The sequence below is a fragment of the Triticum aestivum genome, chromosome 3A (genome assembly GCF_018294505.1).
Source record: "Triticum aestivum cultivar Chinese Spring chromosome 3A, IWGSC CS RefSeq v2.1, whole genome shotgun sequence".
Lineage (NCBI taxonomy): Eukaryota > Viridiplantae > Streptophyta > Magnoliopsida > Poales > Poaceae > Triticum > Triticum aestivum.
This window is the reverse complement of record NC_057800.1, coordinates 187,552,024-187,624,112: the sequence shown is the minus strand read 5'-3', so window position 1 is coordinate 187,624,112 and position 72,089 is coordinate 187,552,024. Positions and strand designations below refer to the sequence as shown.

At 40.4% G+C, this 72,089-nt stretch overlaps 1 protein-coding gene, 1 long non-coding RNA gene and 1 pseudogene across 6 annotated transcripts; 2 read left to right on the top strand and 1 right to left on the bottom strand.

The window, feature by feature from the left end:
• The window catches only part of LOC123056869 (uncharacterized), a 182,835-nt pseudogene extending 160,870 nt beyond the window's left edge, over nucleotides 1-21,965 (top strand).
• A 17,164-nt stretch (nucleotides 21,966-39,129) lies between these two features.
• Nucleotides 39,130-57,113, top strand: LOC123060905 (uncharacterized). Of its 5 annotated transcripts, none has more exons than XM_044483775.1 (12): nucleotides 39,130-39,555; nucleotides 51,632-51,811; nucleotides 51,905-52,532; nucleotides 52,647-52,797; nucleotides 52,884-53,078; nucleotides 53,180-55,220; nucleotides 55,431-55,816; nucleotides 55,893-55,977; nucleotides 56,056-56,193; nucleotides 56,314-56,417; nucleotides 56,520-56,563; nucleotides 56,667-57,113. In XM_044483775.1, exons 5-7 carry the CDS (start codon nucleotides 52,902-52,904, stop codon nucleotides 55,703-55,705), a joined length of 2,493 nt encoding a protein of 830 aa, XP_044339710.1. In that variant the 5' UTR covers nucleotides 39,130-39,555; nucleotides 51,632-51,811; nucleotides 51,905-52,532; nucleotides 52,647-52,797; nucleotides 52,884-52,901; the 3' UTR covers nucleotides 55,706-55,816; nucleotides 55,893-55,977; nucleotides 56,056-56,193; nucleotides 56,314-56,417; nucleotides 56,520-56,563; nucleotides 56,667-57,113. The 5 variants fall into 5 exon arrangements, with proteins under 5 accessions (XP_044339710.1, XP_044339706.1, XP_044339708.1 ...); XM_044483771.1 differs by having other exon boundaries at nucleotides 39,132-39,555; nucleotides 55,326-55,816; XM_044483773.1 differs by having other exon boundaries at nucleotides 39,132-39,555; nucleotides 51,624-51,811; nucleotides 55,326-55,816.
• A 662-nt stretch (nucleotides 57,114-57,775) lies between these two features.
• Nucleotides 57,776-58,481, bottom strand: LOC123060904 (uncharacterized). Its single transcript, XR_006428253.1, has 2 exons — nucleotides 58,295-58,481; nucleotides 57,776-58,210 (listed from the first exon to the last, which is right to left on the bottom strand). It is a non-coding gene; the product is annotated as an uncharacterized lncRNA (long non-coding RNA).
• Nucleotides 58,482-72,089: the final 13,608 nt, after the last annotated feature.

Here is a 72,089-nt window from a genome sequence, read left to right as displayed (position 1 = left end):
TGAATGCAAAATCGCCGAGACCCATTTGACCCAATGGGTCATGGACTCCCCTTCCTCTTGGACACAAGCGGCCAGATCTACAATTGACATTGGTTGCTTACACGTATCCTTGAAGTTCTGGATAAACCGGTGCTTCAGTTCGGCCCATGATCCAATAGAGTTGGTCGGCAAGCTCTTCAACCAAGTGCGAGCTGTTCCTTCCAACATCATGGTGAAATATTTAGCACACACCGCCTCATCCACATCTAACATCTCCACTGCCATCTCATAGCTCTCCACCCACGCCTCTGGATGCAAATCGGCGGTGTAATTTGGTACCTTATGAGGTCCCTTGAAATCCTTGGGTAGTCGCACATTACGCAAAGCGGGAGTTAAACACGGTACCCCTAAGGAACTGAACATCGCCCCTAGCTCCACGGAGGTGGTGGGGTGAACCGGAGTATGCTGTCGTGCTTCGTGTCGAGCTGTCAACTCGGCCTCTCAACGTGCGCGGCCATGGTCCACAACATCTTGCGCATTAGCACCTCCCCCAGCCGGGTTGTTCCCTCGTGGCGAATTTCGGCGGCGTGCACTACTGGACACGGCCGGTTCGTCTTCCACGTGTCTGCTATAACTCCGGCTTGGACGGGGAGTGGAATGAATCCTCTCACGGCTTTGTGAATATGCTTGCTATTGATTTAGTGCTGTCTGAAGGAGATCCCTGGCCCGACGCGCTTCCAATGCAACTGGTGACTCGCCGTCGGTTAGGAGGGCCGCCAGGCGTGAAGCGGCGGCCACAATGTTGTCCAACGGGTTGGAATAATGCCCGGGCGGTGTTGATGGTACAACGTTGTTCTGGCAAGGTAGGTCCGTCGTGCGCGGCTGAACCAGCGCTCCTGCTCCCGGCGCCCCCGCCCGGTTTAGCGTGGGTTGGTTACCAGCTCCTGCACCTGACGTGTTGAAAAGATTTTGCGGCTCATAAACCGACGGGAGACGTGATCGGTACCTTCTTCTCATGACTTCCTCTGAATCATTCTGATCCAGCCTAATCCGGTAAACCTGTGCATCCAACTCGGCCCGCTCCGTAGCCATCCTGGCGTTCTCTGCTGCCAGGTCCGCTTTAGCCTGGTGTGACGCCCCGAGACCGATGTGCCAGGTGTCTTCCAGTTATTCGCCATCGTTGCCATGTATTTTGCTTGCGTGTTGCATCTTGCCATGTCATCATGTGCATTGCATCATCATGTTTTAAAAACCTTGCATCCGTCCCGGCCTCCTCGTTCTCTCCGTTGTCCGTTCTGAGCCCAGGTACACTTGCACGCGCCCGCGGCATGTCCGAAATATTATTTTATAAGTGGCCGGGAAATGTTCTCGGAATGGGATGAAAGTTGGTGTGCGGTGTTTTTATGTTGTAGCTAGGCCGCCTGTCAATTTTCGTCGCATTCGGAGTTCGTTTGACGCCCCAATGATTAACTATAGCGGCAGTATAGCCGGTCTAACGTCGGACGTTTTCGGTCTCCGGAAACAGTCGCCGGGCCTCCCTCTCTTCTCTCCTCTCAGCTCGAGACCGTCTACACAGCCCACGACCTACCGCCAGGTCCAACCTAACCTCTCTCGTCATAGTGCACCGACCCCTCGCGCGCGCGTCCGAAATCTGTCCCGGACCCGACCCGAGCAGTTGTGACCGATGGATCCGGATCATCCCCAAACATCCCCTATTTATCTTCGTTTTTCTTTTTGGACTCCCTACCTATTTTATTCTCGTCCGTCGGATTTTGATCCGATGAGCCAAATCCCTCTCCTTTAATCCACTGGCTATATATTCGGTATAACCCTAGTTTTTAGGCCCATGTCCCATCCATTCCCGCAGCCGCCGCCACTCTCTCGCTTCTCCTCGGGATCTCCTCCCAATCCAATCTCCCCGACCTCATTCCTTGTTTTCCGTCGACGCCCAATCCTCAGCCGCCACCTCTTCTGCTCCCAAGGCCCCGAGTTCCTCCTCTCGATCCAGAGCCCAAGCGCTCGACCCCCCCTCATCCACGAGCTCGATCAGGAGGGGAGCTCCCGATCTCCTCGCGCCCGAGGCCTCATCCCCGTCGACGACCACGATCAGGCCGTCACCCTCACCTGCGCCCCTTCCTCCTTCCCCGTGCTTTCCTCTCTCTCTCTCACATCGCTCCCTTTGCCTCTGTTCATCAACAGGAGACCCATGGACGCCCGAACCACTCGAAGCTCCCCTACTAGTGCATCCTTCCTCCATTCCGGCGCCAAAAATGGAACCCCCGCTCCCGGATCCATGCCGGCGCCCTCGGATCTGACGACCTCAACCCCGTCTTCTTCAGCCACCCGCGCCGCCCCGCCAAGCCCATGGAGTCCGCCATGGCGCGAGCACCGGAGCTCTGCACGCCGCGAGCCGCGACCTCCACGTCCATAACCGCTGCTGCTGCCTCGGTGCGGCTCCCACTGGACCTCCTCGTTGCCCGCACGACCGCCGGACCCTGCCTGCTCGGCATCCAGCCGGCGGCCTCAAGGAGATGCCCTGCTTCGACCGCCCTTGCCTCGCCTCTGCTCCGAGCACTCGCGACGCCCTGCTGCCAAGCGTCGCCGCCAGATCGGTCGAGTCCAGGCCCTCTTCACCGTTCTCGGTCCTCCCCGCCACCCAAGTCCCTCGCCGGAGACCACCTGTGTCGCCCGCTTCGCCCCTGCCTGAAACTGACGCTCTTTATCTCTGAGAACGAGATGGGCAGCGCTGGATCCCTGTCGTGCACTAGGCGGGCCACGCACAGGGCCAGTGCGCCTAAGCAGGCCTGCCTCCTCTTCTCCGAACGGGCCGAGGCCCATGGGTGAGCAGCCTTCCCCAGCGCCTGTTTCGGTTGGGCCAGCCAGATCCGGCCCGCTATGTTTTTTTTTCCTGTCCAGTGATTTTAGTAATTATCCAGAGTTTACGGTTTTACAGAAAAACCCCTAGTCTTCATGCATATAAAACTTATAAATAATGCATCATATGTAAAAACTCTATATATGAAACATTCTTAGAATTTTGTGTAGATTCATATTGTGCAACTTTCATCCATGTTTGAAATGTTTAAATGATGTTTGCATATATTTTCCCATATTGCCATGTAAAATGATTTAATTCATAACTAAATAACCGTAGCTCCAAATTTAATAAACTTTATATGTAAATGGGGTAGAAAAATGCCTAGTTTAACATGGTGCACCTATCTTGCATGTTTAACAACAATAAAATATGCTTTAGGACAGAACAGTACCAAATCTAAAATATGGACATGAGGAGTTTCCGGACTTGTTGTTTTGTTGTTCCGGCCTCATTTAAACTTTCCTAGATTAGATAGTTTCATCATGCTTCCCCTCTTGCCATGTTTAACAACATTTAATATTGTTGGGTACATAAACGAGATCAAACTAAATAACTTATCGTGGTGTTTCGTCAATATTCAACTTGTTGCATATTGTGCTCCACTTAATTTGTAGGATTGTTTGTGCACTTTGCCATGCCATGCTTCATTAAACCGGACATGCATCATACTTGGTTGTGCATCATGCCAAGTCTATGTGGCGGTTGTTTACTATGTTGTGTGCTTTTTTCGGTGTTGCTTCTTCGGGTTGGTTCCAATAACGTCGCGTTTGTGAGGACCCGTTCGACTACATATGTTTGTCTTCTTCATGGACTCGTTCTTCTCCCTTGCGGGATCTCAGGCAAGATGACCATACCCTCGAAATCACTTCTATCTTTGCTTGCTAGTTGCTCGCTCTTTTGCTATGCCTATTCTACGATGCCTACCACTCACTTATAATGCCTCCCATATTGTTGAACCAAGCCTCTAACCCACCTTGTCCTAGCAAACCGTTGTTTGGCTATGTTACCGCTTTGCTCAGCCCTTCTTATAGCGTTGTTAGTTGCAGGTGAAGATTGAAGTTTGTTCCTTGTTGGAACATGGAGATCGTTCCTTGTTGGAACATGTTTACTTGTTGGGATATCAAAATACCTCTTATTTAATTAATGCATCTATATACTTGGTAAAGGGTGGAAGGCTCAGCCTTATGCCTGGTGTTTTGTTCCACTCTTGCCGCCCTAGTTTCCGTCATATCGGTGTTATGTTCCCGGATTTTGCGTTCCTTACGCGGTTGGGTAATAATGGGAACCCCTTGACAGTTCGCCTTGAATAAAACTCCTCCAGCAATGCCCAACATTGGTTTTACCATTCGCCACCTAGCCTCTTTTCCCTTGGGTTTCGCGGACTCAAGGGTCATCTTTATTTTTAAACCCCCCCAGGCCAGTGCTCCTCTGAGTGTTGGTCCGAAATGGGCAGCCTGCGGGGCCACCTCAGGGCAACTCGAGGGTTGGTTTTACTCGTAGCTTGACCTATCCGGTGTGCCCTGAGAACGAGATATGTGCAGCTCCTATCGGGATTTGTCGGTGCATCGGGCGGCTTTGCTGGTCTTGTTTTACCTATCGAAATGTCTTGTAACCGGGATTCCGAGCCTGATCGGGTCTTCCCGCTAGAAGGAATATCCTTCGTTTACCGTGAGAGCTTGTGATGGGCTAAGTTGGGACACCCCTGCAGGGATTTGAACTTTCGAAAGCCGTGCCCGTGGTTATGGGCAGATGGGAATTTGTTAATTTCCGGTTGTAGAAAACCTGAAGTTGACCATAATTAAAATACATCAACCGCGTGTGTAATCGTGATGGTCTCTTTCCGGCGGAGTCCGGGAAGTGAACACAGTGTTGGAGTTATGCTTGACGTAGGTTGTTCTAGGATCACTTCTTGATCATACTTTTATCGATCGTGCTTTTGCCTCCTCTTCTCGCTCTCTCTTTTGCGTATGTTAGCCACCATATATGCTAGTCGCTTGCTGCAGCTCCACCTCATACCTTTACCTTACCCATAAGCTTAAATAGTCTTGATCGTGAGGGTGCGAGATTGCTGAGTCCCCGTGACTCACAGATACTTCCAAAACCAGCTTGTAGGTGCCGATGAGTCCATGCAGATGACGCAACCAAGCTCAAGGAGGAGCTCGATGAAGATCTTGTCCTTTGTGTTGTTTCGTTCTAGTTGATCAGTAGTGGAGCCCAGTTGGGGTCGATCGGGGACCTTGTCGCATTTGGGGTTCTTCTTTTATTTTGGTTCTGTAGTCGGACCTTGATTGTATTTGGATGTTGTAATGCTTTATTCATGTAATTGTGTGAAGTGGCGATTGTAAGCCAACTATGTATCTCTTTCCCTTATGTATTACATGGGTTGTTTGCGAAGATTACCTCACTTGCGACATTGCTTTCAATGCGGTTATGCCTCTAAGTCGTGCTTCGACACGTGGGAGATATAGCCGCATCGAGGGCATTACAAGTTGGTATCAGAGCCTTCCCCGACCTTAGGAGCCCCACTGCTTGATCGAATTAGTTGCCGCTGTTGAGTCTAGAAAAATGTTTTGAGTCATTTAGGAATTATATATCGGAGAGTTTAGGAATTCTTTTTACTCCCCAGTCTCCTCATCGCTCTGGTAAGGCATCCTGACGTAGAATTCTGACTCTTCTCTTCTCAAATTTCACTAAAAAAATTTAGGATCACGCGGGTATCTTAGAATTGTTCCGATCGATTTCTGATGAGAACATTGTTCTTGGTGCCTCCTGTCATTTAGGGGCTGTGGCAGTGTCCCGGGGAGTTGAGCTCCGAGGTGTTGTCGTCACAATTTTATCGTTGCAGTTCTGGAATACCTGAGTTTAATACGCCGACATCGAAAATCTCTTTTATGCAGTTGTTGGTGAGATAACCTCGACGCCACCAGTACTGGGGCGGGAGTTCGGGAGTATTGCCATAACTTGTATAACGGATGCTTTTCGAAGGTTGAGGTAGATGATTTCCGAAGGTTTCTTGGTTATGTGTTGAAGGATGGATACAGCTGGATGTAGGATTTGCTAGTTTTGGGTGAGATATTATGCTTCCCCTGTATCCCCAACACCTGATTGCATAACCGAAAAATTTCGGGAGTTTATAAGTGGGAATTCAAGTAGCTCTTAGGATATCCTTCCGACAGATGTGTGATATGAGATTGGGGTTCAACGTCTAGTGGTCCGCCTATCCACGGTCGGTTTTACAGTGGTCTCGTTGTGTCTTAAAGAGTCCTTGGCTATGCCGACTCGGGGACGCTTCGTATGTCATGTGCACTGCCTTGTACATGATGGTGCTGTACGATCGAGCCCGTGTAGGCCCCACCACGAAAACTTCGGACGAAATCTCTATCATATGTTTGTTCCGGCTTATTCTGCAAGCCAATCCTTTGTTTTGTTTTGAGTTGTGGTATTCGAGTTGCTTCGAAGTCAAATGTTGATTCCATACCTTTCCTAAGTGGTTTTCTCATACCCCTATGCGAATACTAATCCTCCTTGATAATCGAGATTGTTTTGCCAATCTTGTGCAACCGGTGTGCTTCTCTTCTAAGTGGATCCGATCATTTCAACATCCGCAAGATCAATTCTAAGTTTCTCAACGGTGTTCGTTTCATCCATTCCAAATTGTCTTTGTTTTTTCCCACCCTCCCTCCCTTTATTTTTCTTCGAGGATTCGAATTTCTTAATCAAGTATCCATTTATTGATGGAAGTCTCTCCATGCTTACCCGGTGGTTCTCAAGAATATGTTCTACTAGTTCATCATTCTCCATTCTTTCCATCTCCGGCGAATCCAATACAAGCTTTGTTGATCATATATTTTCCTCATTTCAATACCTTCTCATACCGGTGCACCTCTTAATCATCTACTCCTCGCTATTCATTTGTTTCGGAGTGCCGAAGATATCTCAGAAGATTCGTGTTTCCACTCTGCTTTCGTTCAAGATCTTTCGAGGATGTCACCTCATTCAAGCCATTTAATTCAACCGGTGCAACCTCTCTTTTAAATCATTTCAACGGTGTTTCTTTGAGTGGGCCCTAACCCACAGGTCTTTTCCCAGGATCTTACCTGACTCTTCTTATTTTTCTGGAGCTATCCTAAATTCTTTTCGAAGTTTGACGTAAGAATGAATTATCATCAGTCATATGTCTTTCTACAAGATCTTTCAAATTCTTTCATCATTGGTTCAACCTTTCTAATATTCATCCCGGAGTGCCTCAACAATTCTTGGTGGTGTTTCTCGTCGTAATTCTCAGATTTTGAAGACCGAAGAAGAATTTTCTCTCAATCTTTATCCATTCTCTTCAAGATTCGTGGTTCTAGTTCAAGGCCATCCTCTCATAATTGTTTTGATTGTGAGTATTTTTTTCACCCATCCGGAGCATTTCATGAGTTGTTTCCATTTCCTTACTCCGAAGGCCATCTTTTCAAATACTAGTCATTCCAGCTTCCAGCTATGTTTCTCCGGTGCTTCATTCAAATATCCTCTAATCAGCTCGCGATCTCTTCGTTCACTTGCATCTAAACTCTCCCATGTATCTTCATTCATTTGCTAATTCTTACCAGTGATTCACCCCTTTTACTTCGTTCGTTTTCAATTCTTACCGGTGGCTCGTTCAAGATTTCTCTTCCGTTGTTATTGTATCGATTCTTTTGTTATTTTTTATCCTATCGGTGGTTCGTTCAATATTTTCCCAAGTTGGCGCTATATCTATCTTAATGCTCTCTACGAGAATAAGTAGTATGTCAAATCCACTGCTTGTCATCAATTTAAATTGGTGAAGGATAAGCATAACATAATTCTTATTCTTGTTCATCCAAGTGATTAATTCCTTATTCCGGAGGTGCATCAACTTGTTGTTTCCATTTGTTCATCTTTCTTTTCCGGAGTTCCAAGTTTTCTCTTTATGTCGTCGCAAAGCTTCATCAAATCATTGCAAGGCTTCATCCTTACTCTTCTCATCTTTCTTTTCGTTTGATCATTCTTTTGTTTAGCGGAGTTCTTTATGAAGTTTCTGCATGATGGTCCATAAAGGACTTAATCCGTTATCAAAACGTTCATCAAGATTCTTTTCAGATGAGCTCAAGCATTCTTCATCTTGCAATCCGGAGTGCAATTCTTCCTTCCGTATCAATAGAGGTGGTATTATATCATTCTTGATAATTTGAGTTCATGTTTCATGATTCACATGTTGTCAAGAATGAGGTATTTAAACCAATCACTTCCGTCATTGGAATTATCTTGGGTTATATTTCAACCTAAAGCTTTCCTTTAAGGATTGTCGCTCTTATGGTGTTTATCAATGATCCAAGTTCTTTATTTATCCTCCCAGTGAGATAGCTTCTCGTCTCCTTGTTCTTATCAATCCAATTCTTTTCCCGTGAGTGGCAGGTTGTCACCTCATAATTTGAGATGTACTCCATAAGACCATATCAAGCTTATTATTTTCGTTGTTGGCTTTCTAATAACTCCGTTCGACCATTCTCCTAAGGATGCCTTTTCAAGCTCAATTGTGGCACAACTTGGCATTTTCTTCCCCATTCTTTTATTTCAATTATTTATCGTCTATTCTTTTGTTCCGGAGGCATGGTGATGTTGCTCTCTTCAATCCATCATCTGGTGTGTCAAGATCATGTTCTTTTCATGCCTATCCAGTTAACCGGAGTGTGGTGCCATTCTGCTCAATATCTTTTCGCCTTATCAAGCCTTGCATCTATTTTCAACCGGAGTGATGTCTGAGATTTTTTTCTTACTCCTTGTTCCATTCATTCAATAGTTCCGGAGGCAGTGGGTTGTGATTTCATCAAGCATCTTCTCATCTTACCAAGTTCTTATTCAATTCCTTTTCTTTTCAATGGAAGTGTTGCCCGAAGTTGTTCTTCCGTGTTCGTCTTTTCTAACGGAGTGTTCTCAACTTCGTTCATCTACATTACATTCTTCTTTCAATTTGTTCAACTTCTCAAGGCTCGTGGTTTCACTCGTTTGTCAAAGAAGCAACTTAGCTTTACCTCTTCTCTTTCTCTTCCGTTTGCCCTCTGGTGCATTCTAGATCTCGAGACGAGAGCCTCTCGTAGTGGTGGAGGGTTGTGACGCCCCGAGACCGATGTGCCAGGTGTCTTCCAGTTATTTCGCCGTTGTTGCCATGTCTTTTGCTTGCGTGTTGCATTCTTGCCATGTCATCATGTGCATTGCATCATCATGTTTTAAAAACCTTTGCATCCGTCCGGCCTCCTCGTTCTCTCCGTTGTCCGTTCTGAGCCCAGGTACACTTGCACGCGCCCGCGGCATGTCCGAAATATATTTTATAAGTGGCCGGGAAATGTTCTCAGAATGGGATGAAGTTGGCGTGCGGTGTTTTTATGTTGTAGGTAGGCCGCCTGTCAATTTTCGTCGCATTCGGAGTTCGTTTGACGTCCCAACGATTAACTATAGCGGCAGTATAGCCGGTCTAACGTCGGACGTTTTTCGGTCTCTGGAAACAGTCGCCAGGCCTCCCTTCTCTTCTCTCCTCTCAGCTCGAGACAGTACTACCCCAGGCCCGACGACCCTTCCAGCCTCGCCAGCCCCAGTCCCGTCCACCTACCCCGTCTTCCGTCGGAGTCACCAATGCGACATTCCAAACCCCTCTCGCAGCCGACCCCGCGTCGGCGAAAGTCTGTTCCCGACCCCGACCCGAGCAGTTGTGAGCCGATGGATCCGGATTCAATCCCCAAACATCCCCCTATTTATCTCCGTTTTTCCTTTTGGACGTCCCTACCATTATTTTATTCTCGTCCGTCCCGATTTCGATCCGTGAGCCAAATCCCCTCCTTTAATCCACTGGCTATATATTCGGTCTAACCCTGGTTTTTAGGCCCATGTCCCATCCATTCCCGCAGCAGCCGGCCACCTCTCGCTTCTCCCTCGGGATCTCCTCCCGATCCACTCTCCCCGACCTCATTCCTTGTTTTCCGTCGCACGCCCAATCCTCAGCCGCCACCCTCTTCTGCTCCAGGCCCCGAGCTCCTCCTCTCGATCCCAGAGCCGAGTGCTCGACCCCCCTCATCCACGAGCCTCGATCAGGGAGGGGGAGCTCCCGATCTCCTCGCGCCCGAGGCCTCATCCCCGTCGACGACCACGATCAGGCCGTCACCCTCACCTACGCCCCTTCCTCCTTCCCCGTGCTTTCCTCTCTCTCTCTCACATCGCTCCCTTTGCCTCTGTTCGTCAACAGGAGACCCATGGACGCCCAAACCACTCGAAGCTCCCCTGCCAGTGCATCCTGCCTCCATTCCGGCGCCAAAAATGGAACCCCCGCTCCCGGATCCATGCCGGCACCCCCGGATCTGACGACCTCAACCCCGCATTCTTCAGCCACCTGCGCCGCCCCACCAAGCCCATGGAGTCCGCCATGGCGCGAGCACCGGAGCTCTGCACGCCGCGAGCCGCGACCTTCCCGTCCATAACCGTTGCTGCTGCCTCGGCGCGGCTCCAGCTGGACCTCCTCGTCGCCCGCGCGACCGCCGGACCCTGCCTGCTCTGCATCCAGCCGGCGGCCTCAAGAAGATGCCCTGCTTCAACCGCCCTTGCCTTGCCTCTGCTCTGAGCACTCGCGTCGCCCTGCTGCCAAGCGTCGCCGCCAGATCGATCGAGTCCAGGCCCTCTTCGCCGTTCTCGGTCCTCCCCGCCACCCAAGTCCCTCGCCGGAGACCACCTGTGTCGCCCGCTTCGCCCCTTCCTGAAACTGACGCTCTCTATCTCTGAGAACGAGATGGGCAGCGATGGATCCCTGTCGTGCACTAGGCAGGCCACGCACAGGGCCAGTGCGCCTAAGCAGGCCTGCCTCCTCTTCTCTGAACGGGCCGAGGCCCATGGGTGAGCAGCCTTCCCCAACGCCTGTTTCGGTTGGGCCAGCCAGATCCGGCCCGCTATGTTTTTTTTCTATCCAGTGATTTTAGTAATTATCCAGAGTTTACAGTTTTACAGAAAAACCCCTAGTCTTCATGCATATAAAACTTATAAATAATGCATCATATGTAAAAACTCTATATATGAAACATGCTTAGAATTTTGTGTAGATTCATATTGTGCAACTTTCATCCATGTTTGAAATGTTTAAATGATGTTTGCATATATTTTCCCATATTTCCATGTAAAATGATTTAATTCATAACTAAATAACCGTAGCTCCAAATTTAATAAACTTTATATGTAAATGGGGTAGAAAAATGCCTAGTTTAACATGGTGCACCTATCTTGCATGTTTAACAACAATAGAATATCCTTTAGGACAGAACAGTACCAAATCTAAAATATGGACATGAGGAGTTTCCAGACCGTTGTTTGGCTATGTTACCGCTTTGCTCAGCCCTTCTTATAGCGTTGTTAGTTGCAGGTGAAGATTGAAGTTTGTTCCTTGTTGGAACATGGAGATCGTTCCTTGTTGGAACATGTTTACTTGTTGGGATATCACAATACCTCTTATTTAATTAATGCATCTATATACTTGGTAAGGGTGGAAGGCTCGACCTTATGCCTGGTGTTTTATTCCACTCTTGCCGCCCTAGTTTCCGTCATATCGGTGTTATGTTCCCGGATTTTGCGTTCCTTACGCGGTTGGGTAATAATGGGAACCCCTTGACAGTTCGCCTTGAATAAAACTCCTCCAGCAATGCCCAACATTGGTTTTACCATTCGCCACCTAGCCTCTTTTCCCTTGGGTTTCGCGGACTCAAGGGTCATCTTTATTTTTAAACCCCCCCGGGCCAGTGCTCCTCTGAGTGTTGGTCCGAAACGGGCAGCCTGCGGGCCCACCTCGGGGCAACTCGAGGGTTGGTTTTACTCGTAGCTTGACCTATCCGGTGTGCCCTGAGAACGAGATATGTGCAGCTCCTATCGGGATTTGTCGGCGCATCGGGCGGCTTTGCTGGTCTTGTTTTACCTGTCGAAATGTCTTGTAACCGGGATTCCGAGCCTGATCGGGTCTTCCCGCTAGAAGGAATATCCTTCGTTTACCGTGAGAGCTTGTGATGGGCTAAGTTGGGACACCCCTGCAGGGATTTGAAATTTCGAAAGCCGTGCCCGTGGTTATGGGCAGATGTGAATTTGTTAATGTCCGGTTGTAGATAACTTGAACCTTAACTTAATTAAAATGAATCAACCGCGTGTGTAACCGTGATGGTCTCTTCCGGCGGAGTCCGGGAAGTGAACACGGTGTTGGAGTAATGTTTGACGTAGGTTGTTCTAGGATACTTCTGATCATCTTTCGATCGTGCTTTGCCTCCTCTTCTCGCTCTCTTTTGCGAACTGGTTAGCCACCATATATGCTAGTCGCTTGCTGCAGCTCCACCTCATTACCTTTGCCTTACCTATAAGCTTAAATAGTCTTGATCGGCGAGGGTGCGAGATTGCTTGAGTCCCCTGTGACTCACAGATACTTCCAAAACCAGTTTGCAGGTGCCGATGTTACCGTGCAGGATGACGCAAACAAGCTCAAGGAGGAGCTCGATGAAGATCTTGTCCTTTGTGTTGTTTCGTTCTAGTTGATCAGTAGTGGAGCCCAGTTGGGTCGATCGGGGACCTTGTCGCATTTGGGGTTCTTCTTTTATTTTGGTTCCGTAGTCGGACCTTGATTGTATTTGGATGTTGTAATGCTTTATTCATGTAATTGTGTGAAGTGGCGATTGTAAGCCAACTATGTATCTCTTTCCCTTATGTATTACATGGGTTGTTTGCGAAGATTACCTCACTTGCGACATTGCTTTCAATGCGGTTATGCCTCTAAGTCGTGCTTCGACACGTGGGAGATATAGCCACATCGAGGGCGTTACACCTGGGCTATCTGATCTTTCACTTTTACAATCTCCGCATCATGCTGATCCCTGGCTGCTGCGTCTACCTCCATGGACATCAATGTTGCCAGAGCGTCGAACAAATCAGACAAGACTTGGGACGAAGGTGGCGCCGAGCTTCCTGCCCCTGCTGGTGTGGCCGTCGTTGAACCGGAGAGCATTGCTGCGGCGGTAGATGAATAAGGCGCCGATTGTGTGCCGGCCATGAAGATGGCGGCCCGGTTTGGCAGACCAGGGGAATCCGTAATACTGTTGCCCTCGGATCCTCCCTCAATTCAGTCGTCCTGCAACTAGTAAAGCGATTCGGTTTCTCCAGAAGACTCGTCATCAGAGAAGACTACGGTTTCTCCATCGGACACCGGTCCGTCCTCGTACCCCGATCCATGGATGACACCTACAAAAACATGCCTTGTCTTGGGCTGAACTGGCGAAGAACTTGCACGCCGAGCCGTTTCGATGATGTCGGTGCAGATGTCCGGCTCGGGGGCCGGCTCGCCGATCTTGCCGATGAAGACGTGAATCCCACCAAAGGGCACCCGGTACCCGTATTCGATTGAATCGACCTCGGGACCCCATCCTGCATTGTCGATGTAGAGCTTTCTGCGGCGACTCTTCGTCATCTGGCCCACAGCGTATCCCTTGAGTCCATCAAAGCTGCCCTTCAAGAACTCAAAACCATCGTGCGATAGCCCCACGATGGGCGCCAACTGTCGTGGGTTTTTCACGGCAGATGTCCTCGTGAAAGGACTTAGTCGTGGAGCCATCACAACGAGTTAGCTTAAAGAGGTTAAACCGGACAAGGGGACACGGGAGTTTATACTAGTTCGGCCCCTTCGATGAAGGTAAAAGCCTACGTCTAGTTGTGATTGGTATTGCTAGGGTTTCGAATGCCAGGGAACGGATCCGCTTTGTCTGGCTCTTGAGTTGTTGTTGTCTCTCCCTAAACCGTGGCCGGGTCGTCCCTTTATATACATAGGTTGACGCCCGCCGGGCTACAGAGTCCCGAAGCCGGTTTATAAACGTATCCGGTTCAGCCTCTCTCTTTCTATCTTACTATACAAGTTACATGACTAGGCCGGTTTACATTTACAGACTGTAACCCGCCTTTGGGCCCTCCGTAAAGCGCCATCATCTTTACATCTTCATAGGCTTCTAATCTTCAAAGAGTCAACCCGGCTACATAAGGCCGGTTTACCTCCAGTAGTAATATCCCCAACACCTGCTGCTGAGTCAAAGCCGTCTGAAGGAGCTCCCTAGCCCGTCGTGTCTCAACTGCTACTGGGGACTCGCCATCAATCGGGAGAGCTGCTAATTGTGAAGCGGCAGCAACGATGTTATCCAATGGGTTAGAGTAATGACCCGGAGGTGTTGAGACGTGTCATGATGGAATGTCGTTCTGACGAGGCGGAGGCGGCGGATCCGTCGCACGAGGCTGAACCGGTGCCCCGGTCCCAGGTGCCTCCACCCGGTTTACCACACGTTGGTTGCTGGTGCCTGCTCCTGGCGTGTTAAAGAGATTCCTTACCTCCAAGACCGACGGAAGGCGCGACCTGTATCTTCTCCTCATGACATCATCTGACGCACTCTGATCCAGCATAAGCCGGTACGCCTGAGCCTCCAATCTGGCCCGCTCTGTAGCCATCCTAGTGTTTTCTGCTGGCAGGTCCGCTTTAGCTTGAGTTATCTGATCCTTCACCTTTGCAATCTCTGCGTTGTGCTGATCCCGGTTTGCCGCATCCACCTCTGCTGCCAGCAACGTTGCTAAAGCGTCAAACAGATCAAACAAAACCTGAGCCGGAGGCGGCGCAGAGCCCACTGCTTCCGCTGGTGTTGCTATTGCTGAACCAGAGATCATTGCCGCGGCGGTAGAAGAGTGCTGCACTGGTTGTGTATCGGCCATGAATACCGCGACCTGGCTTGGCAGATCAAGGGGGTCTGGAATACTGTTTCCATCGGAACCTCCACTAATTCGGCCATCCTGCAGCTGGTACAGCGACTCGGTCTCTCCGGTTGAAGACTCGTCATCAGAGCAAACAACGATTTCGCCACCAGATGTCGATCTATCCTCATATTCCGCTCCATGGATGACACCTACGAAGACATGCTTTATGGGGGCTGAACTTGGGCGGAGCTTGTACGCTAAGCCGTCTCGATGATGTCGGTGCAGATGTCCGGCTCAGGGCCCGGTTCGCCGATCTTGCCGATGAAGACATGAATTCCACCAAAGGGGACCCGGTACCCGTACTCAATTGAACCGGCCTCGGGACTCCATCCTGCATCGTCGATGTAGAGCTTGCCGCGACGACTTTTAGTCATCCGGCCCACATCGTATCCCTTGAGTCCTTCGAAGCTGCCCTTCAAGAACTCGAAACCATCGTGCGATAGCCCCACGGTGGGCGCCAACTGTCGTGGTTTTGTCACGGCAGATGTCCTTGTGAAAGGACTTAGTCATGGAGCCATCTCTACGGGTTAGCTTAAAGGGGTTAAAGCGGACAAAGGACGCGAGAGTTTTATACTAGTTCGGCCCATTACGATGAAGGTAAAATCCTACTCCAGTTGTGATGGAATTGCTAGGGTTTCGATGACCAGGGAGCGAATCCGCTTTGCCTGGTTCTCGAGTTGTTGTGTGTTGTCCCTAAACCGCTGCCGAGTCACCCCTTTATATACATAGGTCGACGCCCGCCGGTTTACAGAGCCCGAGGCCGGATCATAAACGTGTCCGACTCGGTCTCTACTCCTATCTTATCATACAAGCATACATCAATGTCGGTTTACATCTATAGGCTTTAACCCGCCTTTGGGCCTTGGGCCTCCATGAAGCGCCATCCTTCATATCTTCACGGGCTTCAAGTAAGGTAATCATCATGAGGATAACCCAGCCTCTCCTGGTTGGTTTATGTCCAGTAGTAATATCCCAACAGGAAACAAGGAAGGTTTCTGATACAAGAATTACTAGCATAAATTTTTCCTGTTTTACGTTACTTTGCAATATTTGCTAGTAGATGCTTAATTGGTCGCGAAAACTGTGGCAACCTTAGTGCCCCTGATATTGTTATTTTGTGCCATGCCTTATTCTGTGATGACACATTTAGTATGGGCGCTATTGTTGCAAAGCGGTTAAATCTTAACCGTACTAAGGGCCCTATCTTGGGAGGTATCTTCGCCTCGCGCCTCGCTGCACATTTTAACATACCTATTAGACATTATGAGAAGGCAGAAAAGTTGTTGCCTCCTATTTTTCTAGACTATAAGAGTATGGTAGCACATGATTTTATCGTTAAGAATAAGGAAAAGATGCTTAAGTACAAGTTGATATTTGATAAAAATCACCCTGAGATTATTACTTTGCCTGCTCCTTCCTTGTTTGACTTATCTGCAGGCAAGTACCTTGTTCCGCTGGAGGCCATTCATGCCTACCAAAACCCCACACCAGCTATAGAGTCAGAGCCGGAACCACAATTTGATCCTCACCGGCAGTCTGTTTATCAGTGGAATCCGGAGGATATTGCCAACCAGTGGCACCAGGGGGGTCCTTCTTAGTACGACCCCAACTATTACTTTGGATAGCCGCCAGGCCAACCGTGGCCATAGACCAACTTAGGCCAAAAGCCTAAGCTTGAGGGAGTACGTATTTCTCACCGACATTACATTTATGTTCACACACTCATGCTAGTTGTCGGTGCTCATACTTTTTCATTGTATCATCCATGCTAGTTTATTTCCTTTTTTATGCTTTCTTCTTGTGTGTTTGATAAACCTTAAGAAAAACAAAAAAAATTAGTTGTAGCTTTTAGTTAGTTTACTTTCCATGCCTGCAGTAGTAGTGATTAAAAAGAAAACCCAAAAAATTTCTCGTTCTTCTTTTGCTTGTTGGGAGCTTTCCCGTGTAAATAATTTTATTTCTTTTCTTGTTCTTTGGGGGGCAAGAGGAGAAGACCATAATGAAAATGTTGAGTGGCTCTTATATGCATTATTGTTGATCTAACAAAGAGCCCATATTACCTCGTCTTCTCTCTTGAATTAAATGCTTGCATATTCCAACTTAGTCCAACGTACGTGCACTATTATTATTATCCACACTATTAGGTCATGCAAGTGAAAGGCAATAATGATGATTATATGATGAACTTATTGAGATGACAAAAGTTGGTATGAACTCGACCTCTCTTGTTTTTGTAAATATGATTAGTTCATCGTTCCTGATTCAGGCTATTATGAATAAACATGTTTGCAATGACAATTAGAGATTGTAGTTGCTTATGCCATACTTAATTAGCTAGGAGCTTATAATGGTTTACCTTGCGTGCCAACATGTTATTAAAATGGTTGTGATGTGGTATGATAGGGTGGTATCCTCTTTTGAACGATTCGAGTGGCTTGACTTGGCACATGTTCACGCGTGTAGTTGAAACAAAATCAACATAGCCTCTACGATATTATGCTCATGGTGCATTATATCCTACTTATGCTTGCATTTGATGTTGATTAATTTTAATGCATGTTCATGACTGTTGTTGCTCTCTAGACGGTCGCTTCCCAGTCTTTTTCTAGCCTTCACTTGTACTAAGCGGGAATATTGCTTGTGCATCCAATTCCATAAACCCCAAAGTTGTTCCATATGAGTCCACCATACCTACCTATATACGGTATCCACCTGCCATTCCAAGTAATTTGTATGTGCCAAACTCTAAACCTTCAAATAAACATTCTGTTTTGTATGCTCGAACAGCTCATGTATCAACTATGTCTGTCTGTATCTTCCATGCTAGGCGGGTTATTCTCAAGAGGAGTGGACTCTGCTCCTCACTCATGAGAAAATGGCTGGTCACTGGGATGCCTAGTCCCATGCTTTATGCAAATCAAATCAAAATAACTGCAAACAAAAATCCTCAGGGACTCTTGTTAGTTGGAGGTACTCGTTGTTTCAAGCAAGCCATGGATTGGTGCTTGTTGGTGGAGAGGGAGTATAAACTTTACCATTCTGTTTGGGAACCGCCTATAATGTGTGTAGCATGGAAGATATCGAGATCTCTCGGTTGTTATGTTGACAATGAAAGTATTCCTCTCAAAATATTATCCATATCTATTTCAAAACCGAGCTCTGGCACCTCTACAAATCCCTGCTTCCCTCTGCAAAGGGCCTATCTATTTACTTTTATGTTGAGTCATTATCCTCTTATTAAAAAGCACCAGTTGGAGAGCACCGCTGTCATTTGCATCCATTATTGTGAGTTTACATTGAGTATGACTTGACTGGATCTCTTCTACCATGAATTACAATGTCTAGTCAGTCCTTGATCTTTAAAGGTGCTCTACATTTATGTTTTGCAGTCTCAGAAAGGGCTAGCGAGATACCATCTTGTCATATCATATCATGATTATTTTGAGAAAGTGTTGTCATCCGAGATTTGTCATTATTGCTCGCTTGCTGTTTATGCTATTGATATGAGTAAACATGAGACTTAAATGTTATTGTGAATATGGTTAGTTCATAATCTTTGCTGAAAACTTGAATGTTGGCTTTACATATTTACAACAACAAGCAAATAGAGTTTGTAAAAGTTTTTCTTTATCAATTTCAGTTTATCAACTGAATTGCTTGAGGACAAGCAAAGGTTTAAGCTTGGGGGAGTTGATACGTCTCCGCCGTATCTACTTTTTCAAACACTTTTGCCCTTATTTTGGACTCTAACTTGCATGATTTGAATGGGACTAACTTGGACTGACGCTGTTTTCAGCAGAATTGCCATGGTGTTATTTTTGTGCAGAAATAAAAGTTCTCAGAATGACCTGAGAATCAACGGAGAATTATTTTGGAATATATAAAAAATACTGGAAGAAAGATCCACGTCAGGGTGCCCGCACCCTGTCCACGAGGGTGGGGGCATGCCCTACCCCCTGGGCGTGCCCCCTACCTTGTGGGCCCCCTGATACTCCATCGACCTCAACCTTCACTCCACATATTCACTTTTGGGGAGAAAAAAATCAGAGAGAAGGATTCGTCGCGTTTTACGATACAGAGCCACCGCCAAGCCCTAAACTCTCTTGGGAGGGCTGATCCGAAGTCCATTCGAGGCTCCGGAGAGGGGAATCCGTCGCCATCGTCATCATCAACCTTCCTCCATCACCAATTTCATGATGCTCACCGCCGTGCGTGAGTAATTCCATCATAGGATTGCTGGACGGTGATGGGTTGGATGAGATTTATCATGTAATTGAGTTAGTTTTGTTAGGGTTTGATCCCTAGTATCCACTATGTTCTGAGATTGATGTTGCTCTGACTTTGCTATGCTTAATGCTTGTCACTAGGGCCCGAGTGCCATGATTTCAGATCTGAACCTATTATGTTTTCATCAATATATGAGAGTTCTTGATCCTGTCTTGCAAGTCTATAGTCACCTATTATGTGTTATGATCCGTTAACTCCGAAATGACAATAATCGGGATACTTACCGGTGATGACCGTAGTTTGAGGAGTTCATGTATTCACTATGTGTTAATGCTTTGGTCCGATACTCTATTAAAAGGAGGCCTTAATATCCCTTAGTTTCCAATAGGACCCTGCTGCCATGGGAGGGTAGGACAAAAGATGTCATGCAAGTTCTTTTTCATAAGCACGTATGACTATATTCAGAATACATGCCTACATTACATTGATGAACTGGAGCTAGTTCTGTGTCACCCTAGGTTATGACTGTTACATGATCGATCGTATCCAGCATAATTCTCCATCACTGATCCAATGCCTACGAGCTTTTCATATATTGTTCTTCGCTTATTTACTTCTCCGTTGCTACTATTACAATCACTACAAAACCCAAAAATATTACTTTTTCTACCGTTACCTTTTGCCACCATTACCACTACTATAATATTACTTTGCTACTAAATACCTTGCGCAGATATTAAGTTTCCAGGTGTGATTGAATTGAAAACTCAGCTGCTAATACTTGAGAATATTCTTTGGGTCCCCTTGTGTCGAATCAATAGATTTGGGTTGAATACTCTACCCTCAAAAACTGTTGCGATCCTCTATAATTGTGGGTTATCATAAGCCACCATGTATCAGTTATGGAGTTATATTAATCCATCATTGCTCCTTTAGTTGTAAATTTACATGCCATGGGACCAACATTGATTTCCAATTCTTAGTTGAACATTCAATGTTTTGCAGCAGAAGGCTTTATGAGAGGAAGAGCATACAATATACGAATAGATGATCAAGTCTTGCTTCGTTTCTCACCAAAGAACTCTGACTCAACTTATTACTTTGGTGATATGGTATTCTAATTACCCTTATTGCGCTTGTTTACTGGCTTACTGCTTTGTTGTTGGTAGATTGATTATCTTAGTTTGCCGATTGCAGATTGGTGGAGCACTCACTTTTTTTCATGGAACTGGAACGCGGAGATGTCTAGAAGTAAAAGACCGAGTTTAATAAATTATTATGTATTGAATTGTGATTTAAACATATAACTAGTTAATGTGCTTCACATATATCTATAACCTTGGAAACATCAGAAACAATTAATCCTCGTGTAATACACCATTCACGAAGGGTCTCACCGACAATAACCAAGGTACTCCCTCCTTCCATCTATAGACTATTGACAAGATTAATAATACATGACATGCATAATGTGAAAATTATATCATTGAAAACTCCTTTCACATACGAATTTGACAATGTGCTTTGTGTAAGTTGCATGTCATATATTATTGCTCTAACATTTGGTCAAAGTTAGCCTTGAAAAACATATTAGGCCCTATATAGATGGAAGGAGGGAGTATCATTTTTGCAGCTTGTGTTGTGAAAAATTGTACTATGTGGAGTTAATGTTTACTTGTTTAGCATTAAAGTCTAATTCGACAGAACATTTTAAAAGTAATCCTTGTTGTACATGTTCCATTCTATGATTTACAGACTGAATTTTGCCTCTAGTTCAAATGATGAGTAAGTTAAGATATATATATATATATATATATATATATATATATATATCAAGTGTTAATGCCACATCGCCTATGCTTTGGTCTCAAGTCTTGACTAGTTCATGAAACTAGTACAAGGTTATCTTTGATGGTTTAGCTACAGGGGTATCTCCATGATTAGATGCTATTTGTGCATGTAGTTTGATTAGGACGTAAACTTGATTTTGTTTGTTGGGATTACTTTAGATGCATGCCATTCCAAAGTACCCAATCTTGATAAATGGTACAATGAAGTTCCACCTTCAATAAATGCCACTGCAAAATCACCGTATTCACAAACCTGCCAGTAGACTTTGTTTTCACATGTATTGAATGCAAATGTCCTCGCCTTCTACTCCCTCGCCTATTTGTATATCGACTTCTATTCTGTAAAACACTAAGGCATGTGTTATTTTGTGATCCAACGTTGACTCTCTGATCAGGTACACATCGAATATCATGAAGTTGTTGCAGATCTTCACCAGACAAGTTTTCTCTTTTCAATTCCTATTGATGGACCAATGTCATTTTCTACCTCCAAGGTTTCTATACAGTGGTCCCTTAGATTTGAGTTCTTCACAACTCCGGAAGGAATGGACTCATCGAGGTATGGGACGTGATGATCTTATGGAGTCGATTTTTGTTTACTATTACTCTTTCCATGTGCATGTGTTTATCGCAAGTTAGTCAAAAACTCAAAATGATATACCCCCCCTATATGGAATTATATAAGCTGCATTTGGCTATTCAGTCTTCAACGAGCGATTTTGACTGTAATTTTTTTACTTATAATAATGCCAAAATAGTAAAGAGATATATAGCATAAAGATTTTTGCTAGAAAAATACAATAATAGGATTCACGTATGATCAGTCCATGTACTTTTACACGTATTAGGGGCCAAAATTTTAAAACAGATTGCACGCAAATAATGCACCTAGTATTTCTGGACAAGAGGGAGTACCTCTGAACATTTCAATCCGATCACTATGGTAACCAGTTTCTTGAGTAAACATTGCTTTGCTTAAGTTTAGCAATTTTGGCAAAAGTATTGACTCATATTGGTGAAGTGTTACTATTTCTAGTTTGTTGATGCTAGCTTTGAGTGGTCAATTCTGGTCTCTCTTTGGCAGGTATGAGCACCCACTTCTTGTTGAGAAAAGAGAGAAAGGGGACTGGGTCCTCCCAATAACAGTTTATGCACCTCCAATGCGTAGACGAGCTACTCATAGAAGAAACGACAAATCTGCGTTAGTTGGAAATCTGTTCAACTCTTGAAGGTGTGTAGTCTTGCTATATCTATAATCAAATTCTTACCTGTTGTCTCACCTTTGCCAAAACTGTTGCTTCCTGAAGCTGCATTACCAGAGTATCTTTTTTGCTAATGCAACAATGTCAAGGTAGTTGTTCACTGCTAGGAATAGTTCTTAAGCGAGCAGTAACATTTTAATACCAACTGAAGTGTTCGTTCTTTTGGGTCGCAGTTTATCTTCTGGTTGGTGTATAGCTCTAGGTTACAACTTGTATTTTTCCTCCTAGTTCTAGCATTCGCATCTGATTTTATCTCTGGTCCGACTATGTTCAAACCACCTCTGTCTTAGTTTATCGCTGTTGTACGCAGATAATCTGAATATCCTACCGTCTTGTATCTTACCTCAGACGCACAAGTTGTTGCTGCTGTTATTTGAAAATCAGTACCTGCGGACCTTGGGTGAGTACTATCTGTAGTTTGGCATGCATAACTGGGCCCAGGTCATATGTGTATACAATACCTTGGTTTTGAAGAACAAAGGGAGTGAGAGGAAACTTGGGTTACACAAATAGTTTGCTTCTGTCTGATGCATAGGTCATCACCAGAGAACAGAACAGGAACTGTGGAACTTGATTTACCTAATGTGGACATCAGTAGTGCAAGATACCATACCATCCGTTGGCGCATCCAATGTATACCTTTTTACCGATGGACTAAATTTTTGGGGTGCTTGATTAAGCTATTGCACCCTTGCGGTGGTTACATATACTTGGGATATCTTGCGTGTAATTCCATTGTTTTGTGGAAACCGTATATGATTGTACGCTTACTGTCCGGGCTACACATTGTTTCCTCGAGGCTGCTCCGCAGAGCTGCAGTAATTTTGCACGGATGGCTTCCATTTACTTGTGGATAGATACTTGTTCAATTCAAAGTTGTATACTTGCTTGTTCAGTCGCAGAAACCTGAAAATCCAGGCTCCACTCGGTTGACGATTAGTCAGGCCTTTGTCCAGAAATGGCGCCGCTTGGGTCACAGATGTTTCTTTGGAGGTGTTTGGCTACAGAAATGGTAACGGTATTGTGAACGTAATCAGATCACAACGTTTAAGGTGTAGTGAGTTTTTTTGAGTTTGTTTGGTTCATGTCTGGTAGAGGAGTACCAGGACTCTTCGTTTATGGTCCTATCTACAACTTGTGGAGAATCGAGACCTGTTTATAGAGGTTTGTACACAATTGGAGGCTACGACAAGAGATACTTTTACCCAACATGGGTGGCAGCATGATCTTAGGATTGCCCCCTCCGCTTTAGGCATTATACGGATGCTGCATGTTTTCCTTGTATTTTGCCTTCTTATTATTTTTCATTTGAATGAGAGGATATTGTTTGGCTGTGTGCATCTTAGCTATGCAGAGGCCGGGTGTAATGCTTAAATCTTTTAAGTAATAAAGCGTCCATTTTTGAAAAAATGTTTGGTAAAGGAATTGATCATCGTCGCTGTAGGGATTCGAAGGGGATAGGGGAGGCACCGGCGCCGGACTTAAGAGGATCATGGAGGCGGCGGCGGAGAAGCAGGAAGGGTTCGTGCGGGGAGGAGGGGGTCATGGGCTCGGTATCGTAACTGTTACCGGTGGGTTGTGGGCTGTATCTATCAATAACTGGGTTGGACTCGTTTATGGCGGGGAGTTGAGTTTCCAAATTCAAGTAGCATTTTTTCATTATGGTGTAAACAGGTGCGGGGCAAAAATCTCTGAAACAAACACCTCCTTTGTGATCTTTTGGTGTCCGTTGGCATGCCATAAATAAGTGCTGCGATTTGACTCTTCTTTTTTCTTTTGAGGGAAATTTCATTCTTCTTCTTAATGTTGCCAGTGTCGTTGGTTCCTAGCAACGCAAGGTTTTCAGGCTTTGTTGCCGCTTCGGTCCGGAGCATGATCGCAGATCCGTAGTCACTTAGAGTGTGTTTGGTTGCCCGTATAAGGCCCAACCAGGCCCGCGCGGGAAGGAATCGAGCTGTTTGGTTGGCTTGTATACAATGTATGGCTTGCACGACATGAACTTTATAGCACTCCGAGCCAGGCCTGTGACCTACGCCCGGATCGACAGTTTCTCTAGAGCCAGGCTTGTGCGAGGCAATGGAGGGAACGCAGCGCTGAGCTCCTGTGACCAGGGAGATGGAACAAGGTCGCGTGCGTCTCCAAAAAATTGGCAGAAGGATTTTGGCTCACCTCCCGCTGATTCGGTTGCCCTATTTAGCCCCCATCGTCTCACCGCCCAAAGCCCTACCACCTTTCTCCCCCCTTTCAATCTTTCCCGCTGATGTGCATCAGCACCGATGACCAGGTAAGCAGAGCTCCTTCACCGGTCGGCGGTCCACGGTGGCAGCGACTCCGGTTGCAGCCATGGCCTCTGAGAGTTTAATGACCTCTTTCTATGTGTTCGTTCTAGCATGTGGTAGGGTTGATTCGTGCATTGATATGTGAGCAGATGCTAGATTTTGATGTAGTGGTAGCTATCTGTGTTGGATCTGTGTAGATTGAGTAGTGTGATAGAGATGAACACTATGGATGAACACTACAGATTCATAGCTAGTTGTGTAGGATTTGTAGCATGCTAGAGTAGCTATTTGTGATGGATCCATAGCTAGTTCTGATGTTGTGGTAGCTATTGGTGATGGATTCATATCTAGTTGGCATGTATGCTCCTACTTTCATAAATCGTCCAGTTGTTTATGTTGTGGTACTGTGTGTGGTATGCTTATTGTGTATGCATGATATTATTGTAGAACATGACCACGTAGAAACAAGATCTTAGTCATACCCTTGTCCTATCGGACAAGCAGTTTGCGGCCTCCTATGTCGAGGACTCATAGCCCCTCCTCGATCAGAACATGCTTGCTGATTCAGAGGTGTTTGAGGTATCACCTGATGCTTCTATCTGTGTGCCAATTGTGCTCGTTGAGCCAACTGCTACTTCCGCTGCCGCTGCACTGAAGGCCAAGAACGATGGTAGGGGAACAACAAGAACTGTCAGCCGTTCATGTCCACAATCGTCTTGAATAAGATGTGCGAGCTCATCTCTAGTGGGGTTAGGACTGACAAGGGCTTCAAGGAGGTGCACTTGAACACCGTTGCGAAGCAGGTGTTCGAGTTCTGTGGCCAGGAGGTGACCGCCACCCAGGTGTCCAAGCTTAGAGACCTTAGCGGCGCCTCCTGGGATCGGAGCACTTGCTCTATCGTTTTGGAGGTAGAGCACTACACCGACAATGTCGCGGTTAGCTCATTGTCCCCTTGTTTTGCACACTGTCAACCATTGCCTTCTTGCAACTAACAACACTTGTGCTTCTATCATAGGACCACCCCAAGGACGCTGAGTTCCTCAACACACCCATCCAGAACTATAACTAGATGCAACACATCTTCTCCTTCGCCCTGGCAACCGGCACGCATGCCATGGGCTCCGGTGAGGCTCTCGGTTCTCCTTCGGCCTAGAAACAGCCAACCATCCCAGGCACCCCGAACGTAGAGGCAGTCCTTGATGGCCTTGACAAGCCATTTGAGCATGTCCCTGTGGTCGATAGGAAGAGGAAGAGGGGCATCATGATGGAGGAGGAGATCAGTGTCTTCACCTACATGACTGAGGTCGTGAAGGAGGTGGCAACCGCCATTAGGGAGAGCAAGACCCTCGACGTCCACCCTAACCTGTACAACGCCTTCATGGAGCAAGGTAGCTTCATCGATGATGGTAGATCTGAGCCACCTGCTGGACAACAAGGCCCAGGGTGTTGGGTTTGTTGCCATGGAAGATGCCCACATGGTGCTCTAGCTCAGGAGCTGGTTGGGCAAACACTACTACTAGAGCTTGTTGGCTACCGCGTGCATGATCCTGGATGGCGATGGAGACGGCGACGGCGATGATGACATATATTTTGTGTAGCTAGGGATTGAAAATTGTTTGATGGTTTGTATATTTTGTTGAGGTGGTATATACTAACCCCTCATGATGACCGTGAACTTGCGGTGGTAGGATGACACCCTCTTTTCGATGTGGTGGTAGGATGACACCATAGCAGTGCTAGGTTAGAACTTGCTATGCGATATGATCATGCATGCGTTCTACTTATGCTCCATATATTGCTTGCTTCTTGATTGTTCTTTTGCTTGCTGCTTCAATTGCTGCTCTTGTGCACCGCTAGGGAAAATGGTATGCGGTGTTCATCGGGAGGGCACTAGGGGTTTACAGTTCATGGGAAGCTTGGAGTGAACAAGTTGCATCTTACAGCAACAACAACAACAACTATAGAGGGTTTAAGACTAGGCAGGCGACAGAAAAAGCTTACACCAACTGTGTGCTTTGCACATAGTTGGCGTGGTTGCAGTTGCCAATGCAGCGCCATGCCTTGTGGTGAAGAACCTCATCATCCTCATGCAGTTCGTCGCCATTGCAGTGCTATGGCGTTGGTGTGCTAGATGTGATCATGTGTAAGGTAACCTCATCACATAGGGTACAAGGTTAGCACACCTCGCATCGTGTGTGCAATCAAACAACGTGCTTATGTGTGAGTTCAGACAATGCGGGCAACCAAACACCATGCGCTAAGCTATCCCTAATACATGAGAACTAAATGCGGGCAACCAAACAGGTTGCAAATGTTGATTTAGAGGCTACATTTGCTTAACCAACCTCATGTGAGCCACGCTTGAGCTAGCTGGCCTGGCTGGTTGCCAAACACACCATTAATCTTGTGGCATGACACAACGATCGCATCCTGCTCGGCAGGAATGACGTGTGCACGAGGCGTCATTCACAGACATTTGATACGCCACCAACGTATCTATAATTTTTTATTGTTCCATGCTATTATATTATCTCTTTTGGATGTTTAATGGGCTTTAATATGCACTTTTATATTATTTTTGGGACTAACCTATTAACCGAAGGCCCAGTACAAATTGCTATTTTTTGCCTATTTCAGTGTTTCGTAGAAAAGGAATATCAAACGGAATCCAAACGGAATGAAACCTTCACGAGGATCTTTTTTGGAACAAACGCAATCCAGGAGACTTGGAGTGGAGGTCAAGGAAGCAACGAGGCGGCCACAAGGTAGGGTGGCGCGCCAGGGGGTAGGCACGCCCCCACCCTTGTGGGCCCCTTGTAGCTCCACCGACCTACTTCTTTCACCTATATATACTCTTATACCCTAAAAACATCCAGGGGAGCCACGAAACCACTTTTCCACCACCGCAACCTTCTGTACCTGTGAGACACCATCTGGGGACCTTTTCCAGCGATCTGCTGGAGGGGGATTCGATCACGGAGGGCTTCTACATCAACTCCACAGCCTCTCCGATGATGTGTGGGTAGTTTACCATAGACCTTCGGGTCCATATTTATTAGCTAGATGGCTTCTTCTCTCTATTTGGTTCTCAATACAAAGTTCTCCTAGATGTTCTTGGAGATCTATTCGATGTAATACTTTTTTGTGGTGTGTTTGCCAAGATCCGATGAATTGTGGGTTTATGATCAAGATTATCTATGAACAGTATTTGATTCTTATCTAAATTCTTATATGCATGATTTGATATCTTTGCAAGTCTCTTCGAATTATCAGTTTGGTTTGGCCTACTAGATTGATCTTTCTTGCAATGGGAGAAGTGCTTGGCTTTGGGTTCAATCTTGTGATGTCCTTTCCAAGTGACAGTAGGGGCAGCAAGGCACGTATTGTATTATTGCCATCGAGGATAAAAAGATGGGGTTTATATCATATTGCTTGAGTTTATCCCTCTACATCATGTCATCTTGCCTACTACGTTACTCTGTTCTTATGAACTTAATACTCTAGTTGCATGCTGGATAGCGGTCGATGTGTGGAGTAATAGTAGTAGATGCAGAATCGTTTCGGTCTACTTAATACGGACATGATGCCTATGTTTATGATCATTCCTAGATATTCTCATAACTATGTGCTTTTCTATCAATTGATCGACAGTAATTTGTTCACCCACCGTAATATTTGCTATCTCAAGAGAAGCCACTCGTGAAACCTATGGCCCCCGGGTCTACTTTACATCATATAAGTTTCTGATCTATAATTCCAGTTTACTATTTATTTTTCAATCTTTACTTTCCAATCTATACAAAAATACGAAAAATATTTATCTTATTATCTTTATCATATCTCACTTTTGCAAGTGGCCGTGAAGGGATTGGCAACCCCTTTATCGCGTTGGTTGAAAGGCTCTTATTTGTTTGTGCATGTACTAGGTGACTTGCGTGTAGTCTCATACTAGATTGATACATTGGTTCTCAAAAACTGAGGCAAATACTTATGCTACATTGTTGCATCACCCTTTCCTCTTCAAGGGAAAACCAACGCATGCTCAAGAGGTAGCAAGAAGGATTTCTGGCGCCGTTGCCTGGGAGATCTATGCTCAAGTCAAGACATACCAAGTACCCATCACAAACTCTTATTCCTTGCATTACATTATTTGCCATTTGCCTCTCGTTTTCCTCTCCCCCACTTCACCTTTGCCGTTTTCTTCGCCCCTCTTCCGTTCGTCCTTCCGTTTGCTCGTGTTACCATGTGCCTTCTATTTGCTTGCATCTTCGCTTGCTAAAAATCTATTGATATGGATCCTCATCCTCTTGCTAATCTTTTTAAAAGATCCAATTATGATGAACCAATTTCTAGTGAGTTGAGTGCACTAGATTATCTTTATGGGGTTTTGCTTGAAATTCATGAATCTGAAAAGTGTGATGAATTACTTTATGAAGCGATTCACAATAGATCTTTGAATAAAAAGCATGATTGCAATAATTTTATTATAAATTATATTGATGTAAATTGTGCTAATAATATGCAAAACCCTAAGCTTGGGGATGCTAGTTTTGCTATGCCATCTACTTGTTGCAACGATCATGATTGGGGTGATTCTTCTTATGATCTCGAAAATTTATTTAAGCCCCATGATGAATATGATGTTGATAATAATGTTTGCAATAATATTGAAAGTGGGTTTGGAAGAGTGTCAACTTTATATCCCACATATTTGGATAATGTTCAATCTTATGAAGTTTTGATAAAAGTGGGTTTGGAGAGGTCATGACTTTATTTAATGTTAATCCCACTATTTTGGAAGAGTGTCAACTTTGCATACATGTGGATCGTGTTAAGAATATGTTTTGTGATAGCTATATTGTTGAATTTGCTTATGATCCTACATGTAATTATTATGAGAGAGGAAAATATGGTTGTAGAAATTTTCATGCTACTAAATTACCTCTCGTTATGTTGAGATTGCTATTGTTTCTTTCCGCTTCCTTGCATATGCTAGTTTTTGCTTGCCTTGATAATTTGTGTGCCTATAAGAGGCCTATGCATAGGAAGTATGTTAGACTTAGATGTGTTTGTCATGTGTTTTATGATGCTCTCGTTGTGCTTCAATTCTTGTCTTTCATGTGAGCATCATTGAAATCTCTATGCCTAGCTAGGGGCGTTAAATGATAGCGCTTGTTGGGAGGCAACCCAATTTTATTTTTGTTCCTTGATTTTTATTCATGTTTAGTAATAAATAAATCATCCATCCTCTGTTATTATTGTGTTTTTATGTTTTAAATTAGTGTTTGCGCCAAGTAAAGCTTTTAGAATCTTCTTGGGTGATTGTTATTTGATCTTGCTGAAAAAAACAGAAAGTATGCGCTCACGAGAATAATTTTCATATTTTACCAGCGAGCGATAAAATACCACTTCCAACTGCAGTAGATCAACATACAAATTATTTAGGAATTCCTAATTTCTCAGGATTTTTGGAGTTACAGAAGTATTCGAAACCTACAGATTACTATAGACTGTTCTGTTTTTGACAGATTCTGTTTTTCGTTTGTTGTTTGCTTATTTTGATGAATCTATGGCTAGTATTGGGGGGTATGAACCATAGAGAAGTTGAAATACAGTAGGTTTAACACCAATATAAATAAATAATGAGTTCATTACAGTACCTTAACGTGGTGGTTTGCTTTCTTATACTAACGGAGCTCATGAGATTTTTTGTTGAGTTTTGTGTTATGAAGTTTTCAAGTTTTTGGGTAAAGATTTGATGGATTTTGGAACAAGGAGTGGCAAGAGCCTAAGCTTGGGGATGCCCAAGGCACCCCAAGGTAAAATTCAAGGACAACCAAAAGCCTAAGCTTGGGGATGCCCCGGAAGGTATCCCCTCTTTCGTCTTCGTCTATCCGTAACTTTACTTGAGACTATATTTTATTCACCACATGATATGTGTTTTGTTTGGAGCATCTTGTATGATTTAAGTCTTTGATTTTTATTTTAACACAATCATCCTTGCTGTACACACCTTTTTGAGAGACACACATGAATCATAATTTATTAGAATACTCTATGTGCTTCACTTATATCCTTTGAGCTAGATAATTTTGCTCTAGTGCTTCACTTATATCTTTTTAGAGCACGGTGGTGGTTTTATTTTATAGAAATTATTGATCTCTCATGCTTCATTTATATTATTTTTAGAGTCTTTTAGAACAGCATGGTAATTTGCTTTGGTTATAAATTAGTCTTAATATGATAGGCATCCAAGATGGTATAATAAAAACTTTCATATAAAGTGCATTGAATACTATGGGAAGTTTGATTCTTTATGATTGTTTTGAGATATGAAGATGGTGATATTAGAGTCATGCTAGTTGAGTAGTTGTGAATTTGAGAGATACTTGTAACTTGTGTTAAAGTTTGTGATTCCCGTAGCATGCACGTATGGTGAATCGTTATGTGATGAAGTCGGAGCATGATTTATTTTTTGATTGTCTTCCTTATGAGTGGCGGTCGGGGACGAGTGATGGTCTTTTCCTACCAATCTATCCCCCTAGGAGCATGCGCGTAATACTTTGTTTCGATAACTAATAGATTTTTGCAATAAGTATGTGAGTTCTTTATGACTAATGTTGAGTCCATGGATTATACGCACTCTCACCCTTCCACCATTGCTAGCCTCTCTAGTACCGCACAACTTTTGCCAGTACCATAAACCCACCATTTACCTTCCTCAAAACAGCCACCATACCTACCTATTATGCCATTTCCATAGCCATTCCGAGATATATTGCCATGCAACTTTCCACCATTTCGTTTATTATGACATGCTCCATCATTGTCATATTGCTTTGCATGATCATGTAGTTGACATCGTATTTATGGCAAAGCCACCGCTCATAATTTTTCATACATGTCACTCTTGATTCATTGCACAACCCGGTACACCACCGGAGGCATTCACATAGAGTCATATTTTGTTCTAAGTATCGAGTTGTAATTCTTGAGTTGTAAGTAAATAAAAGTGTGATGATCATCATTATTAGAGCATTGTCCCAGTGAGGAAAGGATGATGGAGACTATGATTCCCCCACAAGTCGGGATGAGACTCTGGACGAAAAAAAGAAAGAAAAAAAGAGAGAAAAGACCCACATAAAAATGAGAGAAAAAGAGAGAAGGGGCAATTCTACTATCCCTTTTCCACACTTGTGCTTCAAAGTAGCACCATGATCTTCATGATAGAGAGTCTCTTATGTTGTCACTTTCATATACTAGTGGGAATTTTTCATTATAGAACTTGGCTTATATATTCCAATGATGGCCTTCCTCAAAATGCCCTAGGTCTTCGTGAGCAAGCAAGTTGGATGCACACCCACTTAGTTTCTTTTGTTAAGCTTTCATACATTTATAGCTCTAGTGCATCCATTGCATGGCAATACCTACTCACTCACATTAATATCTATTGATGGGCATCTCCATAGCCCGTTGATACGCCTAGTTGATGTGAGACTATCTTCTCTATTTTGTCTTCTCCACAACCACCATTCTATTCCACCTATAGTGCTATATCCATGGCTCACGCTCATGTATTGCGTGAAGATTGAAAAAGTTGGAGAACATCAAAAGTATGAAATAATTGCTTGGCTTGTCATCGGGGTTGTGCATGATTTAAATATTTTGTGTGATGAATATAGAGCATAGCCAGACTATATGATTTTGTAGGGATAACTTTCTTTGGCCATGTTATTTTGAGAAGACATAATTGCTTGGTTAGTATGCTTGAAGTATTATTATTTTTATGTCAATATTAAACTTTTGTCTTGAATCTTTCGTATCTGAATATTCATGCCACAATAAAGAAAATTACATTGAAAATTATGTTAGGTAGAATTCCACATCAAAAATTCTGTTTTTACCATTTACCTACTCGAGGACGAGCAGGAATTAAGCTTGGGGATGCTTGATACGTCTCCAACGTATATATAATTTTTGATTGTTCCATGCTATTATATTATCTGTTTTGGATGTTTAATGGGCTTTAATATGCACTTTTATATTATTTTTGGGACTAACCTAGTAACCGAAGATGGGATCTCATGGATACAGAAAGTTACGGCGGTGGAATTAGGGTTTTGGCTCTGTATCTGGTAGTTTGGGGGTACGTAGGTATATATAGGAGGAAGGAGTATGTCGGTGGAGCAACATGGGCCCCACGAGGGTGGAGGGCGTGCCAGGGGGGTAGGCGCTCCCCCTACCTCGTGCCTTGATGGTCGATTGCTTGACGTAGGGTCCAAGTCCTCTGGATCATGTTCGTTCCGAAAATCACGTTCCCAAGTTTCATTCCGTTTGGACTCCGTTTGATATTCTTTTTCTGCGAAACCCTAAAATAGGCAAAAAAACAGCAATTCTGGGCTGAGCCTCCGGTTAATAGGTTAGTCCCAAAAGTAATATAAAAGTGTATAATAAAGCCCAATAATGTCCAAAACAGGATATAATATAGCATGGAACAATCAAAAATTATAGATACGTTGGAGACGTATCAAGCATCCCCAAGCTTAATTCCTGCTCGTCCTCGAGTAGGTAAATGATAAAAACAGAATTTTTGATGTGGAATTCTACCTAACATAATTTTCAATGTAATTTTCTTTATTGTGGCATGAATATTCAGATACGAAAGATTCAAGACAAAAGTTCAATATTGACATAAAAATAATAATACTTCAAGCATACTAACCAAGCAATTATGTCTTCTCAAAATAACATGGCCAAAGAAAGTTATCCCTACAAAATCATATACTATGGCTATGCTCCATCTTCACCACACAAAGTATTTAAATCATGCACAACCCCGATGACAAGCCAAGCAATTGTTTCATACTTTTGGTGTTCTCAAACTTTTTCAATCTTCACGCAATACATGAGCATGAGCCATGGACATAGCACTATATGTGGAATAGAATGGTGGTTGTGGAGAAGAAAAAAAGGGAGAAGATAGTCTCACATCAACTAGGCGTATCAACGGGCTATGGAGATGCCCATGAATAGATATCAATGTGAGTGAGTAGGGATTGCCATGCAACAGATGCACTAGAGCTATAAGTATATGAAAGCTCAACAAAAAGAACTAAGTGGGTGTGCATCCAACTTGCTTGCTCACGAAGACCTAGGGCATTTTGAGGAAGCCCATCGTTGGAATATACAAGCCAAGTTCTATAATGAAAAATTCCCACTAGTATATGAAAGTGATAGCATAGGAGACTCTCTATCATGAAGATCATGGTGCTACTTTGAAGCACAAGTGTGAAAAAAAAGGATAGTAGTATTGCCCCTTTTTATTTATTTATTTATTCTTTTTTTGGGCCTTCCTTTTTTATTGGGACAATACTCTATGAATGATGACCATCACATTGCTATTTATTTACAACTCGATACTAGAACAAAGTATGACTCTATATGAATGCCTCCGGCGGTATACCGGGATAGCAATGATGCATGAGTGACTTATATGAAAGAATTATGAACGGTGGCTTTGCCACAACTAAAATGTCAATTACATGATCATGCGAAGCAATATGACAATGATGGAGCGTGTCATAGTAAACGGAACGGTGGAAAGTTGTATGGCAATATATCTCGGAATGGCTATGAAAATGCCATGATAGGTAGGTATGGTGGCTGTTTTGAGGAAGCTATATGGTGGGTGTATGATACCGGCGAAAGGTGCGCGGTAATAGAGAGGCTAGCAATGGTGGAAGGGTGAGAGTGCGTATAATCCATGGACTCAACATTAGTCATAAAGAACTCACATACTTATTGCAAAAATTTATTAGTTATCTAAGCAAAGTACTACGCGCATGCTCCTAGGGGGATAGATTGGTAGGAAAAGACCATCGCTCGTCCCCGACCGCCACTCATAAGGAGGACAATCAATAAATACATCATGCTCTGACTTCTTAACATAACGGTTCACCATACGTGCATGCTATGGGAATCACAAACTTCAACACAAGCATTTCTCAAATTCGCAACTACTCAACTAGCACGACTCTAATATCACCATCACCATATCTCAAAACAATTATCAAGTTTCAAACTTCCCATAGTATTCAACACACTCATAAGATTTTTTTATTAATCTTGAATGCCTAAAATAATTAAAGCAAATTACCATGCTATTTTGTAGGACTCTTAAAATAATCTAAGTGAAGCATGAGAGAAAAAAGTTTCTATAAAACAAATCCACCATCGTGCTCTAAAAGATATAAGTGAAGCACTAGAGCAAAAACTATATAATTCAAAATATATAAGTGAAGCACATAGAGTATTCTAACAATTTCCGAATCATGTGTGTCTCTCTCAAAAAGGTGTGTGCAGCAAGGATGATTTTGGAAAACTAACAAATAAAGACTCAAATAATACAAGACGCTCCAAGCAAAACACATATCATGTGGTAAATAAAAATATAGCTCCAAGTAAAGTTACCGATAGAAGTAAACGAAAGAGGGGATGCCCCCTTCTGGAGCATCCCCAAGCTTTGGCTTTTAGTTGTCCTTAGATTATCTTGGGGTGCCATGGGCATCCCCAAGCTTAGTCTCTTTCCACTCCTTGTTCCATAACCCATCAAATCTTTTACCCAAAACTTGAAAACTTCACAACACAAAACTTAAAGTAGAAAATCTCGTGAGCTCCATTAGCGAAAGAAAACAAAACACCACTTCAAGGTACTGTAATTAACTCATTCTTTATTTATATTGGTGTTAAAACTACTATATTCCAACTTCTGTATGGTTTATAAATTATTTTACTAGCCACAGATTCATCAAAATAAGCAAACAATACACGGAAAACAGAATCTGTCAAAAACAGAATAGTCTGTAGTAATCTGCAGCTAACGCAAGATCTGAAACCCCAAAAATTCTAAAATAAATTTATGGACGTGAGGAGTTTATATATTAATCATCTTCAAAAAGAATTAACTAAATAGCACTTTCCAAATAAAAATGGCAGCAGTTCTCGTGAGCGCTAAAGTTTCTGTTTTTTACAGCAAGATTAAAAAGACTTTCCCCAAGTGTTCCCAACGGTTCTACTTGGCACAAACACTAATTTAAACACAAAAAACACAACCCAAACAGAGGCTAGATAAATTATTTATTACTAAAAAGGAGCAAAAATCAAGGAATAAAAATAAAATTGGGTCGCCTCCCAACAAATGCTATCGTTTAACGCCCCTAGCTAGGCATCAAAGCAAGGATAGATCTAGGTATCTTTAGTTGGTAATTCTTTAATGAGACATCTATAACCCTTAAGAGTTTCTTTCTTTTTATTAATTATCAAACTTCTAGGCACAAAATCGAAAAAAATCATTAGTAGTAAATGGTTCCTTAATGATAGCAAAAAGATTGGGATGAATACTTATAGATTTGAGATCCGAAGTTTCCTTGCTAGAGGATTCGCCCTTATTTTTAGGAACATACATAAGCTTGCAAATTTAGTTGGAGGACTAGGAGTATTCTTTATGGAAGAAAAAGTGGTTCCCAAGTTGGTAATGATACCCTCAAGTTTATAGATTCTAGTGGAATCCTAATTTATTCTTTCATTAACTATGGGTTCCTTCTCCTTAATATTTTTTAAAGTGACTCCTACTTTAGATCCATATTGAGTAATTTGGTTGTGGATCTTTTTATCCAGATTTTCAATTAACTCTACGGTAGCAACTTTATTTTCAATAATTTCAAGTTTTTGCATTACATGCTCCAAAGTTAACATAGTTCCATTAACCAAAAGAGGGGGTGAGCCAAACAAATCTGTCATAGCATTATAAGAATCAAAAGCGTGGCTACCCAAGAAATTCCCTCCGGTAATGGTATCAAGGACATATCTGTGCCAAGGCATAACGCCTGCATAAAAATTGCGGAGAAGAATGGAAGTAGATTGCTTCCTGGTAGATCTATTTTGAGCATTGCAAATTCTATACCAAGCATCTTTTAGATTTTCTCCCTCCCTTTGCTTAAAATTAAGAACTTCATTTTCGGGAGACAACGGAGAAGATAGAGAACTATCATAACGACAAGCAAGCAATCCGACACACAAGCAAACAAGAAACGGGCAAAAAGAGGCGAATAGAGAAAGAGAGGGAGGATGGAGAGAGAGAGAGAGCGAATAAAACAACAAGGGTGAAGCGGGGGAGAGGAAAACGATAGGAAAATGGCAAATAATGTAATGCGGGAGATAAGGGTTTGTGATGGGTACTTGGTATGTTGACTTTTGCGTAGACTCCCCAGCAACGGCGCCAGAAATCCTTCTTGCTACCTCTTGAGCATTGTGTTGGTTTTCCCTTGAAGAGGAAAGAGTGATGCAACAGAGTAGCGTAAGTATTTCCCTCAGTTTTTGAGAACCAAGGTATCAATCCAGTAGGAGGCCACGCATGAGTCCCTCGCACCTACACAAACAAATAAACTCCTCGCAGCCAACGCGATAAAGGGGTTGTCAATCCCTTCACGGTCACCTACGAGAGTGAGATATGATAGATATGATAAGATAATATTTTTGGTATTTTTATGATAAAGAGAAATAAAGATGCAAGTAAAATAAACGGCAAAGGAAATAACTAAGTATTGGAAGATTAATATGATGGAAAATAGACCCGGGGGCCATAGGTTTCACTAGAGGCTTCTCTCGAGAGCATAAGTATTACGGTGGGTGAACAAATTACTGTTGAGCAATTGACAGAATTGAGCATAGTTATGAGAATATATAGATATATCATGTATATAGGCATCACGTCCAAGACAAGTAGACCGACTCCTGCCTACATCTACTACTATTACTCCACACATCAACCGCTATCCAGCATGCATCTAGAGTATTAAGTTCAAGAGAACAGAGTAACGCTTTAAGCAAGATGACATGATGTAGAGGGATAAACTCATGCAATATGATATAAACCCCATCTTGTTATCCTTGATGGCAACAATACAATACGTGCTTTGCTGCCCTTACTGTCACTGGAAAATGACACCGCAAGATTGAACCCAAAGCTAAGCACTTCTCCCATTGCCAGAAAGATCAATCTAGTAGGCCAAACCAAACGGATAATTCGAAGAGACTTGCAAAGATAACCAATCATACATAAAAGAATTCAGAGAAGATTCAAATATTGTTCATAGATAAACTTGATCATAAACCCACAATTCATCGGTCTCAACAAACACACCGCAAAAGAAGATTACATCGAATGGATCTCCACAAGAGTGGGGAGAACTTTGTATTGAGATCCAAAAAGAGAGAAGAAGCCATCTAGCTAATAACTATGGACCCGTAGGTCTGAAGTAAACTACTCACACTTCATCGGAGGGGCTATGATGTTGATGTAGAAGCCCTCCGTGATCGATACCCCCTCCGGCGGAGCTCCAGAAAAGGCCCCAAGATGGGATATCGTGGATACAGAAAGTTACGGCGGTGGAATTAGGGTTTTGGCTCCGTATCTGGTAGTTTGGGGGGTACGTAGGTATATATAGGAGGAAGGAGTATGTCGGTGGAGCAAGGTGGGCCCCATGAGGGTGGAGGGCGCGCCTGGGGGGTAGGCACGCCCCCTACCTCGTGCCTTCCTGGTTGATTGCTTGACGTAGGGTCCAAGTCCTCTGGATCACGTTCGTTCCGAAAATCACGTTCCCGAAGGTTTCATTCTGTTTGGACTCCGTTTGATATTCTTTTTCTGCGAAACCCTAAAATAGGCAAAAAAAACATCAATTCTGGGTTGGGCCTCCGGTTAATAGGTTAGTCCCAAAAATAATATAAAAATGTATAATAAAGCCCTCCAAAACATGATATAATATAGCATGGAACAATCAGAAATTATAGATACGTTGGAGACATATCAATGCCTTGAAGAATGTCCACCTAGGAAGTCCAGAAGTTCTCATGCAGAGCCATTCGGGCCGAGCAATTCTTCTTCGACAAGTCAAAGATTTTAGGAGCCAGGTCTTTGGGTCTAATCCCATCAAGCTAGATTTTGTAGAACAATTACCGCGTTAGAAATGTGGACTAATAACTGTCTTATCTTGGCTTTTTTCTAATATAGTTGTCTTGTCTTGTTAATTTGCTGGTGATTTCCTTCTTTGGTTTCTGGAAACAAAGCTCTTCTTCTCCAGCGGAGAAACTTTTAATCAGATTCCCTTAGTACAATGATAACTATCTTGTTAATTTTCTGGTGATTTCCTTCCTTGTTTCCGGAAATAATTGTTCTTTCCCTGTGCAGAGACCAATAAGCAAAACAAGATGATGAAGTGGACACATACCCTTAATACGATGATAATTTTTTTTTACATATAGCTAATATTAGTTCCCTATTCATTTTCATGTAGGTACTCATTCCTGTTTCTACTATACCCACAAGATTGGAGGGAAATTAGCTATGCACCTGTTTCTATTATACCTACCCACAAGCTTGGAGGAAAATTAGCAATTCACTAAGTAGTTTAATTAGTGCAACATCAATTAATTACCTAGCCTGCTGATGCCCACCGTGTGACATAGTCACAACCTTGAGGTCTTGGGCACGAGGGCTTTGAATAATTGGCGCTCTTTTGTTTACGCAAGAAAGATCTCATTCATGGACGTGGATCCAACCAATAACATAGGACGTTGACAATCTCTCCCTAATAATAAAGTACGGGTTGAGTCTGTCGAGTTCACCGTCGTAGTCTTTTTGAGAAAAAGTCACTGTACATTTTGATAACTAAACCCGCAGTCCCTTTATAAGTTACTAACCTGAGATAACATTTTGTTGTTGCAAAACAGACCCTGTAGTCTGATAGATTTGACCCGCAGTCCTTTTAAAAGTGGTTAATCGGGAAAACGCACGGGCTCCTTCTTTGATGCGTGCTCTCTTCGATCCGTAATGGTGCCACCGCCGGCGGTGGACAGTCTTCTTATCCGGCCACCATCCGCCGCCCTTTTCTCCTTCCCCTCCCCATCCGGCCTTAATATTCTCCGGCGTCACCCATAGCCTCCTCAATCCCCAACCTCCCCTCTCTGATTTGGATCGAAGTTGGATTTGGATCAAAGTTAGAGTCCGTGTCCTTCTCCAGCACAAAGCCATGAAGCAACTTGGCTGCCATAAGAAGGAAGTAGCCTCGACCAGAATCTCTATCAGGTCGCGTCACCAGAATCTCCATCGAGCTCCGCCGAGTTTGCCGGCTGAAGAAGAACATCCGTCAAGCCGTACAATGTAGCCTCCGCTGAGTTCACCAGAGGAACAACATCTGCCATCCGAACATGCTTCACCAGAGGTATGCATCCCCTAAATATAATCAGTTGATAGAAGCCTCTGATTCAGTTTACGTTTCTGATTGCTGCCACTTCTGATTGCTCTTGTTTAGTTTATTGTTTCTGAATTGGCCAGTAGATAAAAGCCCCTGAAATCTGACCCAACTATGTATTGGCTAGAAGAAGCCCCTGATTTTGTGTTATGCACCAAGATGGCTTAGCATCATATGTTTCCTGTGTCAATTTCTACTTTGTTTTATGGAACAATTCGTTTTTGAATTGGTCAGTAGATAGAAGCCCATGAAATCTGACCCATCATTGACCGGTAGATAGAAGCCCCTGATTTTGTGTTATGCACCAAGATGGCTTAGTGCCAGATGTTTCCTGTGTTAATTTCTACTTTGTTTTATGAAACAATTCATATAATGGTGCACAATATGGCAAAAATGTAGATGCAGTAATGATTTATCTTGATAGAGATGCACTGGATTAGCAAGTAGTTTTAGTGTTTTTTTCTAGAAGATAGCTCAACAACTTAAGCTTCCGCAATCATGAAACAAAAGGTGTTCTGCAGCTGCTCAACCTAATTAAGTAACTAAAATAAAAGCAACCAATAGTCAGGTTCTATTAGCTTCACATCTATTAACCTATATCTTGATATAGATACACTGGATTCGCAAGTAGTTTTAGTGTTTTTTCTAGATAGCTCAAGTATTAAGTTTCTGTGATCATGAAAAACAAAAGAAGGTGTTATGTCCGCTGATCAAGCTAATTAAGTAACAAAAATAAAAGGGACCAGAGTCAGGTTCCAGTAACCAAATGCTTCAGATCTATTAACTTGTACTCATATTAGTCCAACGTTGTTCGGTATTGCTTGGAGATTTTCTCTTTTTTACAAATCAAAAACATTATGTGTAACTTGGGCATGTACTAAAGTTGCATGAACTTTTTAATAACAAACTTGCTAGAGTAAGCAGATTTGGGGCTGCACTCTGGTCTGCGGCGAGCTGGATAGGTGTCATTGGAAAGTTCCTGGGCATCGCCGCCCACCAGTCGGTGTCAATCTACGCTGACGACGTAGTCATGTTCATAAAGCCCCAAGCGTTGGACCTCAGGTTTGTTAGGACTGTGTTACAGGTGTTTGGTGAGGCTTCAGGTCTAAGGATCAACTATCAAAAGTCAATGGCCATCATGATCCATGGGGACAATAGCGATAGAGACCGGGTGGAGTCCATCCTGCATTGTCTATTGGGCAACTTCCCATGCAAATACCTTGGACTTCAATTGGCTATAAAGCAGCTTTCGGGGGCCGATTGGCAGCCCATGTTAGATCAAGCCAAGAGTTTCGCCCCGTCTTGGCATAGGGGGCTGATACACCGCCCAGGTCGATTGGTGCTAGTTAAGTCCGTGATCGCGGCCAAACCTATACATTATTTTATGGTTACCGAGGCTCCGGTCTGGGTTTTTGAAGAGATTGACCAATGGATGCGATCGTTCTTTTGGGCAGGCAAAGATAAAGTGAACGGAGGTCAATGCCTTGTTGCCTGGAACTTGGTTTGCAAACCTACTTGGCTTGGCGGTTTGGGTGTTCGCAATCTTCAGCTACAAGGGCTAGCCCTGAGAGTTCGGTGGGAGTGGCTACGAAGGACGGATCCTGACAGACCATGGCTAGGTTTACCCATGGCGGTGGACAGAGAGGCCCGGGAGGTGTTCGACGGCATGGTGCACATCCCGGCGGGGAAGGGTAGCAAGATCTTGTTTTGGAGAGACAGATGGATTCATGGCTTTGCGATTAAGGGCATTGCACCGCTCATTCATGCTCAAGTGGACACCCGCACGATCAATCGTCGCACGGTCGAGGAAGGCTTACTGGAGGGGAGATGGTTACTTGATATCAGCGGTGAGGTAAACTTTGTTGGCCACATGCAACTCTTGCACCTCAACCTTGCGATAAGTACGATCAATCGTGATCCCTCCAAAGACGACCTTTTCTCTTGGCCGGCAGACCCATCCGGATTATACTGCAAAATCCACCTATATTCGGCTTTGCCAGGGTGCCGAGAGGCCCCCCTACGCCACTTGCATTTGGAGAAGTTGGGCTATCCTGAAGTGTAAAATCTTCGTGTGGTTGGCAGTGCAACACAGGATCTGGACGTTGGACAGAACAGCTAGGCATGGTCTCCAGAATGCTTTGTCCCCTTTGTTTCACGTGACTTCAAGATGAAGACAATGCGGAGCACATTCTCATTTTGTGCGTCTATGCCAGGGAAGTGTGGCACTACATATTCGAGGCATTGAGCTTGAGGGGCACTACCCCTAGACCGGTAGACACCTTCCTGGAGTGGTGGCTAACCACGAGGACTAACTTCAGGAAAGGTCACAAGCGCGGTTTTGACACAGTGATCATAGCGACCATTTGGGCTCTTTGGAAGCAGCGCAACGCCAGAGTCTTTAACCGGATCAACCAGCAGAGGACTGCGTCAGAGTTGGCACTTGCCATTATTGCGGAGCTCGAAGATTGGAGACTGGCGGGTTTGGGTGGAGGAGGATATGATTCGTTTTGTGAGAGCGTAGGCATAGGCTAGCTAGTTGGGTGTGCTAGGGTGTGCGTCTCTCTTTGGAAGTTACTAGGGGTAGGGGCGCGCCCATGGCGCGCCTCTTGAGACGTTTCTCTGCGCACATAGGCTGTCTACAGACTTTAGAGTTCCTGCTTTGATCAAATAGCCACCTAACCATCAGGTAGATGTTACCACTAAGCAATATAAACACTCGACAATAGTTTAATATGAGGGTATGTTAACAAAAATAGAAGCCACACTCTTCATATTGATCTGATCATACTATAGGAGATCAATAATTTGGCAAGTCAATAATACACATATGAATAACAATATGCCATTCCATAAGAAATAATGCTCAGTTCTTTTATACATTTTTCATATGCTGGCTACAGAAAGCAAATATAACCCATTTAGCAACATACTTTCATGTTTTCGATAATTGAGACACTCCCCAGCGTTTGCAGCGGAAAATGTTCAGACTCAAAAACTTACTATACATGACAATAGATACACCTACAGCCGCAAGCTCTACGGGGTTGTTTGTCCTGAAACAATATCAGAGCAATCAAATTACCAGTATACAACATGAGCTAAAAACATCACAGTAGCAGGATGTAGGTTGATAACAACTGTTGGACAAGTCCAAAATAAAAGACCAGTGATGTAACTATAATGTTAAGTTACACACAATTTCATGCTAGATTGACCAGCAATCATTTTCAACACATGTTGTTTAATTCCCACACATTAAGTTACACACTTCAAAACTGAGATGATAATCAATGAAGCAATACAACTTGGATGCAACACACGTCCCAACCCAAAGCTTTCATGAAAAGACCAAAAAGTGAGGTAACTATTTGTTTGTTCCATGGTACCATGATAATGGATTGGCTTTTCAAAATGCCCTGATATATCCTATTACAACCAGAACGTTGAAACTTTATACTGTTGTGCAGGTGTTCAACTCCAAGTTAAAATATGGATTGATAATTGTGGTAGATCATAATTACCTTCAATGGTAATTTCAGCCGAGAATCACCTTACAGAGCAGGAACCAAAAAGAAATCAAAGAAAAGGACAGATATGAAACGACCCAGCCCTAGAGCTCATCCCAGACTAACCACCGCAAGCCTCAACAAAGAGGCTGAAATCTGCGCTCGCCAGCCTGCTAATACCAATTGCCGAGCACTAATACTATCCAAAATTCTTCTGCAATTAGTCACTGATCAATTGAGTAATTAGACAGTTTAATGGAAAATATATATACGAGTGACTGACACTGAGATTGATCTGAATTTCTTACCATTCAGGCAGCCTCTTGTCCTGCAGAATAGCCTACTTCTTGATCAAAGACTCTCACTTCATGTGTTCTATACACAGGCAGAACAAAGCTTTAAGAAATCTCAATAATCAAAGACATCCAGAAATCTCACAGACAAGGGTGTCATGAGCCAATTGTTCAGCAGTGGCATCTCGATTCAGGCTGAGGAACTTTGTGTACCTCCAGTGGTAGGTCACGCACGAGCCACGACACCATGAGTGTGCTTTATATATATGGATGAACACATGATGAATCCTACCTTGACGACGGATGAAGGTCAACCTGGACGAAACGAAGACGAAACAGACAACTAAAGCTTTATAAGAACATCTGAAAGCTTTTTACGAAAATTTATAAGAACAGAGGATAGTAGAGCAATCAACAGAGGATAGTAGGTTTAAGATTTATAAGAACATCTGAAAGCTTTTTACGAAAATTTCTATATATTATGTGAATTATCAATTTACAGAATTGAGCACCAAAGGCTGAAACCATGCATACCAAAAAATAAAAATGTTTGTTACAACAAATGGGAAATGCATTATTTCTATAAACAAAACAACTATAGGTAACAAAAAAGTTTCTTCCAGGAGATAATTTGTTCTTGTTGGTTACATATACATGATTTTCCGTTAGATAGGAAAAGCGCCGCACCATTTGTCAAACCAAAATGTATAGCCAACTTGACGATAAGATCTAAACAGTATATGCAAGTAATTATTCATACATGAGAAGCTGCTGAGATTGCATAGGTAGAAGATTAAGGTGGCACGGAACACAAATCTAAGTGATAGCACAAGCAATTTTAGTACACATGGAATTGTCCTCGGTCACAAGTGATAGGTACAGTGGAGGCTATCTGGAGTACATAGATAGAAATAGAAGTTCCATTGCAACATAAAAGAAGCACAGTAGACATCCTCTCATCATTATTTCTACCACATAGTAGATGATACATGCTTGCACTACAATTTAAGATTTGATATTCGTCTCACATTATATCAAGAGACAAGTTACATCAATGTTTGAGCTCCATCGAGATCTTGGTGGATTCAAGCCTACTTTCAAAACTTCTTTGTAAGACCTGCACTGAGCAAAGACACATTTGAAACCAAACATGCTTCAGTGTTTGCGAATCAAACCTATTTCAGTTATATATAATCCCAATTGTTCACCATGGATTTAGTCTCCAAAAGAACAGCAAACTTGAAACAAAGAGAATAATCCAGTATTCTGGATAGTTCATGCATATGAAAGAAACAATACATCTACTTGTGCATATGAAATCCCATGGACTTCCAACAGAAAACTACTAACCAAGCTCACATGTGCCTTTTATATAAAAACTTGTCACAATAAAGCAATTATATATTTTTGGTAGTTTGTTAGTAAATATCCCTTGCAAGTATGAGATCTATCATCCATTCAACGTATGTCGTGAAATATTTCAAGGATACAACAGAAGACAAACCTGGTCAAAGAAGCTTATTTTCTTGCTGTCACTGCCAGAGCTAGGAAGTTCATTAAGTAGTCCCGCATCAATAAAAATGACCAGATCATATCGATGAGCCAAGAACCTTACCTTCTCCACACCATATAAATACGTAGGCTCGAACGATTTGCTTGCTTTCTCAAACCGCTTCAATGTAACAGACACCATAAGCTAGTGAGAAGTCTGAGAAAATAAACACTGGAAGTTTACTGGCCAGCATACAGAATTATTAAAATTTGTACATGCACCATTGTAGGAGGAAGAACCAGTGAATATGCCCAATTTACTGCGAAGTGCAAACATTACCAATTGTCAAAAGAAGATGATCCATGCTTGATAATAGAAGATCCTTAATGACGTGGAGAAAGTCATCCCAATTCGATCTGGCCTTTCATTCATATAAGGGAAGAAAAGATCAAACCCTAGTGAGTAGAATGTATGTATGACTAATAAACAATACATAAAAAATATGAGCACAGAAAATCATGGTCTGGAGCTAGAAATATAGGGAGTTTATGAAACTGATCAAACTTCTTGCCATTAGTTGGAGGGTATTAATAGAAACTTGCCTTATGTTCCTCCAAAATAAGGCAGAAGGAGAGTACCACTTTCTAGATAAATATGTAATCGCTGCTTTAAATGATTGATCAACAACAACAATAACAACAACAACAAAGCCTTTAGTCCAAACAAGTTGAGGTAGGCTAGAGGTGAAACCCATAAGATCTCGCAATCAATACCCTCATCCTCCTGCAACATTGACCCCAAATACCGAAAGGTGTCCTTCCAAGGTACCACCTGGCCATCAAGGCTAACCTCCTCCTCACACCTAGTAGTACTGAAACCGCACTGGATTCAAAAGACTCTCGAATTCAGAACAAGCAAATAGAGACAGAAACACTGGATTCCAAATTAGGTTCACAGCAAGAAAGACTTCTATGGCGCAACCACAATACTGTAAACATCTTGGCATATGTTCTGCATCCATATAATAGATCTGAAGTGGAGCCCGGGAATCAGTGTTCAATTCTGCAAGGTGGTATGCACGAGAATGCAAGAATCCAAATCTGCAAGTATAAGAACAAAGGAAACTACTAATTAATCTGTAACTGTTGCATTGTATGAACTCCAATAGATCTGCATACACCTTGCACACAGAAAACAAAAGGGAAAACACAGAAAGCTCGCTATTCTAAATTGTTTGAGTTGATTAGCACTGGCGCTGAGCAAATTACCAAGATTAAGCATCCGAGGATAGAGAAAATAATCTAGCAAAATTAGAAACCTAGTAAAGAGAGCATAATCTGAAGGGGCTAGAAGGTGTGGGGATTAAAAGAAGGCAATTTGTGCTTACTTTCGCTCACTGAACATCAACAAGGTTAAAAGAAGGCAATTTGTGCTTACTTTCACTCACTGAACATCAACAAGGTTGAAGACACTCCAACAAGCTTTCGTCAGTGTGAATGGCAGGGACATCAGAAATTTGCATCACCACATGATTCATTGCCAGGGACTCAGGACAATCATGAGTGATTTTCAAAAGTATAGCTACATCATGCCTTACCTGCTTCAAACATACAGCAAAACACTTCATACAGTTTCTTATAGCAATTCATCAAATGACTGGTGTAGACAAATAATGGACCAAAAGTGGACATATAGGATGGTTGGATATGTCAATGCAACACTGCCTCCAGCTCGAGCTCGCCCGCGGGCTATCCTCTGTTGCCTCCGAATCGAGGGCGCTAGGGGAGGCAGGAGAGAGTGGCAACTGACGAACGAGAGTGGTGGAAAGAAGACGAATCAGGGAGGGAGGGGGCCAGAGGGATGGGAAGAGGACCTGGGAGGGCGATGGTGGCTTCGTTCCCGCCTCGCTAGGAGCCGGTGGTGGAGGAGGCAAAGCGGGGGGCGGAGATGCGCAGGCCAGTGTGGGGAGGCCAAAAGTGGCTCCGATGCTCTTGTCGCCGCCTTGCCGTCAGGGCCGTGGGGAAGAGCAGCGCCACACCTGGGTGCCAGTGGTGGCGGCGGCTGCTGCGCGGAGGGCACCGGTGGCGGCGGCTGCTGCGCGGAGGGCATCGGTGGCGGCGGCGGCGGCAGATGAGGGAAAGAGAGAGGGAGAGGAATAGGGGGTGGGGACTGGGGTTTGGGCCGCTGGCCAATATCTTTCTCTCTTTCTTCTCGATGAAGCGAACCATTTGTCCCGTAGCAAATCCGACGTGGACATCGCGAGCGCTCGCCCTTGATGCGGCGCTGAATGTGTTTGATTCTTCCATTCTTATAATTCTTGTGTGACCATTGCCCTCTTCTTCTATAAAGTTAAGGTACGCTATTGACGTACTCTAAAAAAACACTAGGATAAAAATGCTCATAATATTTCAAATATCCACTGAGTAATTTTCATGGCGAAACCAACCTCATTTGGATTACCAAAATGTCCCTGGAATTTAATTAAGTGGACCAGCAGCCATTTACCCAACCTTCTCAATTTCTAAAAATGCTTACACAATTCTAATTGCCCCCAAACTTTTTGTGCCAACCCAGAATATTTCCCTGTATTTTGTGTCAAGTTTCATATTGAGCAAAAATCAATTACTAACTAAAATAAATGCAAACAGTGAAGAAAATTCAAAATAAGAATTAGAAAAGAGAAAACATCATTGTGCTATTGGGCCCTAGTGGCCACAGTCTAAGGCCAGACCACCAAACCTCCACGTCCTCTTCCTCTGTTCATCAGGAACGGCGACCCAAGCACGTCCATGGCTTGGATTGCCACGCGTCGGCCATCCCACGCCCCCCTGATGTATAAGGCCGGCGTCGCGAACGCCCCTGCGAACCCTAGTTCATTCCCCTCTCCCCTCTCACTCGCCCTTGTTGTTTTTCCCGTCGCCCGAGAGATAGCCGTCGCCGCTGCTGCTCGTCCACGTGTCCACCGACCACCATACGTCGTACCGCGATGTCCAGGAGCTCCGGCATGGTCGTCTCATTCGTCTCCGCCACTGGATCGAGGCCGTGGTGCACCTGGGACGCCGTCCGCGTTGATGCCCTTCATCGGATGCGACCTCTGCCCCGTCGTCGATCCCCACGACTCCAACAACCCCTGGCTCCCCTGAGTTTTCCCCTGACCTCGAGGTGAGCCCGCGCACCCCCTCCTCTATCTCTTGGTTTTGGTTGCTCCCTCTGTAGCTAGTTTCGCGATGGACCACCGTCGGCGCCGTGGGAAGTGGTCGCCGGCGTCGTTTTCGTTCGACTTAGCTCGCGTTAATGCCGCTGCTCGCCGTAGGCCGCCGACCGCAACCCGCACCTGCCCTGCACACGCCGCTGTCCGCTGCTCCGCCCCGCGTCGTCCACGCGCTCGCTCCTGTGCGCGTGCTGCTGCGCCTCTGGCCGCGCTCGCCGCGTGCCTTGGTGGCCGCCTGTGTTTGGCCGCGCCCACGCGCACGCCGTGCAGCGGCGCGCCCCGCGCCCAGCTTGTGTGCATGCCGCTGCGCTGATGCTTGCTGCTACTGCTGCCCGTTGCACGCGTGCCTGCCGCTTCATGTTGTCTGCTTGCTACCGCTGCTATGCTGCTGCCTAGAGCCGCTACCGCTATCACCTCCGCATGCCCCGTACTGCTACTGCTGCTTGCTATGCCGGCTGCTGCCTGGCTATGGCCATGCGTGGCGTGTGATGTGTGTGCGTGAGTGTGTGTCCAGTGTGTGTGTGTGCACCGTCTGTGGCCGGCTGTGCCACGGCTGTGTGCCTCTGGCCGGCCCTGTATAGTGAGTCCGTGCAGTGTGTAGTGTGTGCGCGCCCACTGCTGCTCCGCTACAGTAACTGAATGTTACTGTAGCAGTAGCTAGCTTTTTAAATTCTACATTGACTACCCCCCTAGGCAACCCCTAATCTACTGCTAAACGACTGTTAACAGGAGTAAAAATAATATGGGAAGGTAGTACACTTGAGAAGCTCCAAGTTACCCCATTGGACCAAATTTAAATAAAGCATGGATTAAATCCTGTGAAAATCACAAAATCCTATGTTCATATATGTTAACAGTTTTTGGAATTAACAAGTGGTACTTTTCAAGCAAAGTTTTGATTAAGCAAATGAACTCTAAGAGTGATGCAATTGTTATCATCTTGTAGATATCAGGAAGGTGGTCAATATTGATATAAGGCACTAATCTATAGGATGGGCAGATTAATAGTTATAGCCTTTGAAAAACAGCTAAGTGGAGTTTAAAAACTGAACAATTCTTGGACTTAGCCAATTTTCAGGAATTTCAAATAGCTGTTTAAATCTTCGGAAATTCGCAGAAATTCATCCGTAACTTCGATGGAAAAACTTTATATATCAAAGTTGTTCAAAACGACGAGACGAATCCAAATACGCAATCCGTTCGTCCACCGCACGTCCCTAGCATAGCAAACTTGCAACTGCCCCCCTTCGGTTTGTCTGTCCGAAAAGGCGAAACACCTAGAATACTTTACCGGAAGTTTTCCCACTTCCCTGGTATCACCTATCCCTGCGTTAGATCACCCCTGGCACCACATATTGCCTCGTTATATTGATGCTTTGATTGCTTTGTTATTTATTGTGTTCCCCCTCCGTTACTTCTTTTCGGTAGACCCCGAGACCGCTGCCGATACCCCTCGTGATCGACTACATCGACGACGACTCCTTGCCAGAACAACCAGGCAAGCCTCCCTCCCCTCCGATCAACCCGATATCGCCTATTCCTTCTCTCTACTGCTTGCATTAGAGTAGTGTAGCATGTTACTGCTTTTGGTTAATTCTATTCTACTGCATAGCCTGTCTTTGCTATTATTGTTGTTATATTTACCTGCAATCCTATGGCCATGGTCATGGGGTGGACGACGCACAGGCAGAGAGGCAGATGTCGCTATATCAGACCCCGTGCTCCCTCCCACCGCTGTACACACCGGCCGGGGATATATGGGGAGTTGTCCGAAATACTCCACGGCGTACGTACGTCCAGCCAGCCACGGAAATGTTACTGCAATGCGCCAATGCATGCGTTGTCACGGCGTCCAGCTAGCTTTTTCGAGGCCATGCGAAAACGACGTGCCCCGATCGAGGATTTTCCACGGGGAGCTAGCGTGCGAGGCGATCGATCATGGACAGACCGCGGTGCTCGTGTTAATTGGGTTTCGCCGTCGGCGTCTCATCACTACTCCCACAGCGATCGATCGCGCACGAAACGTACCTGCGCTCGCGGAAGGATCGCGCCTTCTTTTTATTTGCTGCTGTTGCGGGTGGCCCGGGACCGACGGCGACGTGCGGCGGCAAATGGCGACCCGCGGGCGTCACGTACGTACGCAGCCTGTTCGGCTGCTCCACCACCACCAGCTCGACCAGTGACGTGACGGCGCCGGCGGCGAGAGCGTGAGATGGTCATGTACTCATGTATAATTGGGAACAGCGCAAACCTCTTTTTACCGGAGGGGATATGTACCGGAGCGGCATCCACAGTTGGCATTGTTTGCCATTCGTGCCTTTTGATGGCCCACACGTTTGTATATGAGTGTATTCATCTGCCCGGGCCGTTGTATTGATCATTACGTCCTATCAATGGTTGGCCCCACTTATTATTAACTCCTTTTCTTTACCCCCCTAGTCCTCACCCACCCCCCGCAAACCTATCTTCTTCTTCCATCGGTTTCCATGATTCATCCGCCGCCATCTCCTCCGCCGCCTGGCCGCGTTCTTCGCGGCTGAACTGTTGATTTCTTCCCCGTCGCCTCGGCAGCCGGCCCGCGTATTTTGGCGGCTCACCTGTCGCTTTTCTTCCCCTCCGACTGACCTACTTCCGCCGCCCTCATTAGTTCGTAAAGGTTAGATATCCATCTTCATTTACTCATAATTCCTGCTGCTCATCTTCATTTACAGTTTCTACATTTAGCTTATTTTGGTTAGATATGTAGAAACCCGCGACCTCTAAACCTATATTCCGTAGTTGATAAATGCTTTGGTTCTCTAACCCTAGATCCCCATGTGTAAACTAGAAAAAGCGGTAGCTCATTAGTAATGAGATGTTCAAAGTGAGATAGTTATTTGTTACAGAAACTGTGATTGAAATATGATTTCTAGTTCCCTTAATTCGTTTGAAGGGTACACTCTGTGTGCATGATTTCAATTTTCATTGAAATAAAATCGTGCAAATTGTTAGTTAAATGGCTATTGTACATTATTCCAATCTGTATTGAAATAAGGTACAGAAACTATATCTGAACGTGCAAGTGAAATGGCTGCATGATTTCAATTTTTATTGAAATAAGAACCTTAAATTTGTTAGTGAAATGGCTATTCTACAGGATTTCAATTGTTATTCTACATGATTCCAATTTGTATTGAAATAGGTTAAAGAAACTATATCTCAACGTGCTTGTGATATGGCTATTCTACATGATTTCAATTTTTATTGAAATACATTTTTTAAGTACAGACTGCAGACTTTTTTTTCAAATAAGATGGCACATAATTTGTGTTAAGGGTACACAGTGGGTACTGAAATGTTAGATATAGTGTTCAAATTTGACTAAAATCCATACTAAACTGCTACATCCGTACGTAACCTAGGGGTTTCATAAGTCCACAGGTTGTAAGTACATTCAGCTCCAAAGAATCTAAAATGTTAAAGTTACTGATAACTGAATTTCCTCTTGACCACTTTATTATTTCTACCTATGCTTGTTCTCAATTTTGAATTTTTAGTTTCACAGATGACTAATTCTGCACGCCGTCGCCGGAAATCTCCAACCTTTGAGACAACTAACTCTGATGAAAGCTGTAGCGTCGACATGAGTGATACTGATGTTTCCTCTCAATCAAAATCAACCAGGAATAGCCGTAGAAGATCTCCGAAGAAACTTAAGAGAGCAGCTTCCCCCGAAGTTAAGCAGGTATTTACTTAGTACACTAGATGTTTGCATCGCTTTAAAATGTAATTATTGATGGCAGCACTAACCTTCTGCTTCCCCCGAACATGCATGTAGACAATCAATTGGAAATGTGATCCAAACAAGATACGCGCCATTATAAAAAAACTATGTCCAGAACAGCTACAATGGATAGAAGAATTGGGATTTGGATCACTCATTCACATGATTGAGTGCAAGTTACCCAGAAAGCTAACTATATGGCTGATGAAAAGAGTAGACTGCGACAACAAGTGTCTAGTATTCAGAAACAGGAAGGTTTCTATAGTACAAGTTGTTGAAAACCTGTTGAAGTTACCTGCTCTTGACAAAGCAGTTCCAATGCCCCGTCCAGGTAGGGTTCGTGACAAACCTTTCAGAGGTAAAACTGAATTCAAGTCTGCTACGGCCGGAAGAGGAGAATCACTCAAGGAAGCGACAGACATGATGTTAACGTACAAAGAGGAGAAAGACAAGGACAAGTTTTGCTTGTGTTTCATGCAAGTCATTCTGCACCTACTTAGCTCCGACGACTGGTTACCAAATTAATAGAAGTTACCTGCTAGGAGCTTTGAAGGACTTGAGCGACATCCCTCGTATGAATTGGTGTCGTTTTGCTGCTGAGTACCTTATCGAGGCAATCCGTGAATCAAGGAAAAACAAAGTGCCCAACCTGAATGTCGGTGGATGCGTACATATTCTACATGTAAGCTTCCACATACACATTCCTTTAAAAAATTGCACATACTATGCTTCCACTACACATTCACATCACAGTGGTACTAATAAACCCTATTTATATTCTGTCTAATTATTGCAGCTCATATATGTGGATCTACTTCAATCACATTTAGTCAAAATACCTCAGGGTTACCCAAGGATTAAATGTGGGTTCAGCAGTACTGGAACAAATAGATCATACTGGAAAAAAGAAGACACATGACCATTGCAAGTTGTTTGAGAGCTTACTGGTATACAAATCATGTAGTTATTAATACTCTTCATTTTACCTATTTCCTTTAACTTATTAACTGAATCTTCATGTATTCTATTGCAGGACGATGAAAAGTTAGCAATGTTCCCTACTGCAGAAGACCATAATGATGATCTTGATGATCACGAAAAATCTACACATTCCACCCCACCAGTAACAACTAATATAAGTACTGTACCTGGCCAGGAGAAATATAAACTTCCTCCACAAGTAGTACAAGTTTCTAAAAAGCGCCTGTCACATCAACCTACAGATGAGGTGATTTCTTAAATCTGTGTTACACTAGTTCATTATTTTTCATTGATATATTCATGAATTAGTCTCTGTCCAACTTGCATAATTTGATCAAACGGATAAAGATTCTTGAAGACCAGTACACAGCCGATCGACAAAGGTTGATAACTGTGTCTGAACGAAAGCTTCAAAACAAACTGCAACAGCTTCAAATTAAGAAAACCAAGGAAATGGCAGCCTTGGTCCAGGAAGAGATTCAGAAGGCTATGTTACCGATGATTGATGATGCATGTCCAGGAAGTTCTCTACACAATGATGATGCAACTTTGACGAAACGAACTATAGGAACACAAAGTCCATGTCACTCCAATCTAGATGAAGCTGTTCTCAATTCTTCCCAGTCTGCTCAACTGGTTCACGAAACTAGCACTCATGTTGATGTCACCCAGCAGTTGACAGCCGGAACACCGGCATCTCCAACCTTCATGAATGAAACTTTAGAAATTGGTACTCATGAATCAGAACCAGGAACCAATTTTGTGAACATTGAAGGTGTCGAAGCTGACAACTTCCATCCTGCTTCGCCAATGCTTGCTCAGATTACTCAGTACGAGCCTTCTTCTTCTAAAGAATTGACTACCACGGATCAGATTGTTGAGGCTGAACCTGCTGCTTGTAAAGATCCATTGGTGGAAAGCATTTGCACTTTTCAAAATCTCAAGTCTGATGCTACAGCATGTTCTGCAACAACCGCCTTAGAAAGACAAGAGACTTTTGTTGCCAATGTGGTACCGTCATCAAATAATTCTGCTTCTACACATCCCCCAGAATTAGTCTCTGAAGTCATCGTTCCCACAACTGCAATTGTTATTCCCAACATTGCTGCAGACCAAGTCCAGTCACATTCTGTTCAAACTGAGAGAAGCAACATGCCAAGTGAAGATTCATCAATAATGAAGTTTGTTGGTACTGATGGTCAAGCGGATAGTGCTTTTCTTCTACCTGTTACTAGTGCTCATAATGTGCTTGGACATGGCAACCAAGGGGATCAGCCAGAGAGTAATGCATTTGCTGTTCAACATCCACAACAGGATTCATCCAAAGATGTTTTGCATGAAGTAGGTAATACCGTTACTATGGCACCAACTGCTGATGGAATTCAAGAGATTGCCTTCATTGATCCAAAAACAACAAAATCTTCATCTCAAATAGATGTTTCTGATGCACAGAAAGCTACCAAGAATCATAGTTTCCCACACAATCCTGCATCAGATGTTGTTCAACTACAACATACAGACAAGACGACACTTGAAGATGGCATTCAGAAACAATCGAATGATCATTTGGAAAATCTTGATGTCAGCAAAATTGATATTCTATCGACGAAAGATATTGAAATTGCTGATACTGATTCCACTTCAAAAGATGTTCCAAATATTTCTTCCCCACCTTTATCCATACAAATAGTAGGTGATGTATCAATTATGTCAGTCAGTCAGATGACCAGGGAATATGATAGGATGAATGTACCAGCGGGTGCTACTATTCATACTACCCAACATAATGTTGCATCTACGCTCCAGGAAGTCTCAAGAATTGAAGATAATCAGCCTATTGTTTTGGAAACTTCTGTTCTGCCCGACCATAGCTCCTCCAGTTTGGATGTTTTGCAGATAGACCCTTCTAAGTTACCTGATGATATGCCAAAACCAAGCACTGTACCCTCAGATATCACATTGCAAATTGGTCAAACCTCACCAAAGGAATCCTCAACACTGCAAGATTCTGATAAAAAAATACTAGACAAATGTGTGGAAATGATTCTATGTATGACACCGAATCTAGCACCTGCAAATGATAACAACGAATCACTAAGTCTTGCTATCAATGAAGTGCTCAGTGAAAACTTAGAACAAACTCTTGCATTAGCAGAAATACAGACTCAGTGCACTGCAGGAGACATAGAATCATCATCTTGTCAGTCTACACAAGAAGATGTTGCAAACGTTGCCCAAATGGATATAACTGCAAAAAAACAAGATGAATCCCAAGAACATCCTTCCGACAATTCATCTGCCCGAGTAAGTTCTGAGCGCACCAAAGATGATGATATATCTAAAGTGGGCAAGCAAGATTCAGACTCTCATACTTCTTATTTAACTCCTAGTAAGTTAATACAACCAACAATTGTTCTCACTTAAATAATGTATTTATATTTTACATGACTTAGTATAGTAATAATTATTTGACTTGTAAATATTCAAATATCAGGACACAGCTTCAGAGATATAGAGATAGTTCACATAGCCGATGAACCTTCATCTCCTAAAACAATTGATTGTGACCACATCTCTAAGCTTGCTGAGCCATTACCAGATGGAGAATGTTTTGATTGTGCTGGTAGCATAAATCCTTCTATGAAGATGAGAAAACAGCGTTATCAGAAGAAAGAGGAGATCGTCGAAGGTATATCTGAGCTCATAAAGAAGAAGCAATATCTGGTGAAGAAGTTGAACGACATGTACAATACTCTTGTCGCCTGTAGCAAGTTCCGAGGTTTACGTAAGACACGACGACGCAACGATAATGACACAGGTGGTACCAAGATAAGGATAGGTCCAGCTTCTGTAACAGAAAGAGAGTTAGTATAATGCCTAATGCCAAAAGGAAAGATGTGCAAAAATATGATGTGGTTACTGTCCGTGGCACTTATGTATGATTGGGGATCAAAGACCAAGATTATATTGGACCAGACTATTATAGTAAGCACTCTTTACTTTTATTACGCATAATTTTCATTCCATTCTTGTTATCTAACAACTCTGGATTCTTATTTAGACCGAATTGCTAAAAAGGAAATAAATGCAACCATGCATATCTCTGCAAGAAGCTTAGAAAGTTGCCACTTCAAAATGTTGAGCAGGTAATCTTTCACAATCTACATTTTTACTTTCTTATGTAAGTACATGTTACTAATAAACAAATTTGTACTTTTTTCAAGCTATTTCTGCCTACACTATCGGACAACCATTGGATTCTGGCTGTCATTAACCTCACGCAAAACACAATTGAAATTTATGACTCTAACTTAGAAGTCAAAGAAGGTGAACACCCGCACAGGGTTATGTTGGAGAACATGGTAGGTCATTCTATTACTAGTTCTATTTCAGATTTCCTAATTCTGATAAATGTTCAATACGGTACCTGAAATTTCTCACATAAATAATTTGCATTCACGACCTTTCTCAACAAATTGCAGGCCAGCAATCTCCAAAAATCATTGAATGATTGTCTCCACAAGAGTGCTTTCGCATTTACTGATTTCCCAATGAAGTATTGTTCTACTGGAAAACAAACAAACAAGTATGTATGCTACATCTTTTGTTATATACTTCAGTAATATAATGAAATACTAATAATAATTATTATTATGGCAATGATGACTGTGGTTTTGGGTTCTTAAAGTCCTTCTGTGTCACAATGGCAAAGAGCTCATTGGAAATTACAAGGTTTACTATTGAACACACAACAATGTTCTCACAATCTTCTTTAACATCACACCTTCCTATGTACAAGTTCATCCACTATTAACTCTTCCTTGCTTCCTTACAGTGGGCAATGGATGTCTTCAGGAAGGAAATATGCTATATCCTTGTTTACCACCGCTTCAATGATCTCAATCCAAGGAGGCCTGAGATTAAGAAGATAGCATCCGCCGTGAAGACAACAACAGACTGATTCCTCCACCATGTTGTTGCCTATGTAGCCTTCGCTACGTACTGCAAGTTATTTCATATGATGTACTAGTTTCATCTGAAATGAACAATGTTCATTCCGTGCAATCGTCGTTATGTATGGTACTTTTAAACTATTAAGGTTATTCCCTGCTTTATAACCAATGTTTGTATTGCCAGTATGTAAGGAAATGACAGCACAACTTCTTGCTGTCTTCTAATCACTTTATGTATCTCATATTTCCGCTACTAACAGTATATATTGCACTCACGGTCTCTATCATTCTTAAATTCTGTATAATATATTTCTAAAACGTACTCTTAAGTCCAAAGATTGTTCCACACCATATGAATAAAATAACTTGTATGCTTGTTCTTCTTGCTCACAGCAAAATTTGGGCTCACAGCTAAACTTCTTGCTGTCTTTCAAAGTGTTTATATTTCTGCTATAGATCATATTATTTATCATACTTAAATTCAGTATCATAGCTATCAATCAAATACTATCAAGTACAAACATTTATCCAAATCATAAGAAGAAATTACTTTGGGTGCTCACAACTAACTTTTGTCTGAACGTATCTTTCAAATGTCACACTAAGATACTTATTCTGTGTTTATCTGCTATGTGAAATGAGACATCACATACTTGTGTTGGCATACCAATTATGTATGTTACTCGTTTCACTGAAAATTAAACTTATTTTGTAACTTTCTTGTTACATATTTCATTCCATACTTTTCTTTCAAAATTTGATTTCAAGTAATAGAAACGATATACCAATACAATAATCTCTTTCCAAATTTGATTTCAATTAATACAAATGATATACCAATACAAACGAGCTACCGCTACATATTTCAAATTTTTCACTATCCTCTACAGATTTCATTACAGACATCTCTTTCCAAATTTCATTCCAGACATCTCTTTCCAAATTTGATTTCAACTAGGTTGCCCAGTTGCGTAATGACATGACAAAAGCAAGATTAACTAGATATTCATACATCATTATAGAATAACATTACGTATTGGTTCACACGGATAGGTTTTCAAAGTTACCCTACAACCAGATAAATTAAAGTTACAACTAACAGTATAGTCACCAGACTTGAAGCAGATCCTCCAATTGCTAACCAAGTTGATACCAAAAAGATTGTTCCCCATATGAACATCTTCAACATTCTCACTGATCCTTCAAGCTTTGTTATACAACCTATGACCTCTCCCAGTTGCTGCTCTCTATCACTAGAATCTTGTTCAATCTTCAACCTCAAGGAATTAATTAATCTAGCTTGATCAGCAAGCTTTCTGTTTGCATCATCAAGCATCTCCTTAATTGGCGCTCCACAATAATCCATCATTTCCTCAACGTACTTCATTAATATATCTCTCCAAATCCAAATGCTACATCTTCCTGGCTGCTCTTAAATATATTAGGTGCGAGATGATAATTAGATTTCTGCCAAGATCCAAAAATCAGTAAAGATGACCAATCAACTTACAGTGCTTCCACATGAAAGGTACTCTCGATCTGGATTCCGTGTGGTGCGAGACATCATCTTCCTTGCCTCAACCTTGCAAGCACACCTCAGCTCTGGTGGATCCAAGCTTCTACCATCTCTAACTGACTTGTACACCCTTCTAGAAGACCTAGAGCTTGCAGATCCAGATGAATTACCCGGTTGCAACATTTTGCTCTGTGAAATGAGTGTGTTCCTTCCGCACTCTTATATCCCCCACTGGTCATTGGATTCTAACAAGTGGGTCAGCTTTCTCATTTACTCACATGTGTCTGTACCACGCATCCTTGTGAGGTCAGTTCCTGCTTTTCACAGTACCACGCATCCTTTGATTTGACATATCATAATATACAATTTTTACACAACGCCACATAACTAGGTTTTGAAATGTAACTCTTCGCTGTTGTGTAAAACTGCAATTTTCCACTTTATCAGGTCTGCTTTAATTTCACATATACTAATATTTATTAATTACAGTACTGCACACTACTAATTACGAAATGTAAATAGTGCAGAACATAGAGACATATTATTTTACATTCACTAAACGTTAACACATCGTACCACAGTAGAAATTGCAACCTATCTAACACAACAAGATGGGTACTAAAATACAATAAGTTCAGTCATATATTCCATTTCAATTTTACAATTTTTTTGTTTTATGTAATATGTTTTTGGTTAAGTTCTGTCAAACACGAAACATTAATATCAGTACAAATTATTTCAAAAATCATGTATAACTGTTTCTTCAATTGAAAACAATTTCATCACATGTGAAGCGTTAAAGAACATATCACATTTCATTATATCCACATTTCAATATTTCCAAATAGTCAATCAATATTTATGGAATTGAAATGCAATATCAATACCATATCACATTTCATTCTTTCCACTACTGTTCAAAATTTATATTTCATTATACACACAATACGAACAATATGTCATTTTATACATCTGAAATATGATATATCTTAGACAACATATTTCAGTGCTACCAACCAACAACAATATGTGAATCTATACATGTGCAATATGAATTATATTAAACTACATGTTTCAGTAATACCAACGTGGACATATCATATGTCATTGTATACATGTCAAATGTCGTATTTGTTAATTAAGCATGTTAGCACCATGTAGTCACATGAGGAAATATGAATGTGAAACATTTGGACATCACTAAATGCATACTATACAACTTAAATATGATATTTGATATTCAATTATTTCATTTCATACTATATAACTGATCTCATATTATATTGTCCCCACAATAGTTGGATTTCACATAAACATATTGAATTGTTATAGTTACAACGTGTAACATTTAAGTATTTCAGTTCTCACTATACAAGTAAAAAGTCATAATTATAACAACTCATATTTCATTGACTCCACAATTATTTAATTTCATATAATGATATTGAAGTGTGATAATTACAATGTATAATATTTCATTCTATCCACAATACGAAACTTAACAAATTAATAATTATGTTACTCACGTGACACAAATGTGAAATATGTTTTCCCATTTTCGCTATGCAAATATTGCATTTTATAATCTAAAAGTTAAATGACATATATAGAACATATCACATTTCATTCTTTCCACAATTGTATATTGTACATAATGTGAATCTATACATGTGCAATATGATATATATTACACTACATCTTTCAGTACTACCAACGAGGACATATCATATGTCATTGTATACATGTGAAATGTCCTATTTGTTAATTATTTCATTTCATACTATAAAACTGATCTCATATTATATTGTCCCCACAATTGTTGGATTTCACATAAACATTGATTGTTACAACATCCATATTTCTTTACACACAAAATAGGAACAATATGTGATTCTATACATGTGAAATAGTGAAATACGATAAGTTCAGTCATATCTTGCATTTCATTTCTCCATCATACATTCTATTACCAGTGAAGTATTTAAATATGGTATATATTATTTACTAAATTTTTGCTTTATGTAATATGTTTTTTTGTTCAAGTCTGTCAAACATGAAACATGAACATCAGTACAAATTAGTGCAAATATCTTATATACCTTTTTTTTCAATCAAAAATATTTCATCACATGTGAAGCTTTAAAAACATATCACATTTCATTCTATCCACATTTCACTCTTTTCAAATAGCCAATCAATATTTATGAAAGTGAAATCCAATATCAATGACATATCACATTTCATTACTTACACTACTGTTCAAAATCATATTTCATTTTTCACACAAATAGGAACCATATGTCATTTTATACATCTGAAATATGATATATCTTAGACAACATATGATATATATTGTACATAATATGAATCTATACATGTGCAATACGATATATAATACACTACATGTTTCAGTACTACCAACGAGGACATATCATATGTCATTGTATACATGTCAATTGTCGTATTTGTTCATTATTTTATTTCATACTATAAAACTGATCTAATATTATATTGTCCCCACAATTGTTGGATTTCACATAAACAGATTGAATTGTTATAATTACAACGTGTAACATTTCATTATTTCATTTCTAACTATACAATTGAAAAGTCCTATTTATAACAGCGCATATTTCATTCATTGCACAATGATATAATTTAATATAATGATATTGAAGTGTGATAATAACAATGTCTAATATTTCATTCTATCCACAATAGGAAACTTACCAAATTAATGAATATAGTACTCATGTGACACAAATGTGAAATATGTTTATTTTTCTATGCAAATATTGCATTTTATATTATGAAAATGAAATGACATATATAGAACATATCACATTTCATTCTTTCCACTATTGTACATAATGAAATGTCAACTTATTATGATACTGATATTTGATTGTTAAACCATCTCATATTTCATTACACACAAAATAGAAACAATATGTGATTCTGTACATGTGAAATACTGGAAAAGGATAAGTTCAGTCATATCTTCCATTTCATTTTTCCATCATAGATTCTATTAACGGTGAAATAGTGAAATATGATATATATTATTTACAAAAAAAATTTATTTATGTAATATGTTTTTTTGTTTAGGTCTGTCAAACATGAAACATTAACATCAGTACAATTTATTGCAAATATAACATATACCTGTTTTTTCAATTGAAAAATATTTCATCAAGTGTGAAGCTTTCAAGACCATATCACATTTCATTCTATCCACATTTAAATCTTTCCAAATAGACGTGAAAATTCATTTTTATAACAGCGCATATTTCATTCATTACACAATTATTAAATTTCATATAATGATATTGAATTGTGATAATTACAATGTCTAATATTTCATTCTATCCACAATAGGAAACTTACCAAATTAATAATTATATTACTCATGTGACACAAATGTGAAATATGTTTTTCCATATTTGCTCTGCAAATATTGCATTTTATGAAAGTTAAATGACTTACATAGAAAATATCACATTTCATTCTTTCCACATTTGTACATAATGAAATGTGAACATATTATGATAATGAAATTTGATTGTTACAACATCTCATATTTTATTACACACAAGATAGGAACAATATGTGATTATATACATGTGCAATAGTGAAATACGATAAGTTCAGTCATATCTTCCATTTCAATTTTCCATCACACATTACACTACCGGTGAAATAGTGAAATATGATCTATATTATTTACAGATTTTTGGTTTTATGTATTATGTTTTGGTCTGTCGAACATGAAACATTAACTTCAGTACAAATTATTGCAAATATCATATATACCTGTTTTTTCAATTGATAAATATTTCATCACATGTGAAGCTTTAAAAACATATCACATTTCATTCTATCCACATTTCACTCTTTCCAAATAGCCAATCAATATTTATCAAAGTCAAATGCAATATCAAGAACATATCACATTTCATTAGTTGTAGTACTGTTCAAATTTCATATTTCATTACCAAAACAATAGGAACCATATGTCATTTTATACATCTGAAACATGATATATATTAGACACCATATTTCAGTGCTACCAACCAGGACCAATATGTGAATGTATACATGTGCAATATGAATTATATTAAACTACATGTTTCAGTACTACCAACGAGGACATATCATATGTCATTGTATACATGTGAAATGTCGTATTTGTTAATTAAGCATGTTAGCACCCTGTAGTCACATGAGGAAATATGAATGTGAAACATCTGGACATCACTTAATGCATACTATACAACTGAAATATGATATTTGATATTCAATTATTTCATTTCATACTATATAACTGATGTCATATTATATTGTCCCCACAATTGTTGAATTTCACATAAACATATTTAATTGTTCTAGTTACAACGTGTAATATTTAATTATTTCAGTTCTTACTATACAAGTAAAAAGTCATACTTATAACAGCTCATATTTCATTGATTCCACAATTATTTAATTTCATATAATGATATTGAAGTGTGATAATTACAATGTCTAATATATTACTCATGTGGCACAAATGTGAAATATGTTTTCCCATATTTGCTATGCAAATGTTGCATTTTATAATCTGAAAGTTAAATGACATATATAGAACATATCACATTTCATTCTTTCCACAATTGCACATAATGAAATTTGAACATATTATTATATTGAATTTTTTTTGTTACAACATCTCATATTTCATGACACACAAACTAGGAACAATATGTGATTCTATAGATGTGAAATAGTGAAATACAATAAGTTTAGTCATATCTTCCATTTCATTTTTCCATCATAAATTCTATTACCGGTGAAATATTTAAATATGATATATATTATTTACGAAAATTTTGTTTTATGTAATATGTTTTTTTGTTCAGGTCTGTCAAACATGAAACTTGAACATCAGTACAATTTATTGCAAATATCGTATATACTTGTTTTTTCAATTGAAAAATATTTAATCAAATGTGAAGCTTTAAAACATATCACATTTCACTCTTTTCAAATAGCCAATCAATATTTATGAAATTGAAATGCAATATCAATGACATATCACATTTCATTATTACTACTACTGTTTAGTTTCATATTTCATCTTTCACAAAATAGGAACCATATGACATTTTATACATCGGAAATATGATATATGTTAGACAACATATGATATATATTGTACATAATGTGAATCTATAAATGTGCAATATGATATATATTACACTACATGTTTCAGTACTACCAACGAGGACATATCATATGTCATTGTATACATGTCAAATGTCCTATTTGTTAATTATTTCATTTCATACTATAAAAATAATCTCATATTATATTGTCCCCACAATTGTTGGATTTCACATAAACATTGATTGTTACAACATCTCATATTTCATTACACACAAAATAGGAACAATATGTGATTCTATACATGTGAAATAGTGAAATTCGATAAGTTCAGTCATATCTTGCATTTCATTTCTCCATCATACATTCTATTACCAGTGAAATATATAAATATGATATATATTATTTACTAAATTTTTGTTTTATGTAAAATGTTTTTTTGTTCAGGTATGTCAAACATGAAACATGAACATCAGTACAAATTAGTGCAAATATCATATATACCTGTTTTTTCAATCAAAAATATTTCACCAAATGTGAAGCTTTAAAAACATATCACATTTCATTCTATCCACATTTCACTCTTTTCAAATAGCCAATCAATTTTTATGAAAGTGAAATGCAATATCAATGACATATCACATTCCATTACTACCACTACTGTTCAAAATCATATTTCATTTTTCACACAAATAGGAACCATATGTCATTTTATACATCTGAAATATGATATATTTTAGACAACATATGATGTATATTGTACATAATGTGAATCTATACATGTGCAATACGATATATATTACACTACATGTTTCAGTACTACCAACGAGGACATATCATATGTCATTGTATACATGTCAATTGTCGTATTTGTTCATTATTTCATTTCATACTATAAAACTGATCTCATATTATATTGTCCCCACAATTGTTGGATGTCACATAAATAGATTGAATTGTTATAATTACAACATGTAACATTTCATTATTTCATTTCTAACTATACAAGTGAAAAGTCCTATTTATAACAGTGCATATTTCATTCACTGCACAATTATATAATTTCATATAATGATATTGAAGTGTGATAATTACAATGTCTAATATTTCATTCTATCCACAATAGGAAACTTACCAAATTAATGAATATAGTACTCATGTGACACAAATGTGAAATATGTTTATATTTGCTATGCAAATATTGCATTTTATATTATGAAAATGAAATGACATATATAGAACATACCACATTTCATTTTTTCCACTATTGTACATAACGAAATGTCAACTTATTATGATACTGATATTTGATTGTTAAACCATCTCATATTTCATTACACCCAAAATAGAAACAATATGTGATTCTATACATGTGAAATACTGAAATAGGATAAGTTCAGTCATATCTTCCATTTGATTTTTCCATCATACATTCTATTACCAGTGAAATAGTGAAATATGATATATATTATTTACAAAATTTTTTATTTATGTAATATGTTTTTTTGTTTAGGTCTGTCAAACATGAAACATTAACATCAGTACAAATTATTGCAAATATAACATATACCTGTTTTTTTCAATTGAAAAATATTTCATCAAGTGTGAAGCTTTCAAGACCATATCACATTTCATTCTATCCACATTTCAATCTTTCCAAATAGACGTGAAAATTCATATTTATAACAGCGCATATTTCATTGATTACACAATTATTAAATTTCATATAATGATTTTGAATTGTGATAATTACAATGTCTAATATTTCATTCTATCCACAATATGAAACTTACCAAATTAATAATTATATTACTCATGTGACACAAATGTGAAATATGTTTTTCCATATTTGCTCTGCAAATATTACATTTTATGAAAGTTAAATGACTTATATAGAAAATATCACATTTCATTCTTTCCACATTTGTACATAATGAAATGTGTACATATTATGATAATGAAATTTGATTGTTACAACATCTCATATTTCATTACACACAAAATAGGAACAATATGTGATTCTATACATGTGCAATAGTGAAATACGATAAGTTCAATCATATCTTCCATTTCAATTTTCCATCACACATTACACTACCGGTGAAATAGTGAAATATGATATATATATATTATTTACAGATTTTTGTTTTATGTAATATGTTTTGGTCTGTCAAACATGAAACATTAACTTCAGTACAAATTATTGCAAATATCATATATACCTGTTTTTTCAATTGATAAATATTTCATCAAATGTGAAGCTTTAAAAACATGTCACATTTCATTCTATCCACATTTCACTCTTTCCAAATAGCCAATCAATATTTATGAAAGTGAAATGCAATATCAAGAACATACCACATTTCATTATTTGAACTACTGTTCAAATTTTATATTCCATTACCCACACAATAGGAACCATATGTCATTTTATACATCTGAAATATGATATATATTAGACAACATATTTCAGTGCTACCACCCAGGAACAATATTTGAATCTATACATGTGCAATATGATATATATTACACTACATGTTTCAGTACTACCAACGGGGACATATCATATGTCATTGTATACATGTGAAATGTCGTGTTTGTTAATTATATCATTTCGTACTATAAAACTGATCTCATATTATATTGTCCCCACAATTGTTGGATTACACATAAACAGGTAGAATTGTTATAGTTACAACATCTAACATTTCATTATTTCATTTCTTACTATACAAGTGAAAAGTCATATTTATAACAGCGCATATTTCATTGATTGCACAATAATTTCATTTCATATAATGATATTGAAGTTTGGTAATTACAATGTCTAATATTTCATCCTATCCACAATAGGAAACTTACCAAATTAATATTTATATTGCTCATGTGACACAAATATGAAAAATGTTTTTCCATATTTGCTATGCAAATATTGCATTTTATATTTTGAAAGTGAAATGACATATATAGAACATATCACATTTCATTATTTCCACTATTTTACATAATGAAATTTGAACATATTATGATAATGAAATTTGATTGTTACAACATCTCATATTTCATTACACACAAAATAGGAACAACCTGTGATTCTATACATGTGAAATATTGAAATACGATTAGTTAAGTCATATCTTCCATTTCAATTTTCCGTCATACATTCTATTACCGGTGAAATATTCAAATATGATATATATTATTTACAAAAGTTTTGTTTTATGTAATATGTTTTTTCCTTCAGGTCTGTCAAACATGAAACATTAACATCAGTACAAATTATTGCAAATATCATATATACCTGTTTCTTTAATTGAAAAATATTACATCAAATGTGAAGCTTTAAAGAACATATCACATTTCATGCTATCCACATTTCACTCTTTCTAAACAGACAATCAATATTCATGCAAGTGAAATGCAATATAAAGAACATATCACATTTCATTCTTTCCAATACTGTTCAAAATTGATATTTCATTATACCCACAATAGGAACCATATGTCATTTTATACATCTGAAATATGATATATCTTAGACAACATTTTTCAGTGCTACCAACCAGGAACAATATGTGAATCTATACATTTGCAATAGGATATATATTACACTACATGTTTCAGTGCTACCAACGAGGACATATCATATGTCATTGTATACATGGGAAATGTCGTATTTGTTAATTAAGCATGTTAGCACCGTGTAGTCACATGAGGATATATGAATGTGAAACATTTGGACATCACTTAATGCATACTATAAAACTGATTTCATATTCAATTATTTCATTTCATACTATAAAACTGATCTCATATTATATTGTCCCCATAGTTATTGGATTTTACATAAACAGATTGAATTGTTATAGTTACAACGTGTAACATTTCATTATTTCATTTCTTACTATACAAGTGAAAAGTCGTATTTATAACAGTGCATATTTCATTGATTCCACAATTATTTCATTTCATATAATGATATTGAATTGTGATAATTACAATGTCTAATATTTCATTCTATCCACAATAGGAAACTTACCAAATTAATAATTATATTACTCATGTGACACAAAAGTGAAATATGTTTTCCAATAATATTGCATTTTATATTATGAAAGTGAAATGACATATATAGAACATATCACATTTCATTCTTTCCACTATTGTACCTAATGAAATGTGAACATATTATGATAATGAAATTAGATTGTTACAACATCTCATATTTCATTACACACAAAATATGAACAATATGTGGTTCTATACATGTGCAACTGTGAAATGCGATAAGTTCAGTCATATCTTCCTTTTCAATTTTCCAACATACATTCTATTACCTGTGAAATAGTGAAATATGATATATATTATTTACAAAAATTTTGTTTTATGTAATATGTTTTTTTGTTCAGGTCTGTCAAACATGAAACATTAACTTCAGTAAAAATTATTGCAAATATCATATATACCTGTTTTTTTCAATTGAAAAATATATCATCAAATGTTATGCTTTAAAGAACATATCACATTTCATTCTATCCACATTTCACTCTTTCCAAATAGTCAATCAATATTTATGAAAGTGAAATGCAATATGACATGTCATTATGTGAATCTATACATGTGCAATATGATATATATTACACTACATGTTTCAGTACTACCAACGAGGACATATCATATGTCATTCTATACATGTGAAATGTCGTATGTGTTAATTAAGCATGTTAGCAACGTGTGGAAATATGAATGTGAAACATTTGTACATCACTTAATGCATACTATACAACTGAAATATGATATTTCATATTCAATTATTTCATTTCATGCTATAAAATTGATCTCATATTATATTTTCCCCACAATTGTTGGATTTCACTTAAAAAGATTGAATTGTTATAGTTACAACGTGTAACATTTCATTATTTCATTTCTTACTATACAAGTGAAAAGTCATATTTATAACAACGCATATTTTCATTGATTCCACAATTATTTAATTTTATTAAATGATATTGAATTGTGATAGTTAGAATGTCTAATATTTCATTCTATCCACAATAGGAAACTTAACAAATTAATAATTATATTACTCATGTGACACAAATGTGAAATATGCTTTCCCATATTTGCTATGTAAATATTACATTTTATAATCTGAAAGTGAAATGACATATATAGAACATATCACATTTCAATATTTGCACTATTGTACATAATGAAATGTGAACATATTATGATAATGAAATTTGATTGTTACAACATCTCATATTTCATTACACACAAAATAGGAACAATATGTGATTCTATACATGTGCTATATCATATATATTAAACTACATGTCGAAGTACTACCAACGAGGACATATCATATGTCATTGTATACATGTGAAATGTCAAAATTTTTAATTAAGCTTGTTAACAACGTGTAGTCACATGAGGAAATATGAATGTTAAACTTTTGGACATGACTTAATGCATACTATACAACTAAAATATGATATTTCATATTCAATTATTTCATTTCATACTATAAAACTTATCTTATATTATATTGTCCCCACAATTGTTGCATTTCACATGAATAGATTGAATTGTTATAGTTACAACGTGTAACATTTCATTATATCCACAATATGAACCATACAAAAATGCATAATTATATTCCAAAAGATCAGTTGTGCAATATAATATTTTATTTTTGCAATGTTTTTATTCCATTTCAAATTTTAAAATGAAAAATTTATATGTACAACATGATATACGATATGCCATAATATTTATTTCCATTTCAAATACATAGTTATAATTCACATTTTAGTCACATGAGGAAATATGAATGTGAAATAGGATATTTTATATTTGCTATGTATTTATTCCATTGCATATATTGTACTTAAAAAGAATTATGTACAACAAATCATATTACATTATTCCATAACTTGTTCCATTTCATATTATGATAATGAAATGTGATAGTTACAATATATCAAATATGATATCTCTGACGGAACATATTTCAGTTCTACCACCGACGACATGTCATATTTCATTTCTTTTATGTGAAATGTCACAGTTGTTCATGAGATATTTCAGTTCTTCATTTTGCAAATCCTATCATATGAAATATAAAATATAATCCTTGTCTATTCAAATCAATTTATACATACATTCTTTTCATACCCAAGTAGTCACATATAATATTGATGAAATTTCGTTTCTGATTAAAATGTAATATGAAATGCTACATTAACGAATTTAAAACGTCATATATGAAAACCAATATAAATATCATATTATGTAGTTATTCGACCGAAAATAGATATTTGCAATTTCAAACGTGAATACATCACTTAATTCATTCTATACATCTGATAAATCATATTTGTTATTCAATTATTTCATCAATTACTATAAAAGTGAATTGTCATAGTTACACCATCTCATATTTCATTGTATCCACAAAAGAAACAGTACCAAGTAAATAATTATAATCCTAATGTGACTCCAATGTGAAATATGATATTTGATATTTGCTATGTATTTATTGCGTCGCATTTTTTGAAACTAATAAGTGTTATGTAGAACAAATCATATTACATTGTTTCAAAAAATGTCAAATTTCACATGTTTTTTTATTTTCATATAATTAACATGTGAAATATATGTATTCATTATTTTATTTCATATACTGCGTGTCAGATTTTATATGAATTACTTTTCATGTTTCATTTTTAAATAATAAATACCTATGACCAAATATAAGTACAATATTCTGGATGTACGACATGGAAGGACATCTCAACACTGTAATATGTAACTTCAAATTAAAATATTATAGTTATTAGGCACGTTCGAAACATTCAAATATATTACAATCTACCTTATATCATCCAAATAGGACTAATATCCTTACAATCCTTAAAATATTAGACATGGAAGCTTCGCCAAAAGGTAGGACGAACCAACTTGACGTTTCAAGTGTCCATGATACGTCTTCATCGCCCAAAATAAAAACACTTCTGCCTTGTTAGTTCACATGCCCAAATAAGCCTACATTTCAAACATAAATGTGAGTGTTTCATAACTGGTAGCACTAAATATCCTGGTTCAATTACTAAACAAAAACCTACCAGGGATATATAAAGTTGCGTATGGGTAGACTGACATAGTAACTTCTGGTCCAAACAGCTTTCTACCAGCTTCATTGCAAATGTCCACTTCATAGACACCATCTGCAGTTCTAACAATCACCATTTCTCTATCTTCAAAAACATGAAGTAATATTGCTTTAGGCTTCCAGCACAAATGTGTTGTTCTTGGGAAGGAAATAATTGGCTGCAGTTGAATCACTTTATGAGGAGTCCAGCATATTGTTTCATCTAAATCAGCTTCCATCCTCCATATTCTCATCTCAAAATTAATAACAGCAGCAACACCAAGTTCATGATTTCTAATCTTCATTACATGAACATTCCACCTAAGAATTGTATCAACCTCATGAGGTTGTTCTATGTAGCTCATGCTGCTGTCAATCATATTGAAACTAAACAGATGGTTTACACTCATTACCCAATACATGACATTTCCAACAATGGTTCCAGGACGGAATTTGACATATGACAAAGATGGAAGAACACACACAACACATTTCCACTCAGCAGTAGCAAAACAAAAGGTGTACACCTTGGTTGGATTTCTTCCTGTGCTAATCCAAATGATTTTGATAGGACAATTATTGCATCCATCCTTGTGATCATGATTCGCAGCACACAATATACTAGCCTGACTATTCGTTTCATTCTCTGGTTCTTGTGTGAAAGTTGTTTATCCATTCATAGGATCCCAGACTGCGAGAATCCTACCTTGTGTGCACAGCAATAGTACCTTGCCATGACGAACATCAACGATTAGCATATTGTTTAAGAAAGGATCGTCAGTTTCACTTTGCAAATGTTGCTCAAACACTTCAGCTCTAACCATATCAGGATGTTGACCAACAGCAAGGAATCTAAACATTCCATCTATTCTTGTGAAAAGTCCTAGGAAAGGAGGACTCTTCTGATTATCAATCAACAGTCTCCTAAAGGAATTGCTTGCAATCAACCTCTTCCACTTTTTGCACACACTTATTGCTCTGGCAAGACTATTTGGGTGTGCTGGCAAACGTGATAAAATAATTTGTTTAATGTCATCAGGTAATACTGATAGGTCACCCGTTTCTTCATTGCTTTGATCGTCCATCCTACAACAAGTAGCTGGTTTATATTCTAATTGAAATTCCAAATTCCACCCACTAATTGATAGAGGCTAAGGTGTCCTGATGTTTCGATGAGATGGTGGCTATCGTTTTCTGTGGGAGTCGACCTTGACGATCCGACTACGAACGTGCGAGACGTCGCGCCTTAGCAATCGCTAAACCAACTTCCGAGGGTTATTGACCACGCCGGAGCACGATCAACCTGACCACGAGGGTCTTTTTCCTGCGAGCAAACGAAGAACAAGCAAGAAACTGAGATTGCAATCGGGATATTGCGAATATAAGATGAAAGCTTTATTGATCAAAGTGGGGTTCTGTGACGTCTTGGTCTGGTCGTTGGACACAAACGAAGTACGCGAAGTTGCAGCTATGGCGAACTTTTAATCTAAA

Bases quoted from the DNA above. Each gene is read 5' to 3' on its own strand.
- LOC123060905 (XM_044483774.1), top strand. From the start codon at position 52,902: ATGTTCCCTACTGCAGAAGACCATAATGATGATCTTGATGATCACGAA. The intron at 53,079-53,179 runs GTGATTTCTTAA...AAACGGATAAAG, and splicing joins CACATCAACCTACAGATGAG to ATTCTTGAAGACCAGTACAC. The intron at 55,221-55,325 runs GTAAGTTAATAC...TTCAAATATCAG, and splicing joins TACTTCTTATTTAACTCCTA to GACACAGCTTCAGAGATATA.